Raw genomic sequence first — 72,089 nt, 5'->3', positions numbered from 1 at the left:
TAATGTTTTTTCTTTTTTTTCAATTTTGCCCCTTTAATAATTTTACTGCTATAACTAGGAGATTACAATTATACTGACATCTGCAGGAGGACCTTTGTCCAAGGGCAATCAGTAGGCTGCCACTTATCAGTAAACATATAAATTAGTAAGAGAGAAATTATGGCAAGGGAATTGTAGCAAGTCAAATGTACAGATAACATATACTAGTACTTTGTCTTAGCTCATTGCTGATAATAAAACACAAATTGAGTAAAATGTTATTTATTCAGAAATGTATTTAAAATGCAACTGACATCTTAACAATGAAAGTAACATGTAATGAATAAACTTTACCAGCTCAAGAAAAAAGTTTGAAAGATTTTTTTCTAAATCCGCTAAAAGACTGAGAGAGGCCGGTTCCAGCTTTGGCGGAAAGCAATCCCAGGCGGTGAACCAGCATGAGGGTTTCACAGAATCCTTAACGAATTACAAAAGTGTACCTTAACATTTCTGATAAAATTGAGAATGAACATAAAAATAGTTTTCGATTTTTAAGAATGTTGCTATTAATAGCAATATTGGTATCTCATTTAAGATATCTCCCCTTCAACCTCGAACCTACTACCAGCAGGTGCTATGAAATAGACCCGCTTGGGACCGTCACAATCCCTCGCCGATGTTCGGGCGTACACATAAAAATGACCTAGCGACGCTACTGACGGGGTGTAGGGTACATTTGAAAATGCCTGTACCAAGTCAGGAATATGACAGTTCTTGTCCATTCGATTTTGATGTGTTTTGTTTTTTGATTTTGCCATGTGATTATGGACTTTCCGAATTGATTTTCCTCTAGGTTCAGTATTTTTGTGATTTTACTTTGTGCTACCTTTGGTTGATTTCTATAGGTAGACAAATATATGACGTTTTTAATCTAAAGACAGAGAAGCGAATGGGTCGAATTTGGGGCTCAAAGTTGTGAGAGTTGCATCATATATGGTGTGACGTCAACGTGGCACATTTACACTCAAATGAGTGCAAATAATCGACATAATAAGATAAAATCGTTAGTGGATTAAGTATCTAATTATACAGACATCATGAAAAATCTACAGAATTCGATATTTCATAAGGAACAACCATGGGATTATAAAGGAATACGTGCATGAATTTCCCCGCTGTAACGGGTAGCAACGACCGGGGATATGGGTTAGCAACACTCAGGGGCTATGGGTTTTGTAACGACGTGCGTTAACCAATCAAAATCCTAGAAATATACTAAGCCGGGGATAAAAATAAATGTTACGGGACTTTCTGAATTTTATTGGAGTTAGGTTGTTTGTCTTTTTCTCTCACTAATTCTATTTTTTTGCTATTTTACTTTTTATAATTATATGTAATACACGTGTCGTCTCCATTACCAGATCCCACAATAAACACGTGACTCGTTACATTTCCTGTCCTTGACAATATTATAGTATTACGGGATGTATCTGTAAGAAAATATATCAAACTTCCTTCCGACAATATTATTGTTTGTTAAGATTAATAAAATTAATGTTTATGTACCCTTCTGTGGCCATTTTTGTACGAATATTCAAAAATCATTTGTATCAAAACCACAAATATAATGAACAATAGAGACAGGCAATTTTGAACATATACTAGGGGGAAACTTGATGCAAAGCGCTATTATTTACTGTTGCATTGCATTTGATAGAAAAAAGAGGAATTTCTGGCAAATAAACCAAGATTTTTATAGAAAATCCACAGCCTTTAATAAAGATATTTTTGTTTTAAAATTTAAAATGTAGATTACTCACTTGCTTTTCTATGATGTGCTAGTGTTGCTTTTTTTACAAAAAGTTCCATCCAACCTGCAAATTCCAAAATACCTCGCGCAGAGTAACTAAAGTCGAGCGCAACCTAAAAAGGTGTACTTGATTTTGTCCATATTTTTATTTGTTCTAACCAATAACTACATTAATAAACTTGTTTTAAGGAAATCAATGCTAGCACTGCATGCATTAATCCTATATATATCGATCATCAAATTGCCAAATATGATAGAACAAGGATAAAGGCTGTGGATTTTCTATAAAATGTCCATATGTTTAGCATTGAAGCAACACAAGGGTACATAATCCTTAACAGAGCAGTCATATTTAAAAAAAATTGAGACTTAAATGCCCCTATGTCGCTCACCTGATATTTCCATTCATAATTGATGCATGACAAAATGCAATCATTTAAATTTTGCTTTAGTTACATAGATATATTAGTCAAAACTGCATTCCCCTCCCCCTTTGTTCTATTTTTAGCCATGTAACTATGCCATGTGGTTGACAGGCAGGGTCGTCGGACACCTTTTTTTTTAAACTAGATACCCTAGCTAATGCTGATTGTGGCCAAATTTGGTTAAATTCTCAATTGTTTCAGAAGAAGACTAAACAAACATTTACGAAAACTTTTACTTCAGAGAGCAATAACTCCTTAGGGGGACATATTTGTAGGTCTTACTTTGACGAACATTATTTCTGTTTCCAGTTTGTCTCTTTATTATGTTGAATTGAAATTGAATATTTAATAACATTCAAGATAATAACCAAAAACTGCAAATTTCCTTATAATTACTAATCGAGGGGCAGCAACCCAACAAAAATGGTTTGTCTAATTCATCTGAAAATGTTAGGACAGACAGATCTTAACTTGTTAAACATATTTATTAAATAAAACGACAATAAAGACAACAAGTAAACTACACCCATTAAATATCCCATGGAAAGAGTTTATTCTGGTCGACATGTTTCGCCAACAAGTGTGAAGTCTTCAATATTACATAAAAATTACCGCACGATCATGACGATTACCACTTCAGTTGTTGGTTCACCTTGTTAAAACTCATTTTTAGTAAATGTCAAATTTGATCTAAATGCTTTAATTTGATAGATATAAGCCAAAATCTGCATTTATTTTGCTTTATTTTAGCCTTTTCGTCAATGTTGGTTGGCAGTTGGGGTCATCGGACACATCTTTTAAACTAAATACCCTGATAATGATTATGACCAAGTTTGGTTAAAGTTGTCTTAGTAATTTCAGAGAAGATTTTTGCAAGATTATAAGACCGTAAAGGACAATATAAAAAGAAGATGTGGTATGATTGCCAATGAGCCTATTCTCAACAGGAGACCAACATGACACAGAAAATAACAACTATAGGTCACCGTTCGACCTTCAACGATGCGCAAAGACCATACCGCATAGTCAGCTAGAAAAGGCCTAGATATGACAATGTCAAACAATTCAAAAGAGAAAACTAACGGTCTTATCTATACAAAAAAATATGAACGAACAACAAATATGTACTAGTAACACATAAACAAACGACAACGATTGAGTTACAGGCTCCTGACTTGGGACGCCAAGCAAATAGACATAATGTGGCGGGGTTAAACATGTTAGTGGGATCCAAATCATTCCCCTAACCTGGTACAGTGGTATAACAGTACAACATAAGAACGAACTAATTAAGGGGTCAATTTTAACAAGTGGACCATTTTGGTCATGTGACTTATTAGATCATATTTTGCTGAACATTATTGCTGTTTATAGTTTATCTATACACGGCTGGTAATCTACACACGCAGAACATTTGGTTCTGCAATGAAAACCGTGAGAGGATCTTCCGGTTGTGCTTGAGTGGAGTAATTCTCACCGCTTCAAACGGTATATACATTTCTAAATCGTAATTTTCTTATTCAACTGATCAAAATATTGAAAATCGGAGAATGCTATGCTGTGGTGAATACTTTAACAAAGAGATACATGTATAGTTTAATGTTGTACGTGGAGCTAAACTCCTACAAAATTAGTTGCCGCACGAGAAATTGCATTAAAAAGTGACATTTGTATTCTGAAATGGTTATATAAACAGACTTACAGGATCAAATTACTTTTTTTTTCGGACAATGAGTATGAATGACGTTTTTGCCGGCGCGTACGCTGTCCGGTGTTGATAGACGTCTTAATAAATCTTAAAAGTACATTTTTTCATTATTTTATGCGTGAGGGGATCGGTTTTGATTGAGGACATCGTAAATGCGTGAGGGGACGTGAAATTATATATTTATATCAAAGCTATGAGTTGTTAAAAGTTACATAAATTTGGTAAGATTGTTCATGAAAAAACACATTTGAGCGCATAAATAAAATATGAGATAGAATTTTGAAACAAATTTTGGGAAGATAATTGTCATTATATGTGTTACTAATGAATTGCAAATCTGTCTTCAAATGCAAATTTGGGAAAATAATCTGCCTAGTTATTTGCCCAAATCTGAAAATTTTGACAGATTTGCAATTTGATGGTTTGATTGCTAGTTCATATAAGAAAATTCGTGAATTATTGGGCGTATAACATTTGCGCCATTTTTTTAAATTTCATCTTTCAATTGCACCGAACTTTTCTTTATATAAATAAACAGTCTAACCAATAAATTGTAAATCTATCTCAATATTTGCAGATTTGGGCAAATAACTTAACCGATTATTTGCCCAAATCTGCCCCATAATTTAAAGAATTTGTGGTTTATTGTAAAAATCAAAATGTTTACACAGCTACTTTGCATAGGTACTATGTCTGTAATAAACATTTGTAGTACTGGAAATCTACTTTTAATATTCAGTACTATTTTTTTACTCTAAAATTATTGTAATATTTAGGTACATGTATTTTAAAGTACTTTATTTGTACATGCAATTTAGGTACTACAGATTTTTGGTTACTATCGTTACACTTCCAATATTTAGAAAGTGTTTCTATTTGAAATCTCTGAAAGTTATGATTTTCAAACATGTAATATTATAATATTCCTGTACCAATATATTTAGTACAAATCAAGTACGGTTAAATACAAGTACCTAAGGGACGACATCAAAAGTTCAATGAAGGATAAAAAACTTAATTCACATAGTTTTTTTCACTGAACGCCACCCCCCTCGTAATTTAATTTGGGAAACATTGATTTACTAATAGGGATATATGTAAAAATCGATTTTATATATACAAAACTTGTAGAATTTTAACCCTTCCTTCCACCCCTAAACTATTTGATTTAAGTTTGTTTTATCCTACATCGATCTTTCGATTTCGTCCCTAAATATAACAATAGTTTTAAAGTAAAGAAATAGTACTAAATATTAAAAGTGAATTTCCAGTACTACATTTTTTAGTACAGAAATAGTACCTATGCATAAGTAGCTGTGTTAACAAACATCAAGATTTGTATTTTCACAATCATTTTTTTGAAATAAACAATAATGGGGAGAAAACTATTTTTGTAAAAAGTATATATTGGGTTGATAGGGATTAATTTTTTCTTAAATAAAAAAAAACCAAAAAGGCTTATACATTTTCTTTTTTCTCTCCTCGTAAAAGATATTATAAAACCTATCTTCCCACAATTTATTTCTCTCATATTCCCACAATTTATTTCTCTCATATTTTATTTATGCACTCAAATGTGTTTTTTAACAACTCATAGCTTGGATATAAAGATATGATTTCACGTCCCCTCACGCATTCACGATGTCCTCAATCAAAACCGATCCCCTCACGCATAAAATAATGAAAACATGTACTTTTTAGATTTAATAAGACGTCTATCAACACCGGACAGCGTACACGCCACCCAAATCGACATTCATACGAATTGACCGAAAACAAACGAAATTTGAACTTGGAGGTCTGTTAAAATAACCATTTCAGAATACAAATGTCACTTTTTAATGCAATTTCTCGTGCGGCAACTAATTTTGTAGAAGTTTAGCTCCACGTACAACAATAAACTATACATGTATCTCTTCGTTAAAGTATTTACCACAGCATAGCATTCTCCGATTTTCAATATTTTGATCTGTTGAATAAGAAAATTACGATTTAGAAATGTATATACCGTTTGAAGCGGCGAGAATTACTCCACTCAAGCACAACCGGAAGATCCTCTCACGGTTTTCATTGCAGAACCAAATGTTCTGCGTGTGTAGATTACCAGCCGTGCTATATCTATAGTTCAAGATAATAACAAAAAAACTGCAATTTTTTTTTTAAATTACAAATTCAGGAGCAGCAACCCAATAACGGGTTTCCTGGTGCGTCTGAAGATTTCAGGGCAGATAAATCTGGACCTGATAAATAATTCTACCCCATGTCAGATTTGCTCTAAATGCTTTCGTTTCCGAGATTGAAGCCAAAATCTGCATTTCACCCTTTATTCTATTTTCAGACATGGCGGCCAACTTAATTGGCAGGAGGGGTCATCAGACACTTTTTTTAAAACTAAATAACCCAATGATGATTGTGGCCAAGTTTAGTTAAATTTGGCCCAGTACTCACACGGGAGAATATACATTCAAAAATGAGTCTACTCCTTGACGGTAAGATAGATGGTTACACGCCATTATTCCGACAGCCCATTAGTCCGACAACCCATTGGTCCGACAACCCATTGGTCCGACAACCCAATAGTCCGACAACCCATTGCTTCGACAGCCCAATACTCCGACAACCCATAAGTCCGACACTTAACAAGCCAAGTATTAGGGTATCAGGGTAAAACAAAGCTTATATATTTTAAGAAATAACTCCGTATATATAACATAAGACTGAGGTAGTTCAAATACTTTCTGTACACTCCATATGAAATCTCGGTATAAAGAATAGAACAGAAATTATTATTTCACTTTCCAAATTAAAGGGTAAATAAACAGCATATAAATCAAGAACAACCAGTGATGGTGCGTGTTACTGATGATGATCCCGCACACATACTTCGTTTTTGAGTTGTGAATCTGAAAAAGCCTCACACCGTATAGCTGACTTATATAAACCTTGAAAATCATTGTATTGTAGTTCCTGCGAAAAATGTGACGAAAATTTTTAACTAGGCTGTCATGTGAAAAGTGTTCGGTAAACAGGATTTTGTTGAGTAATGAATCTGAAAACGTATCACATGATATAGCCGACTTCAATAAACCTTTCAGAAATCCTTTTAATGTCGTTCATGAAAAAGATGCAACGAAAATATCCATGGGACGGTACGACAAAATGACGGACTGGCTGACTGACGAGTGGACGGTTGAATGGACGGACAGACAGAGGTATATTCTCACTTTTGCGAAGCGGCGGTATAATGATTGGGTCAACATTTAGACTTTACAATACTAATATCATACTAATAATAATATGATTTCATTATCTTTATAACACCGTAAGTCTCAGTCATAGTCGGAGCCAAAATAAAATTGAAAAAAACCAACTAGCACATTGATATCAGATAACAGTCAGTATCAAACCATGTACTACATAATTCAAAAGAACTAACAATATAATCATCATTTGTTTCCCCTGTAATAGTAAAGTTTTCTTGGGTTTACATCGAAAATTTATCATATTTATCAAACTTTTCAAAGTTCTGTCATGTGCTAGACTGAATATGCTGAAAGAGCTTCTCCCTCAAATTTTGATAATGTGAGCATTCGATTGAAAAATGGCTGTAAAATACGATATTTTGAATATCTGGCATTTTCAATTTTTAATGTAATGGATGAGCACCGATTCTTAATTAACATAATTATGAACTTCCTTTCTTAAAACCAATGATATCTAAATATTTTTCACCTTGAAAACAATCTTTTAATAAAAAATAAGTGTCAAGTTTGCCCCAAAACACATAATGTAGTAAGCTTTTACAATTAGACAATTTGAGAAAGACACAAGCAGGACAAGAATGTCACACGTTGTCTTAGATTTCTTAGATTTCTTACTAGTTGTTATTGGCTTTTATACTGCACTCGTTCTATTTGAACAGTCAAAATACGTTGACCGCATATTTCTATATGACCTTTGTCACAAAGAGTCACCGACCCGATATCACTTTTCCTAATGAATATTTTTAAAAGAAAAAGCAGTTGCCGAAATGTTCATGTCCGTCATATGTTTTTCGTTTTGTTGTACATCATCAGTCCTGCACTTCCTTCAACCATTATAAAAGAGGCATATTTTTCTAGATTTTGAAATAAGCTCGGGATATAAAATTGGTATCACTACAAATAAATTGAGTGTCATCTCTCGATCGCTATTGGAAGTGCTGTGTGCTGTCTCCGTATTTCCTGGATTCATATTCCCGAACATGAAACCGTATTCATAATTGGAATTGCTTATCTTTTCTGAGCACATATTTCGTCCTAGTTGCCATCTTATTTCAAGGATCTGGGTATGTATTTGTCTCTTTGATTTGACTGACGCTGCATTAGTCCCTTATTTCTGCGACAAAATAATTTAAACAAAACTCAGATGAGTGATACAAGGGGTAAAAAGTGTTGCGACCAAAGAGGGCGGGAAGTGTTATCCAACTCCGATATATTTCTTTATGTAGTTAATCATGTTAATATAGTGATGAAACCTCACTCCCCTAATACGCGAAAGGGGGTAGCCGACGATGTAGTGAAAGAAGGTAGATCAAAACACACACAAAAACAAAGCAAACTAGAACAGCACAGACTGAGAGTAGACACACAAACGATGAAATGTAAAGAAAAAGATAATACCCAGACACGTCAAACAAAAGAGAGTCCAGGGTATTAAAGGACTGAGCAGATGCAATAAGCATGTCTATCAACTCCAATGTACTGAGACTTATATCATACATGGAAAGAATAATTGGAATCAAAACGGACAACCACACATATTACAGAGAACGGAGTTAGTCTTCTTTAGAGAAAATTTACCCATACACATAAGAAAAATGCATTGTCGGAATAATGGGCTGTCGGAGTAATGGGTTGTCGGAATAGTGGGCTGTCGGAGTAATGGGCTGTCGGAATAGTGGGCTGTCGGAGTAATGGGATGTCGGAATAATGGTTGTCGGACTAATGGGATGTCACCAGATAGATAGATGAGAAGACGGATGACAGACGACGACAGATTATATATATATAGATATAATATGTTGTATGATATGTAAAACTAAATCCCATAAGGCATAAAGTTAGTTCTGGTATTTGGGAAGATTTGTGTCAATAAATGGGACATGCCATTGACATTGTCTGATCATTCAAACGCTGCCGCTTCAAAACTGAGCATAAAACTGCATTGACAAACCCCAGAAACAAATAATTGGACTCCAAATAAAATTTATAATCAAGTTAAATTAAGATATCACACCATTAATTGATCGCCACGCGATGAGTAGTCTCTAGGTCTGTTTGATATGCAAATATGACAAGTAAATGATAAGACCCTCAAAAATATAAATGAATGTTCTTACCTGAGCCAATTCAATATATGTTCCTGTGTCCGTAACTGCAGCAGACTAAACGTCTGTTGACAACTAATCTAGATGTGCTTTCCTAATCACTTCAAAGTTACCTGTATTAAAAAAAAATGTGCTTCTTGTCATGTGCATGATTTACCTGGCGCGTAAATTAATGAGTTGAGTATTAATCAGGATGCAGTTTATACATGTGTAACAGCGACCCTATGTTTTGGAACAGTATTATGTCCCTTTAAAATGGACTGTTGTAAAATTAACATTTAATTACTATTGTAAATATGAATTATTGATAAAAATTGTTGTTTAACATGTTTATATATTTAGTTACAATATTGTGCTATAATTCATTAAATTTATTCTCAGATTTTGTTGAATTTGCAACTTATTATTTAGTTATAGAGTTTTTATATTTGAATAGTATTTGTTCAATAACTGATGATTTAAAAAATTGTAATGGCGTACCGACCGTGCAAGGGTTGTATAGCCAGTTAAGGTCGTTTAAAACTTCCATTTGTTGTGTACTGGGCTTGTTTTTACAGGCCACAATGGTTGATTTAACGACCGCTTAGTATAGCTTATATTTAAGAGCTTACTGGTCTTGCAGACCTCACTGTCTAAATTGTCTACACGTAAGGTCTAGCACAGACTTTGCTGACTAACTGGTCTTGCACAGACCTATCTCAGTCTACACGAAAGGTATAATGCATTTCACTGCATCTATAGCTATAAACAATGTCGCTATTGTGTCTAGCATTATAATGCATCTTGAAAAAGGCTAAAATGATAGATTAAGCTATGTCACTTTTATGTAAATTTTAACTTGCTGTTCATATTCAGGTTTCATGTTTTTATCTTTACAAATTGTTGATATTTGTTGAATTATGTAATTTTCTAATTAATAAACTATGAAAACTTGCTAGTGTTAAGTTTTGCAAAGCCAAATATGAAGGATCAGAGACTCAGAATTCCTATACCTACTCTTTACACGGTATGGTGTAAAATATGTTAAAGTTGACACAGAAATACACAACGAAAAAAAAACCTGGTTACATTTTGGTGGCAGCGGTAGGATCCTGAGGTGAAACATCTGAGCTTCTCATTAGGCGGCAATGCTATAGATACATGCAGTCAGTTAAATGTGTTACGTAAACTTGTCAAATTTAAATGTTGTAAAATAAATGTCATTATGCTTATTTGATGATAAATTTTAATTTTATCATTTAAGATATTGCCATGTATATGTATGTAATAATGATGAGTAATCATTTCAGTTAACTTCACAGACTAATTTAGATTGGCACAGAGATAAAGTATGTATTGATATGCAATTAATTGCATATATGGACAATTTCAAATGGTTTAAAGAAAGCTAAACTTAGATTATTTAGATAGAATGGTATATTTTGATCATATTTGTTTTATTTAACACATTCAGTAATTATACATAGCTCAAGATGAATGTGTATGAATCGACAGGAGCAGCATTGTAAAGTACCTCATTGGTGTATCCTTTAGACCCTAGAAAAGGGCGGTGACTATGGATTTTTTTTCCGAACAAACTTTTTTTTCGCCTTAGGTGAAAAACAATCTATTTTTTGGCGACAAGTCGAAAACATTTTTTTTTCTTTCAATTTTAGCATTACATATACATGATATAAGTGGCAGCTGAGGGTTAAACAAACATTTTTTTCTCAGGGTCAAAAACAAATTAATTTGTACTTCCAAAAACTTGAAACAAACTTTTTTCCAAAAAAAACCCATAGCCCCCCCCCCCCCAAAAAAAAACAAAACAAAACAAACAACAACAAACAAAAAACAAAAAACAAATGGTTGCTGCCTAAGCAAATGATTAATTCAAAATTAAAATTCAGATAATGAAGTTGGTCACTTAGGTGAATATCAGGCCCCAGACCACAATTAATTTATTTAGACACACCTTTTTCTTTATTTTTATTCTCTGCTTTCCTGATTCATTTCTTAGTTTCTCTAAGATGGAAATAAAAGAAGAGAGTTGAATCATTTTTAAGATGTATTATGTTAACAACAGATTAAAAAATACTAAAAAAGAACTATAAGAAAATAGACTTAAGATGGAGGAACGCAAAGTGAAAGTCTCATTAATTTCTGTGATGTCAGAATAAAAAAAACAACTGATGAATGAACGGCAACAACATTTAGACATCAGGGACGCAAACGGTGAAAGATAAGTAAAAAGTCAGTGATACAGATCTTCCATAATGTTAAATCAAATCATGATGGCGCTTGTAAGTCTTTTGAGGAGATGACTTCAACTTTATATATATATAACTGTAAGTCTTTGGTTTGGTAGCTTTTTTGAACAAGCAGCATTCGTTTATCAAATAAAATGGGCGAGTACGACGTGTATTACTTATACATATGTACAGGCGCGTCTGGAATTTCGTTACATAAGAATGGAAATTTTACAAATGAAAAGCTTGAAATACCTCTGTTCTATGTTGCAATACATTGATTTCTACATTTGTCAAAAGCTGAACAATTTAAAATGTAATGGTATTCATATCACCAATGGCATCTAAATTACACAATACACACTTTCTTTTTTCTTTTTCTATGCTTTGCCATTTTCCAGTTTCTATTGCAAATGTTATGTTCAAAGTTCGAAATTAAAGAAATAGTGATATCTGCCTGTCATCCAAAATATTTACATATACATTGTATGTCAAACTCAAAATTATCTTTAAATAATTACATTAAAAGTATGTTTCATTATAATACGTTATTCTGATTGGCTATCTGCACAATTTACACCAATAAGACAATAATAATATCTGAGGGAGATATGAAGATTTGTTCACCCAAGAATATTCATATTTTACGAGGGCTTTGCCCGAGGGAAATGTGATTTTTCGAGGGTGAACAAATCTTCATATCTCTCGAAGCTTAGGGAAATGAATGTTTTATTCCACTGCCTATGCTTCGTTTACTTACTGAATATACTATATTAATTTGTATACGTTTGTTTTCTTATCTGCTTGTTTGAATAGCTAAACACAGCATAAACAGTACGGATCAAAAGTAAATTAATAGTCTTTTTATTTTAACGCTTGAATAAATTTAAACACAGTAATGACTTATCTAACGCTATTTTAATTAAACGACTTTCAGAACCCCGTGACGGTACGCACATTAACCGCGCGTATCGTCATATTACGAGGTCCCGATCTACAGAGGGGAATATGATGTTCAGAGGGGAATATGATACTCAGAGGGAAATATGAAGTTTTGTTCGACGTCACGTGTGATAGTTTCAACCAATCAAATGTTGATTTCACCATCAAAATCAACATGCAGTGGAATAATATTTTTAATTTAATATCAATGTCCAAAGGATATCTACCAAGTTCAGTGGCAGATCCAGGAATTTTCATAAGTGGGGCCCACTTACTGACCTAAGAGGGGGCCCGCTTCAGTCACGCTTCAGTAATTCCCTATATAAGCAACTATTTATCCCTAAAAGCCCCCGCCCCCTAAATCCGCCTCTGAAGTTCTCCATATACCATATAGTTAGGTGTGGAATTTTTCAGATTCAAAAGAAGTTTACAGAATTTCAGAACGATTCTTTCTATAATTTCAACATTACCATGCCCCCAAATTCCACATCCATTCAAAAGTATGGGTTTCACAGCTTTATCGAAAAGATCTAAGTAATATCGAATAGAAAGATTATGCATGCGGTCTGCTTTCAACACGTTAAACATAGCTTTTGTTGCTTTTTTCTGCTAAGTGCTGTGCTATTTTACAACCGATCATTTGTGCAAATCGTTTCACGATAAGGCATGAAAGCTGTTAAGAAGGTCTGTAAAGCACAGAAATGTATACGGTACCATTCCTGCAAACGGTCCTTTATGTAGACTTATACAAACGGTTCTTTATTTAGACTTTTACAAACGGTTCTTTATTTAGACTTGTATAAACGGTTCCTTATGTAGACTTGCACATATTGTTAGAGGAAACGGATAAAGCAAGCTACGAATCTACAGACAGTTAAAAATACTTTTGAAACTGAGTCATACCTTAAAGTGAACATGCCAACATCGCGTGTCACATGAGGAGCCGGATCCGGCTGACCATTTCGGAGCACCTGAGAGCACCCCTAGTTTTTGGTGGGGTTCATGTTGCTTATTCTTTAGTTTTCTATGTTGTGTCATGTGTACTATTGTTTGTCTGTGTCTTTTCTTTTTAACAATGGCGTTGTGAGTTTATATTGGATTAATCAGTTTGACTGTGTCCCTCTGGTATCTTTCATCCTTCTTTTACAATCATAACATACACCAAATATGCTTTAAATATAGTTGACCTATAGCACATCAAAAGTATCCAAGAAACACACTTTACCAGAAAAATCTAACATTGATCAATGAACCATGAAAATCAGTTCAAGGTCAGATGAAACCTGCCAAACAAACATGCACCAATTACAATCATCCCATGCTCAAAATACAGTTGACCTATTGCATGCAGTATCTAAAAATTAATTGCTTTGCTGAGCGCAGCCTGATACGATCGAACTTGTTAAACCCTGACCAGTTGGTGCAAATTTGGACACAATATTCAAGCTTGATACTGTCTGAATTGTGATAAAAAAAAAAATTACATAGTATAGGTTTCTGAGACAAAATAAATGTCAAGATCCTACAAATCTGTTGCATAATACTGCGCAATTAAAGATTCTTCTTGAACATTTTCAAAAAAAAATTTGGACCCTTTAAAACAAGAGTGCATACGCTGAAATGTCTTGCCTTCTTTACTAATCATTGATATTATGTTGATAGTCCTAAATATAAAGCTTTATTACAATTGTCACATAAACTTAACCAAGAAAACTAAATATTGATCAATGAACTATGAAAATGAGGTCAAGGTCAGATGAACCATGCTAACAATTCTTCCATACAACAAATACAGTTGACCTATTGCTTACAGTTTAAGAAAAACAGACCAAAACACAAAAACTTAACACCGAGAAATGAACCGTGAAAATGAGGTCAATATCAAATAAAACCTGCACGACTGACATAAAGATTATAAAATATTTCCATATAAAATACAGTTGACCTACTGCAATTAGTATTATGGAAAAAAAGAACAAATTAAAACTCAAAAACTTAACTTTGACCACTGAGTCCCATGACAATTTGGTCAAGGTCAGATGACACCTGCCAGCTAGACATGTACACTGTCAATCATTCCTTACACCAAATATAGTAGACCTATTGCATACAGTAGTCTGTTGTTATTTATGTATAATTGTCATTTAGTTTATTTTCTTTGGTTACATCATCTGACATCAGACTCGTACTTCTCTTGAATTGAATTTTAAATGTGCGTTTTCTTTTCTACATTGGCTAGAGGTATAAAGGGGGTTGAGATCTCATAAACATGCTTAACTCCGCCGCATTGTTGCGCCTGTCCCAAGTCAGGAGCCTCTGGCCTCTGTAAGTCTTGTATTATTTTAATTATAGTTTCTTGTGTACAATTTGGTAATTAATATGGCGTGCATTATCTCTGAACTAGTATGTATTTGTTTAGGGGCCAGATGAAAGACGTCTCCGGGTGCGGGAATTTCTCGTTACATGGAAGACATTTTGGTGACCTTCTGCTGTTGCGTTTTCTATAGTCGGGTTGTTGTCTCTTTGACACATTCCTCATTTCCATTCTTAATCTTATAGTATAAGAAAAACAGACCAAAACACAAAAACTTAACTATAACCACTGAACCATGAAAATAAGGTCAAGGTCAGATGACACCTGCCAGTTGGACATGTACACCATACAGGCCTTCCATACACCGAATATACTAGACCTGTTGCTTATAGTATCTGAGATATGGACTTAACCACCAAAACTTAACCTTGTTCACTGATCCATGAAATAAGGTTGAGGTCAAGTGAAAACTGTCTGACGGGCATGAGGACCTTGCAAGGTATGCACATACCAAATATAGTTATCCAATTACTTATAATAAGAGAGAATTTAACAAAACAAAAAATCTTAACTTTTTTTTCAAGTAGTCACTGAACCATGAAAATGAGGTCAAGGACATTAGACATGTGACTGACGGAAAGTTCGTAACATGAGGCATCTATATACAAAGTATGAAGCATCCAAGTCTTCTACCTTCTAAAATATAAAGCTTTTAAGAAGTGAGCTAATGCCGCCGGATCACTATCCCTATGTCAAGCTTTCTGCAACAAAAGTTGCAGGCTCGACAAAAACTGCATTTTACCCTGTGTTCTATTTTTAGCCATGACGGCCATGTTTTTTGACGAAATAGAAAATAAAACACAAACTTTATTTTATACACCCTACTGATGATTCAGTTGAAGTTTGGTTGAATTTGGTTGAGTAGTTTTAGAGAAGATTTTTTAAAGTTAGCAAATATGATGAACAAATTGTGAAAAATTGTCATTAAAGGACAATAACCCCTTAAGGGGTCAATTGATAATTTTGGTCATATTAACTTATTTGTAGATCTTACTTTGCTGATCATTTTTGCTGTTTACAGTTTATCTTTATCTATAATAATATTCAAGATAATGACCAAAAACTGCAAAATTTCCTTAAAATTACCAATTAAGTGGCAGCAACCCAACAATGGGTTGTTTGATTCATCTGAAAATTTCAGGGCTGATAGATCTTGACCTAATGAACATTTTTACCCCATGTCAGATTTGCTCTAAATGCTTTCGTTTTTGAGATATAAGCCAAAAACTGCATTTTACCCCCATGTTTTATTTTTAGCCATGGTGGCCATGTTTTTTCACAAAATGGAAAATAAAACACAATCTTTATTCTAGATACCCTAAGGATCATTCAGCTTAAGTTTGGTTGTAATTGGTTCAGTAGTTTCAGAGGAGAAGATCTTTGAAATAGTTTAGGAGGACGACGGACGACGACAGACGCCAAGTGATGGCAAAAGCTCACATTTCCTTATAGTCTTATATTAAAGTTATTGTCCCGAAACCAAATGTCTTTGGATGACACAGATGATGATGCAGCTGCTTGCTGCCAACATCTACAAGATAATATCAATATATGACCACATTTTCTTTTGGTCACTAAAATTTTATAGAGATCCATTCACTGGACGATAATAATAATATTTGAATGTTCAAAATGAATATGATACAGTTCATTGCTCAATATTAAGTGTGTTTTTTTTAATCTGTTTTTATACGAACGCAAACAATGTTTTAGGGTTTGTATAATGGTATGATGTTGTCATTGTCCAATGAATGGACCTCTATACAATTTTACAAGAAGGTTCAGTACCTCTAAAGGAAAGTTGGGATTGATTTTGGGGGTTTTAGAACCAACAGGAATTAGTGACAAATGTTGGTCTGTTTAGTAAATCACCTCCACTTTACAGACAGTCAAATCATTACTTGGATGAAGAGTTGTCTCATTGGCACTCATACCACATCTACTTGCATCTATTTTCATACAGACTTTTCTTTATTTGACATATGTTTAAATATTCATTTGCGTAAGGTCAATTTCTATCTGACTCAACTCATATGTTGTTAAAAAATTCAAAATGGTTTTGAATATAACAAAAATAAAGCAAATGTAACTGGTCCAAGACCACAATTGTCGTCCCTTGATTTTCATTGATCTTCATAGTTCAGGAATATAGTCCCTAGTGTTGACAGTTGGTTACTTGCCATTAATTTTTTTTACTCCTTCTAAATTCATTACTCCATGTTTAATGCCTCAAATTGCAAGAAGGGGTCCAGAATTTTAAAGGAAAGTAGTGATTTGGTCCAGCTGATAAAGGTTAAAAATTAGCACTTCCAAAGCTGTCAAAAGATTTCAAGACACCCTAAACATTAAAGCGTCCATATTTTGAGTTAGAGCCGATGAAGTTTTCTATAATTTTGATATAATTTGTCCCAAAAGTAGTACAACACACTGTAAAAATTTCATATAGAAAGCGCAGGTGGGATTTTTTAAATCTTCATTTATGTTCTAAAAGAAATGCACTACAAAATAATTGTGGTTTTGGACCAACTAAGGGGAGATAATAAATAATAAAACATTATAACAATGTAACATTTTATTTGTCATCTATTGCCAAGCAACATAATTTCTGGGGAATCTGAGCATTGTGTTGAGCATGTGTAGCAGGTAAACTAAACAACAATGGAAAATCTGAAGCAAAAAATACAACTGAGTTCTATTGAAAGCAAAGATTGAACTAAAATTTTGTGACAGTGTTTTTATCAGATATTTCTATTCTACATCTATTGCACTTAATTTACACATCAAGTATCCAAATTGTATAGATTTATTTTAACTTATAATAGATCAAATATATTTTTAAATTCAATATTTATTTAAAAAAATAAATATTTGTTAAATATAAAGTCCATTAAGATATTTTGAATATGTATACAAATTTTTAAAAGAATTAAATGCTGACTTTCAGTTTCATTACAATTCGAACATGTTGACATTGATTGGGTAAAAAATTCAACTGAAGGTAGACAACTCTAAAGTTCAAAGGTAAATATAGGAGATCATCAGTATCATTCTGTATTTTAACATCACATCATTTTAATGTTTACATAGTGACACAGGGGAAAATATGTTTTTTTGTGTAGAATGTTTTCAATCATTTATGGATGTACTTAGGTGAGGTAAGGTGAAAATTCAGAAATTAAGGAAGTTAAAATTTATATTATAAGCTGGTAGAGTTTCAATTGAGGATAAAAATAAGCTAAAAATATTGATAGGTCATGGACCTCATTTTCGCAATATTTGAGATTCAATATATGGAGGGAAAAGGCTGACACAGACTTTTCCCTTATATTTGCATTGGGTCTCAATTTAAAAAATAGACAACCATGAATCTTTTAAAATTTTGGTAAATGACCTTTCATGGGCTATTTAGTCTTGTATGAAAAAAAAAATGGGTGTTAGGGGGCAAAATATTTTACATAGTATTGTTACTTGTATGGAAAAACACCAAGGAGTCCGAACATTTGACACAAATTCCAAAACCTTACCTAAGTGCATTCTTATATAATTAAAATCATGACTCTTTTAGGATTTATATACCCTCATCTATATCAGAATGAGTAACATTTTGGTGTGACCATAAAATACATATGAGTAAACCAATACAGAAAAATAGCCTCTAAGCAAAATAAACAAATGCCGGGAAAGGACAAAGACAACATGTGACTAGAAACAATACAGAACATAAAAAAATTAGATAAATTACTGAAAAATAGATGAATTACTGAAAAAATAAGAAAAATAGATAAATTACTGAAAAATAGATAAATTACAAAAAAAAATAAGAAAAAAAGATAAATTACTGAAAAAAATAAAATTTAATCATCAAAGGTATCAAGCTTATATTGTTTTACTCCAGTCGAGCATTTCATTTACTAAAGAATCATCATTGACGCTACTGAAGTGAGTGTAATATTCCCAGTTTGTTTATTAAGAATCTATACTTTTTCTCAAACTTTGTACTCAGCATATCAGTAGAAAGAATAAATCAAAAGACAGAAACAATGTTAAATTAAATTCATAATTAGGATTTTTTCCTCATCTTTTCAAACATTCCCCCCCCCAAAAAAAAAAAATTCAGACACAAGGTTGAAAAGCTTTTTGTATCAAACTTCATGCATTATTCATAATGACAAATCTTATAAAAAAAAAATTAATCAAAAGCAACATCTTCCAAACTGCAAAAATAAAATCCTTAAGAACAATTTATTTAATTGGTACAGGAATGCAATTTTACATGCAAATTATAAAGTTTGTAAAATTGAAAAATAAAGCACACATATTCTCTAAAGGAAAATGATTGGAATTATTATATACAAATTATATACATGTTGTTTAACGATATATACAAATAACATCAACTATATAATACTACAGCTAAAGGCTTTCTAAATCAAACAGCTCATTTTCTATTCTAATATTGTCAATCTTTGGGAAAGGTTTTAGTTTCCCTAATGTTCTAATCAGGACAACATTGCTAAAATACCCCAGGCATTTTTATTTTACAGAAAATCTGTCAAGAACAAAATTAACCTTAAAAGAAATGTTCAAGAATTTTTTTTGCCCTTAAAGTAAAAGTTCTTGAAAAATGTTTGCCCTTTTTAAAAAATTGCTTAATTCAAACTTCATTAAATTTAAATTTTGGAAGACTTTTGCTCTTAGAAATGAAACAGAAGCTTAAAAGGTAGTTAAATAAATACAAATTTTAATTTAACATTTAAAAATTTCAAGACCTCTACTATTTTAAAGTCCAAAGTTTAAATACAAGTAGACGTGAGGTTTATGCCAATGAGACAGAAACCTAACAACACAAAAAACCAAGACACATATTGAATCTAGAACAGTACATTTTTCCATTTAACATATTTAACAAGTAGCATATTTCCTGTGGGTGACCTCAAACTAATCATCTACACAGATATAAGGCAATCTATAAATAAACAAATATTATAAATCTATTTTTAGGGATTATAACACCAGTTCTATAAATAAACAATACTATAAATCTATTTTTAGGAGTATGAAACCCATTCTATATATAAACAGGATTATTATAAATCTAATAAAGGATTGTAACACCCAAGTATATACATATAAATATAAATTTTGTATAAAAATCCCTCAACTGTGTAATATGGGTATTTAACACATTCAAACATGAACAAAGTTTTCTGGATATAAACAGGGAAAAACATTTACTTATATTCTATTGGTTAATAACCATGTCATGTGATGCTGTCAACAGCTTTCATTACACATGAAAGCAAGCTACTATTATAAATAAATCTTCTTGATTCTAAAAATAGAATTTTAAGACTTTTCATGCAGGTACAAATGAAAATGCCTGTCCTCTTAATTTAGTAATCTCTTCCTGTATGAACAACTACATTTCCTTTTTGTCATACAGACCGACATATTTGTATACATTGTAAATGTATATAAAGATCATTACTTTTACATGACTATAACATCCAAAAAAAGATGGAATAAAATATTTAATTAAATATCAATGCACTGCATTATTTTCAAAATGAAAATTTGAAAAGCTTCTTCTACTGTTCATTAAAAATATAAATTTACACATTAGTTATTTTTTTCTATACCATGATCAAGATGATAGAAGTGTAAATAGTGAGTTGTCTCCGCTAAACTTACTGTTTAAAGTCATTTTGTATAACAAATGTCTCTTATACATAGATGTCCTCGTTGTGACCATTATAGGCAGTGTTTCTAACTTTAAAAGTGAAGAAGAGATCTAAAAAAAATATTTAAAATTCAATTAAAAGCAATACATGATAATGTAAGAGTTATCTTTCTTAGGTCTGAAATCAGCTTCATTTGTTATCCAGAAAACAGTTAAAGCTTAGTGAATCACATGGTATAAAAAGAATAGATAGATTTATACAAAAGGATAGATAATACCAATATTAATGGTGAAAAAGATTGTAAATATGAAAACTACATTTTTAATCCAGCATTTATCATAAGACAGGAGTTATTATGTAAAATTATAATTCTTTTAAAAAGATTTTACAAAATAAGTTTCAGTGGCAAATTATTAATTGAAACTTTTCTGCAATTATGTGAATTTAACATTTTTCTACATATAAATTTAAATCATTTCCAAAATGTATATTGTAAACTTAACTTAAAAAGATCATTGAAAATACGAAGATTTCATTATAAAAAAATCAAATTCAAAATATTTGTTCAAGGATAAACAGATATGGCAAGTTCACTTTGGCTCCCCAAGTTAAATGGCAATTTGAAAATTCCATGTTAACAATGAAAGAATGGATTAAACACATTAATATGAAATTACATCTTCATCATTATTTGTCATTGCATATCCCACTGTACCTGTCAGAAGGTCAACCATTACGTTTGAACACATAGTATATTGATCTATTAATTTATATCTGTAGTTGATTAAGAAATATCTATACATTATACAATTAAATGTGTAAACAAAGAGGGGTGAGAAATATATTTAACAAAATTAAGTATCTACGACAAATTGCTGTAGTTATAACAGAATATGTGTTTTTTTACAAATTACAATAATAGACAAAGAATATATAAGGGGTTCAGCAATGGAATCCAATATTTTTGATCAACTTTTACCACCTTAATTGTTATTTATTCAAATTCTTTATTTATAGTGAGAATCTTTTGCTTTGTCTGGGCATTTGAGCATTAACATTACTATTTAATAACCCTTAAAATTTTTAGAAAATTAAGCTCCAAATTTCAAGCATAATGGGATCTTAATTTTTTTATTACAGTGAAACACTGAGCTAATTTAGCTTGTCCTGACAAAAATTTTTAGCATTTATATTTTAAATGTTTTTAGAAAGTAAGCTAAAATATTCCAGGCTGATCAGTGTTTATAGCCCATGCTATTTTCTTTCCATTTAGTCATCACTCTTAACAACATACAGGAGAATGTTAAGGTTACATTTCAATAATTTAATGTTGGATGTAAAACGTTCTGATTGGCTGGGGTTATTTTGTTATGAGCCCATAAATTAAATTTAGTCATGTGACTGTGACGTCATCAACATTTTTTCATGGTTTTCTACGATTTTAAAATGGAATTAAAAATTAAATTATAAGAAATGACTATGCGCGTTATTCAGTGTGCACCAAATGTTTTATGTTATTTCTTCATAACCAGAAAAAATATTACATTCATTTCTTAAATAACTTAATTTACCCTCTCACTGAATTACCTATTGTCCATGCTGTCAATATTTTATTTTAATACATTTTGTGTAGAAACATTATAATGATCATGATGGCAGAAATGAAATCTTTTATAGAAAAAGCAAAAAATAAATTATATTGACACACATATATATAATATTTCATTATGATACATTACAGTAACAAAACTATATATAAAACATGACAATGAAAGAACTGTATAACCATGGAAACAACAAACATCCTTTTATGTCTTTCATCCAATCAGAAGCATCGATACATTTAGAGCTTCATAACCATGGTAACTAAAGCACTATCTGTGAAATATATACATATTTGTTGATCAGACAGGAGTCCTGTGATATCTACGCTATTCTCGTTAATTCTAAAAAATAAAACAAACAAAAATGTCATTGTTATATAATAGTATACAAATTTCATAAAATATCTATATTTCTTCATGATTCCTGTAAACTATTGATCATTAGTTCATTTGTAGTTCATAGTGTATTCATTTATAAAAGACTTTAATCTGATGTGCAGTAGTTGTCGTTTGTTGATGTGGTTCATAAGTGTTTCTCAATTCTCGTTTATTATATAAACTCTATCGTTATTTTCTAGTTCAAATGGTTTTACACTAGTTGAATTTAATTGTTTTTCTTGTACAAATTGTGACTTAGATGGAGACTTGTCTCATTGGCACTTATACCACATCTTTTAATATCTCTTCACGCAATTTCATAACATTGGGTGGAGGCAAACTAAAGTAAGATACTCTGATAGGAGAACCCAATTTTAAGGCATACAGACAGGTAAAACTTAATGCACCTTCTGCTCCAGAGGGGCATAAAAATTGTCTCATGAAACTTTCACTGTCATTAATGATTTGCTTCGCCCAAGGCAACTTGATCCAACTGCAGAGGTCCAACCCTGAACAGTTGGGGCAATATATATGGACACAATATTCAAGCTTGATGCAGATCTGTTTTTGGATAAATATTTGACACATTATAGCTTTCTGACACATAATAAATGTAGTCAAACATGTCAAATCTTTTTTAAAAGGAAAAAATATCTTAGGATGATGATGCTGAAAACAACGTAATAGCAAAACACAACCCAATTATTTTTAACCGTCAGTCAGGGGTACTACTTGTACAAGTCTATTTTATTTACTCGAAGAAGTGAAAAAAAATATACTCATATAAGTAAATAAATAATGTTTGAATAATCTCCCCTTAATTTTCTGAAAAATTTACTTGTACAAGTAAATTTTTCTTACAATCCCACAAAAATCCTCAAGTTTTGAGATGTAAAATCATGCCTTTAAAGATTTTTCCCAGGTTTGCTTAAATTTTTTCATTAAAGTTCAATGTTTCATCTCATTAATTCATCAAAGAAACTAATTGAGCAAAGATCTTATATATTTGCGCAAGGCATTCAAAAATTGCTCCTTTGGGGCTTGTAAATAAGCAATGTTAAGAAGATAACAGACAAATGGGACTTTCATTGTCCATGAAATTACACTTGAATGATTATCAAAGACATCTGCAAAGGGTACACAATTTAAAATTCTATTAGAGCAAAGAAATCTTAAGAATTCAAGAAAAGAAGAAAGGATGATTTTTTTTACTTATACAAGTAAAAAAATCTGAATGCCAAAGGGACATAATTTAGCCATTTTTTTTTTTTACCTATACAAGTAAATAAAATTCACTTGTATAAGTATCCTACAAATTTACTTATATGTGTATATTTTTTTTTACTTCTTCAAGTAAATAAAATACACTTGTACAAGTAGTACCCCTGACTGACCGTAGAACACTCTAAAAAGTAATTTAGTAGCAAAAAAAATACCTACTCATCTTTGTGACTGAGGCAGATCTATGACATTTAATTTTACATCGTGTGGACACGTGTGGTCGTACCCTCCTTTACTGGACATCTGATTCTGGACAGTAGTTAACTGGAATAAAAAATAACAGGAATAAATATCAATACAAAGCCTTACTTATGAACAATAACCTCAACTCTCCAGTGTCCATATTGCATTGATGCAATACTCCATTATTCTATAAGCTGATCTAAAGCTCATTGTTAAATTAAGAAACAAGGGTAAAACTTAATGCCCCCCTCCACTACGGTGGGGCTTAAAAGTTAGAAGTTAAGGTTTAATTTTTGCCTCCAATCTCTTTTGACCAGAATTCGAAGTCTAGGATGAATTATGATTTTGATAATACATGTATTGTCAGATATTGATTTTTTTAAGAGTATTTGCCAATAAGTTTATTTGTATATGTTGAAAGTCTCTCTAAATAAATGAATAATGGAAATCTCTACTGTCTTTTCAAAATACATCTTTTCTTTTCTATGGCTACTTTCTACACTATGCATGTATCAGTGTAAAGTGTTCAAGTTCACCTTTGCAAAAGATAATTCATTTATCATATGAATATGCATTATTAGTAGCATTTTAAATTTGCTATAGAGACAACTCAGACATGTCAGACAAGTGTTAATGGAGACTGGTTGATATCCTACATCAATTCGTCAATTCGCATTTTCAGAAACTAGTGGACTATGGGTAATCATTGTTAGTACGCCAAAATGATAATAACTTTACATCATTGGTTGAATTTCTCTTGTTTATCATGTTTTAAACCAATCACAACACTTAAGGTATATGCTTTTGGAAATATTACCCAGAATGCTTCAGATTCTGAAACGGCGAATTAAATTTTTCTGAAATATAAGCTTAGTTGACAAATGGTTGACAATGGAGTTTAGATTTTAAGCAATTCAATGATAGGTCATTTTTAAGATTTTAAGACTGAGCCATTTGAGCCAAATTCAGCCAAAAAAGCAAAGTCCATTTAAGCAGTAATAAAATTTCTATGTCCAGCATCATCCAGGAGAGATACAAACAAACAAGGACGTTCCAAAAACTATATTTCTATAAATTATAATTGCAAAAGTGTATTATAATTAAGTAAAACTTCTTTATTGTTATTAAAATACAAATCAAAATTATACGATCCCCAAAAATGGGGGTCGTAAAATAAATAGAAAAATAAACTGAACTCTCAATTCTGAGATATGAAAAATACAGTCATGACATTTATAAGATGCAATAACTAAACATTTCATGTTTGGATATACACATTCGTTTAAGCTATATAAAAATATTTTTTTGTGGAATGATGAAAAGTCTGAAATAATTGTTTGGGAGGGATGTTCATATGAATATATATATGCTATAACAAATACTAATACAGGATCAGGAATTAAATAATGAGTGTCTATTTATAGAAATAGAGTGACCATTGTCATGATAGATAGTCAGAGTTAAGATGATCCGTTTCTATTTATAGTTATCAAGGCTCTATATTTTTATTAAAAAAATAAGGAAACAAATGCTATAATAAACATGGTATAAGAAAAGATCATGATAAATATCTGGTTTACCTAAAATAACATATGAAACTGTAGCTACCATAAATGTTATGAACATGAAATTCAAATGAGAAAATAGTATGAGTACTTATACATTTTTCTTATAATCTAATATTGATTCTTAAATAGAGTAAAATTACAGGATCAATTCTCTTATAATCATTTTTGGTATGGGAAACCCCCAAAATATAATATGATTAAATTTAAATTAACTGCAAGTGTATTATTCCCATCTAAAATGAATCAGTGCAAATTTCTTGGAATTCTCTCAATTCATTTTCAAGGTGTTGACACTGTAAGCGAATAAAGGAGGATTAGTTGACAGAGTCAGTTCAGCTTTTTTAGCGAAAAAAAGGATGGTAGTGTAACAAATCAGGCAATTAAAATGCTTTTTATTGAGAAAGCAAAAAAAAAATAAGCATAATTTTGGAACAAATTATTTACAGATTTTTTTTTTTTTAATACACATGTAGATACATTCTATCTGTATACTTGACAGGCATTTAGGAAATACTGAATACAGGACACAAGCTATACTTACTGAAATAGCCTCTGTATTCTTTGTTCCATCTGCCTATCATACAATTGTATAAAATCAACAAATTCATTACATTTTGGTTAAATTTTAAAAAGTTGAGGTTACAAACTTTTTGTTCTTATAGCCTGATTGAGGTTTGTTTTTTGATCTATCAAATTTGAGATCCAACATGTACATGTCTTGAATACATGATAGCCACTGACCAAGCCATATAAACTAGTGTGATTGTTTCAATAACAGTTTTGGTTCAGGATTAAAAATAAGATAACTGCTTACAGTTTTGAACAATCATGATTCATTTCATTAAATTGCTTCAAAACAAAACCTGTCATTTTGTAGTCTGAAAAACTTAGATTGAATGGTTTATGAGTAAATGCAACAACGTGAATGGAAACGCCATTTTACGATCTTTCAAGAACCATAACTCCTGAACGGTAAAAGTCAAAATCGTCATTATTGAACTTGACCTCCATTTTGTCATCGGTAACAACATATTAAAATTTGGGAAGCTTTGGTAGAACAGTTCATGCGTAAATGCACGGACACGACTGGAAACTCCATTTTTCAATCTTTTAAGAACCATAACCACTCCTGAACGGTAAAAGTCAAAATTGCTATTATTGAACTTGACCTTCATTTACTCAGTTGTCAGTAACAACTTATTAAAATTTTAAAAGCTTTGGTTGAACGGTTCATAAGTTAATGCACGGACAACATTTGATTGCTGCCCGCCGACCGCCCAGCCGCCCGCCTGCCGTACATCCCCAAATCAATAACCGACATTTTTGTCACAAAAATCCGGTTAAAAATGATTATGTGTAAACATGAAAATGGTTCTGTGGAAAGATAAAAATGATTGTTGGAAAAATGTTAATACCATTTATGTATGAAACATGAAAAATGTGAAAGAAATAGAAAACAAATCTAGTTCATGGCCAAGTCCAACTGATGACTAAAATAACTATGACAACACCTACATTTAATGAGTTTCTAGCTTCCCCTGATCCTATGTGAGCAGTGTGTCGGAATTCAGTAGGTTCTCCTATCATACTTGGGTCAAGTCGTCGCCGCCTCTTCTGGGGCAAAAAAGAATATATTAATAATTAGTAATGGCTTCATTGTATAGGAAATAAGGAGAGTATATGGACTTCTTAAACATTATTTGTGATCAGATGATATCGTTTATTTCTGTCAGATCTGTATTCTTATATACATGATATACATGTACATACATGTAATATTAAACTGTGAATACATCTATTTTCAGAGATACTAATATTTGTGATTTGAGTTCACTTTTTTTTATATTTAATTTCTTTGTAATTTGTACGAATGACAATGTTATATCCCTTTTCTGTAAATTGTCTGAATGTCAAGGTTAAATTATACTCTTTTTTTTGTATTGTTTAAAGGTCAAGGTTATACTATATTTGTTAATTTGTCTGAGTGTCAAGGTTATACTTACAGGTTGAGGCTGTTCAGCTATGCAGCATGTAAAACAAAATAAACCATCTCCCATCATTACAGATAATATTTTGTCACACTTCTCAATATCACAGTCAGTCAACAGAACTCACAAAACACCACAGGAAGATACACAAAAATAATAAGAATATTCAACTTTGCACTCAATGTCGCCGCGTACTCAAAGTTGTAAGTTATACATGAAATCACAGAACAGAGTTGAGATTCCTGGATACGCTGAGATCACAAGAAGTACATGAGTAGACAATAGATACGACTATATCTTAGTTATGAGATCAAACGTAATTCTCACATATATATCCTTCTTCTCTCACTCAAACAAATCTGAGGTATATCAATGAAGTAGTCGTTGTATTCTCAAATATTCTTTTTATCATTTATTCAAAACTTTATATTTTTGGAATAAATATTCAAACACAAAGGGGGAGAACTACTCTGGAATATCCTGTTTGGAATGTTTTAACTTAGGAATTATCTCCCCCTAATTCTGCACTGTGTCCCTGTTTTGTCTCTCTCTACTTCTGAAAAACACAAAAATTACATTGTAATAGAGCATGTTTACACAAATAACAGTGTAATAGAGCATGTGTACAAAAATTACATTGTAATAGAGCATGTGTACAAAAAAACTACATTGTAATAGAGCATGTGTACAAAAATTACATTGTAATAGAGCATGTGTACAAAAATTACATTGTAATAGAGCATGTGTACAAAAATTGTTTCTGAATAAAAAACACTGTATGAATAACCCATTGCCAAGAGGGTGATAATGCGGATTGTTTATATCTACTTGAACATTGAACTATATGTCAAAATAAGGAACTTTTTTAAATCTGAAAAAAAAAATGAATTCTGGAAAAGTGTTAAGAAACGTAGTGGTAAGATGACTAAACAAACATTCCATGCTGTTAAATATTTACAAAGTTATTCTAAATTTTATTCAACCTAATTTCCTTGTTTCAAGTATTTCTTGAATGTTACTACATATAAAGTAGAGGATTTCAGAAGTGTTACATGTGTTACTATGTAGAGTTGAAAATCTGACAGTGACCTATACCTCTTATCATACTTTTTGTTGAATGTAAAAACTTGTTATTGGGTTCATTTCCCTTTACCCAAACATCAAAATCTCAAATTTAAGTACACCAAACATCAAAATCTCAAATTTAAGTACATCAAATTAAAACAACGACAAAAATTATAAATAGTACTTACTTGAAATCCTGAATTGAAAATGAATTCTACTTTGTCTTAGGTCACAAAAATAGGTATAAAATGTTTAAGATATCACATTCTTTTTATATTTATAAGAACATGAGAAAAGTCCTGGGATATTTTTACAAATTATCATTATCTTTATTTTAAACGATTTACAATGTATATAATACTCATTGACCTTTAGTATCAAACAATATCATCGATTATACGGATGTTATACAACTTAATTTGTCTATTCTTAAAAATAGAAAATAAGGCCATTGGTTGAGAATAAAAAATGTGGGAGGGTTTGGATGTCAAAAATGTAAATACATGTAAATTATAAATAATATAATAAATTCTTTTGTTTATTTTTGTTGTTTGATTGCTGTATCATCTTTAATATTTACCCCACATATATCCTTTAAATGCTATCCAAGGGGTTTACATGCCAGGAGTTGTCACATTGAGCCTTATCAACAGCTTAACTTTTCTTTCATTTTTTTTTCATCAGTTATGATGAAATGTTTAAACAGGTTTTTTTCAATTTTGCAATGCCAAACATGACGAAATTCTTAATCTTTATTACAGAATACTCTTCTCAACAATTTAATGACAGATTTCAATTGTTTGGTTTTCAATATTAATAATATTCACAGTTCAGTGGTGGATCAAGGGGAGGGTGCTGGGGGTTGGAACTCCCCTTTTTTTTTTAAATATCAATGCATTTGAATGGGGACATATAGTTAGAACCCCCTTTTGTCCTGGGTTGAACCCCCTTTTTTAAAATGGCTGGATCCGCCCCTGCAGTTTTACTAAATTATACATGATGATATAAATATTCTAAATAACAAACTTGTATAATTTCCTGGATAATGTGTACAATGTTATTAATCTAGGACAAAGTAATCTACATGTACACATATATATATATACATTTTTTGTACAATGTGTCAATACAAGTGTAACAGGTCCTTGTATACAAACTCCTACATTCTTTGCCACACGATTTATGACCACAAAATGTTATCACATCTGACTCTGAATCAGAACATCATTATATATACACTAATTATCTATTATTAATTATTAGTAAGTTTTTTTTTGTTTCTAATATCTATGAAATAAATATATGGGGATATATATTTGTTTATTTTTTAAATGATCTTTTTGAGGTTATTTTCTGTTTATAATGCAAGTTATCAAATTTTAAGCAGTGTTCCAATGGTTTTCAACCATAAAGTTTTTGCAAAGGGCAGGACCCAAAATTATAATTTTGGTCTTAGTTTCAAATTAAAGTTTAACTTATCTTGAAGTTCAGAGATTCAAATTAAAGTTTAACTATTTTAAAGTTGAGATTTAGTTTGAAGATTTACTACATTGTATAATTAAAATTCCTCAGCTGAATGGGGAAATCCTGGCTGTATACCTATATACATCAAGCATCCTTTTTCATTAATACCACATGAATATATGTAAATTATTTTTTACGCCTATATATGCATTGGCAATATGCTGTAATGATTGTTTTTACATGTTATAAAACCCCATGTATTATTTATCAGAGCAACCAATTATCTTTACATTGACTTCTAACAGATATATAGCATGTATATTCCAATCCTACAAATTCATTTCTGATAATAATCAATTTCTTAATCAGATAACTGGTGTTATACTGTTAATATATTGATATATAAAACTTTTGATCAGGGCGAAATAACCAGCATCTCTCCACAGTGGTAGAAGTAGATAAAACATGAAGACTCAAGAGTAAAATCCCCCTCATATTTAATCAGATAGATGAATGCTGGTATACTGTAAACATTGATATATATAAAATTGTGATCACAACAGGGGAAATAAAACCATGATCTCTCCAGAGAAGAAGAATTATTAAACATAGATTAAAATCCCCCTACTATCAATTCATACAAAAATATTTCTCCATTCAATTAAAGTGTAAGTTTGATAAAAAAAAAAAAAAAAAAATATATTAAATAGATTATTCAGCATAAATTGATAAATTATAAAAGTTCTTTTTTTTTTTAAATAATAAAAAAAAATAGATATTCATGTATATATTGTGCGAAAAACACTTTTCATTCCATTGCTAATCAGATTTTTTTCCTGAATTTTGGTAATTTTTGTTGTTATCACTGTCTGATTGAGAGAATTATCTTTGTCTTATTGTGTAAGACTAAGAGGTGCAACAAATATAGAAATCTTTCATGTGTATAAAGTATATTTCACCATGGACTTATCCTCTTCAAAATATTTCACTAGAGAAATATCTGGACATTGTTGTTTTTTTTATTATACTTTATCTTATTATTATATATTAGGAAATAATCAATAATCACAAAAATTTCACAATCAAACATTTAACTTTTTGAGGAAATGCATACTTTCAAGTTAAGTCAACTTTTTGAGGAAATGCATACTTTGGTGTTAAGTCAACTTTTTGAGGAAATGCATACTTTCAAGGTATTAAGTAAATTGATGCAAGATTAAGAGTTCAAAATATTCAGTCAAGATCTAGTTTATTAATAAAATATTTGTGTCTGATAACAAAGACATTTATAATGTTTTATAAAACATCTGTTATTTTCACTTGGGTGATGATCTGTATTATTCCAGCACACAGCTGGTTCATATTCTGTGGCATATAATAAAACACAGAGTCAACTTTGTGGACTGGACTTTAATTGTATATTTTGGAAGATGTGGTATAAATGACAATGAGACAACTCTCTATCCAAGTAACAATTTATAAAATTAAACCATTATATTTCAAGATATAGTCTTCAACACAGAGCCTAGGCTCACCCAGAACAGCAAGCTGTAAAGGGTCCCCAAAATTACTAGGGTAAAACAATTCAAAAGAGAAAAACAACAGTTTAATCTATTATATAGAAAAAATATAAAAAAAAAATGTTTTTTAAAATGAATTTTTAAGAGGCAATATGAAATGGATAAAACAGTAAAGTATTCTAATATGATATAAAAGTTATATTTTATTTATGTTTTAAATTGAGAACCCAGTTCATAAGTTCATCCCACATTTTCATTGACGCCCTATTTTTAAAATGAATCCTTCAATATGTAGGATCAAAGGTTGATATTATCTACAGTTGTAACTCTGTTGAATGAATTATTCAAAGGAAATTACTAAAATATTTGGCCATTGTATATGATATTATGTATGTCAGTACAGATCAACTATTACATTCTGTGTCATATGATTTAATAAGTAAAACAGTTATTCATTTCTCCATATATGGCCTACTGCAGTACTTTATTTAACTTTCCCAATTTTTACTGATCGCATGCTCCCTAGTTATAGCCATGTTTGGACTGATGCATTTATCACATATTAAGTGAGGGACAGCTCATTGCTCATCCGGATCCCAAACCCCTTCCCCCTTAAATCAGCCTCAGCTACATTAATTGTAATAACAGTGGCAGTGACTGTGGCACCCAAATTTACATAAGAACAATGAACTGATCCAAGAGCTTTTCATAAGTCATAATGTTGTACTGTAACATCTTATCCTTTAGCTTTCTCCACTGAAAACATAGCTTACCGTATACATGTACATATGTGATCAATCATAAATACAAATCTGAATCCAAATCACCAATAGGCAAATGATAGGAGAACTTAAATCAGACACACAGTCTATATAAATACATCTAAAAATATAGTTTGAGTTATATTATTTTCATTGTTGAATGAAGGTTACTTAAAAAAATATATGATTATTTAAATCTGGAATAAATTTGAATTCTGGAAAATTTATAAGAAATTTATGGTGAACTTTCCTATTTAATAAAGAGGGTTATGAGCCATGAACACAAGCTATATACATGTATTTATATGGTTAAAATTAACTGTCATTGATATTTCAGTATTTAAAGTATACATGAATATAACTGACATCCCTTAACCATCTAAGTTTTCATCATATATTTTTTATCAAGTTGTAAATTCAAGATTTAATTTATTCCTTGTTTAAAGTTACATCCTAAGACCTTGACTTTTGGTTTCTGGTGGGAACACATTGACAATATCATACCCATCTCAATATCTTATAATTATCCATACAAGTATATCATATGTATTGTAAAAAGAGACAATTTCTCAGGGGTGGATTCAGCCATTTTTAAAAAGGGGGTTCCAACTATATGTCCCATTCAAATGCATTGACTGTCAAAATAAAAGTGGGTTCTAACATTACCCCCCCCCCCCCCCTATATTTCAGTTAAAAAAAAACAAAAAACTCACCCATGAGGGATTACATACATTCTAAATATATAAATAAAGCCCCAAGTGAAAGTCCATTCCAGATCATAATAATGATAACAAAACAATGCCAGTAGCTTTATACAGATCTGTTCATTCATATATCTGTGGGAAATCTATCACTCACTGACAAACCTTTTGATGCTTTGTTGTGTATTGGATTATTAACACCTGTTTACCTGTTATTTACCTGTAAATTGTTTACTTCTAGATGTGTTATTATAGATTTGTTTATAAATCAACTGTTGTTTTCCTTCAAGATAACAAAGACTAACTAATTCAAGATAATAATGTTTGTTGGCTGAAAGTATTATAAAAAAGTTTTAAACAAAAGGTTTCATAAGTTTTTAAATAATTACTGAAAAATATAATTACTATAAACAATGGTTTTAAATAATTTTCCCTTTGCAGCAATCAAAAATAAATTAGTTTTGTCAATCTTTAGGCTGAGGACAATCAGAAAGTGTATTCAATACTACATACATATCAGTGGTGGATCCAGAACTTTTCCTAAGGGGGGCGCTGACTGACCTAAGGGGGGGGGGGGGGGGGCTGCTCCAGTCATGCATCAATGATTCCCTATATAATCAACTAGCCCCCTGGATTCCCCTATGCATATTCATTTAAAAACACTTCAAGATGGATTCGACCTATTTGGTTTGATGGATGGATTTTGAGTTTAATGTCCAGTGGCAAATATTAGATACATATGAGCTGTGTCAGATAGAATTTGACCTTATGCAACATCCCACACTCAAGGCAATAGATATAGAAAGATGTGGTATGAGTGCCAATGAGACAGCTCTCCATCCAAATAACAATTTATAAAAAAAACTAAAACTATTATAGGTCAATATATGGCCTTCAACATGTTCAACACGGAGCCTAAGCTCACACTGAACAACAAGCTATAAAGGGCCCCAAAATTACTAGTGTAAAACCATTCAAATGGGTTTGGAAAATGCATAAATGAAGGTATTAGAAATAACAATAAGACATCAATTCAAAATCACAAGAAAAAGTATAACATCCTCTTTACGCATTTGTTAAGCAATCTTCTTCTTTTGGGTCACAACTTCACAAGGCTTCAAAACTGAAGAATACATGTGATTGGCAAAAATTTATACAAATTCATAAAATTACCATGCATGAGTCATCATTAAGACATACTATTACATGTAGATTCTATGCCAAAACTGAAGAAGTTAATTATGTCAACAAGAGAAAAAGATTGACTACTCTGGCACCTTTATATTAAACTGTATGTGTACTTAATTTCACTCAAGATGCATCTATTTCTATTGTATTCTTAAGTAAAGCTGGGGGATAAAATATAATATAATTTCATGATGAACAAAAAAATTGGAATAGTTTACATTGTAATAAATTGAAATCAGCATTTCATGCATTTTGTCAACCAGCTGATTACAGCATGTACAGCTTGGGATTGCTTTTATTTCTAAAGAACTTTTTATCTACTTTTTCTGGTTGGTTAGGGAGCCTTAAGTCAGTGCAATCTCAGGCTACCATTTAAAACAACTTAATTGTAGCACAAATTTGATATGTCTTAAAATATTTGCAATATTAATTTGAATTAATTTGATTACGAGCATGATACAACATGTAAGTAAATGTACATGTATAAACATTATTATGAAAATGAAATATAAATCAACATACAATATTATATTTTTTTTAGATAAATTCAAATTTTAGGTATTAAACCTTCAATTGTATATTGTCAAACAGGAAACTACTTCCTTAATTTTTTCCTTATTTGTAAAACATTATATCTTAGTACGTGTTTAAAGGTACAATGTACATGTACGTCTAGCATTGTCTAGTAGCCAGTTTACATGTACATGTACGTCTAGTAGCCAGTTTCCTTTTCAGATAAAATCTATCATCATAACAGCACAACAACCAGTATAATGAAGGAAATGAGAAAACCTAATTAAATTGTTGGTGCTAAAAATAGTTTAGATGTCAACCACATCACATTATTTAATCTAAAATATAAATTGTACAAATATTGAAAGATGATGATTGAAAATCTCAAATATCTGAACCAGATTTTAGGAGTGAATTCTGTGTAATATTTTTGAAAGTGTTTATAACCCCGAAGAGACAGATACTGAATCTTTTAAAAGGGGGCCCACTGACAGTCATCAGAGGTCACAGTCATGCTTCTGTGATTCTCTATATAATCAACCAAATTTTCCTGGGGTAGGGGGGTTGGCCTGCCAGAACTTCTTTGATATGCATATATTACCCATCACACATGTGATAATCTCCTCAATGATGTGTCTTAAATTATTTTCTCCAAAAAAAAATATGTCTGAAAATTAACTATTATCGTTTTGTCATTTTCTCCACACAAAAAAATCCCCTCTCCCAAAAAATATGTCTGAAAATTAACTATTATCGTTTATGTCGTTTCGTCATTTTTCTCCACAAAAATAAATCCCCTCTCCAAAAAAAATATGTCTGAAAATAAACTATGATCGTTTCGTCATTTCCTCCACAAAAAAAATGTCTGAAAATGAATTATTATCTTTTTCTCCAAAAAAAATAAAATAAAAAATAACCTATTTTGCTGTTTATAAGATTCTTTCAGATTTTCATTTTCACCTCTTAACCATACACATGATACAAGTCCTACAACTTTCATGACTTTCTTGATTTCTTACACTTTGCAATAGACCAAATTTATTTTTTGCATCACACATGTATGATTACAAGTATCATGATTATAAGACAGTTAAGTAATCTCATATCCCTTGCAGTTGTGTATTTATATATTATAGTGATTGCTTGTTTATTTGTGTGACCTATCTGTACTTAAACTATTATCGTTTATGTCGTTCTGTCATTTTTCTCCACAAAAATAAATCCCCTCTCCAAAAAAAATATGTCTGAAAATAAACTATTATCGTTTCGTCATTTTCTCCACAAAAAAAATCCCCTCTTCAAAAAAAAAATGTCTGAAAATGAATTATTATCGTTTTCTCCAAAAAAAATAAAATAAAAAATAACCTATTTTGCTGTTTATAAGATTCTTTCAGATTTTCATTTTCACCTCTTAACCATACACATGATACAAGTCCTACAACTTTCATGACTTTCTTGATTTCTTACACTTTGCAATAGACCAAATTTATTTTTTGCATCACACATGTATGATTACAAGTATCATGATTATAAGACAGTTCAGTAATCTCATATCCCTTGCAGTTGTGTATTTATATATTATAGTGATTGCTTGTTTATTTGTGTGACCTATCTGTACTTATATTCTTATTGATAATTATCTGATGAAGAACTTATTGATTATTAGTTTTGATGATACATGTATAATCTGTCTTCTTGTATACAATAACATGGAACAGTCTTAGTTCTAAAGCAGGTGCTTGTTAAAAGAGACAGAACATGCAGAAGGATAAAACTTCGAGTTATCAATTCAGATGACACTCAGCATAATATTATGAATTAAGATAGAATTTTTTCTCTTACATTTTCCATTTTATAAATAATCAATCTCCATCTGATATGAGTATTTCCTCTTATTCTTTTTTACCATCTTTGGACCATCACTCAGTGATATCTCTAAAGATATGTCTGACATGTATTCATATGCTCGGCACTTATTGCTTTCAGAGAGCTTGTGACTTCTACAAATATCATTCCAACTTATACATGTTATATAGATGCAGGAATCTGAGGCCATAATAATTAATAGGTTTGTTTGCCCAAACGCTACCTACCCAGAAATAAGCTGCCTACTCAAATTCTTTTATTGTCCTGATTAGAAGAAGTTGTTTTTTTTAATCAAAAAGACATGAAGACTAATAAAAATCTGATACTTCAATTTCTTTTTTTGAAAAAAGAAAAGAAAATGCCTACCTACCTACCCACTGTCTCAACCTTTGGGTAGGTCTGGGCAAACCAAAATATTTTTAAGTGTGGCCTGATGTTTGGGAGTTGTCGTTTTGTGGTAATAAGCATTGTAAGTTTCATACCATTTGGTAAACAACATGGTAGAGGCATACTACAGTAAGAGAATAGAATAAAATTGAAAATGGAAATGGGAAATGTGTCAAAGAGACAACAACCCATCAATATACAGACATGTATATAGCAGACAACAGCCCAAAGCCACCATTGGTTATTCAATGCAGTGAGAAACTCTTGCAAAGGGAGACGTGCTGAAACCTATTTCAGAACCTATGTAAATATAAATGCCCCTCTGCCATGGGTGGGGGCATAATTAACAGTGCCATGCATTTTTCTTTGAGGTTGAGGGAAAATGGACGTTCTCTTATTCCTGTAAAAAAACACAGTGTATGTTATCTCATCTTAATTTAAGTTATATGTGTCTAAACCCAAGCAATTTCAAATGAAATGGTTTTGCATGTACAACAGTGTACAATGAGCCAAATAATTTTGTTGGTTTTATATAAATTGTAATATTGCTTACAACATGTACAACAATCAGGACAATAAATGATTCAACTTTCCTGACTCAACACAAAAACAGACCTCACCAGCAGATATCATATAGCTACACATTTAAACATGTTAAATGCTGTAATTACAAAATAACACTGGACATCGGATGATCCCAAAATTATTTTGAGGATGATATTAAATCTGAATCAGTCTGCTTGTCCTCTTTATACATTTATGTCATACATGTCATAATGATATATTAATCTTTAGCTGTTTTTATATGAATATGTTACACCATGTACATGTACACTGGCATGACTTGTTGAACCAGGTCGATCAGCGTAAATGAAGCCATTGATTCTCAGTTTAACTAAATAATGTTAATCTCATAAGAAATTTAAGGGAAAGTGTGGAAAGTCTTCTGTTCTATATGAGGCTCAAAATGGGGGCAGGTTAATGACAAATAACTGTAAATATTCTTGCCAAATGACATTAACGTAACTTTTGGTGCATGGAAGAACAAAATTAGGTTAACATGGTTAACAATTATTATTTCAGACCTCTGACAAATCATGATATTACAGATAAGGATTTTTCGATTAATCACAGTAAACTTTTAACCAATCTGACACAAACAAAACACCTTATCGCTATTTGACCGCCATTACTGGATATTACACAGGTTCCCGTAATATTTAAACGTCATAAAACCAAATACCTGACGCCACAATGAAAAAGTGAATGTTTCATGTGTTTTAATAAGTTTTATCAAAAGTTCAAGCGGCCAGGTCAGCCGCTATCAGCAATTATGTGTATAGCTGAAAATGTCCATTTGATGGCTGACATTAAATGGCATTATTTCCTATCCTCCTGTATCAAGGCTATAAATATAATTTACAATTTAGTGAATCTTTAAACGTTTATCACAATAGACTGAAAAGTACAAGGACCACCTAGCATACACATATAATTTTTATAGCTTATCATATAATTGTACTAAAATTAAAAAAAAAAAAAAAAAAAGTAAAATTTTTATTATATTTTTGTTTTCACACACCCTGTCACCAAATACAGGACTCAGAAAATGTTGGCTAACTTCACTCTTTTCGGAGTTTTATATCGAAAAACTGTGTTAAAATAGATACAGAAACAGGAGAATGTGGAGTAACAAGTGATTTACAAACCTAGGAATTCTAAATACTTCTGAAGTTTCTTTACACAACACAAGTACCCGGAAACGACACTCATGCAGGGATAAAATTACTTCCCTTTCACGTGTTGACGAAAACGACGACTTCCCATTTGCCGCTTAGAACACAGAAAAAAAGGCCGGTGTCGCTTACATCCATAAAACAGACAATGTGTGACACGTTCAGAAGTCTTTTGCTGTTATTTTTTGTTTTCTCACTTTGTCATGTCATAAATTCCTCTGATGTGAAACAAGTGACTACACAAGAATTCCGTGAAACCATAGAAAAGGAAAAATATGTCCTAGTTTTGTTCTGTAAGACATAAAAACATTCCATACTGGAGTGTTCCATATGATTTCTCTACAAAATATTTTTTGATGAATCTTTTTTTAAATTTTTAAACCATTGATTGAAGAAAACATAGAAGACATAAAACAGTTATCCTTCTACTAAAAAAATGTTCGGCTGTCAAATTATCAATAAATTGAATAATTATGAATTATCCCCTGAGCCAAGGCATGTTAGAGACATATAGAGGGTATGATGGGGGTCTCATTGGGGGGTTCTGATCCCAGATTTCCGCTTACTGTTTGTTAGATGCCTGTAGCCTTCTTACACTATGTACATAAGCAATTCTCAGTACTAAGTAATTGCCCCAGTCCAGCTAGACATCATTTCCCTTTTTCACAGCACAATAATTTGACTTTCATGTGTCACGCTTATCAAATATCGGCAATCCCACTTCACGCTAAGACCCCAATGAGACCCAATTTTATAGCTGCAGAACTGTAGCTCTTAGGTCCTCATGTTAATTTTTAACAAGTATAAAGTAGTCTCATGATGAAAACCTAAAAAACAGAAGTATGAAAATCCTTATAAACTAAATCTGTTGGCTCTTTGAAATCATATAACACTTTAAAAGACTTTAAAGTTTCAAAACTAGTGTTTGTCCAGCAGCTGTAAATCCACAATGATTTTTTATCTTTTTGGTCAAAGTATCGAAGTTAATATTTTGATAAAATTTTTATGAAAATTACACATGAATTAAAGAGCCAATTTTTTTTTAATAGTCAAGCCTAGTTATCTATCTATTGCTATTCCTACGTAGGAAGACATCCAGAAAAAAATTAAAATAGCCTTGCCAGATGTGTCATGATTATTTTGACTAAGCAAAAGGTAGATAACTAGGCTTGACTATAAATTAATTTGGCTCTTTAATTTTCATGAAATATTAACAAATTACTAACTTTGATCCTTTGACAAAAACATAAAAAAAAAACATGCAGAAAAAAATGAAAATAGCCTTGCCAGACGTCATAATTATTTGGACCACCTATCATGCCTATATTGCTCTGTTTTATGAATCCAATCTTTCTTTCAGATTATGATACAGCTACTTGTACACGATGTGCTGATGCTGAGAAAGAAATTGAAAAAGTACAAACACCAGAAATGTTTGATCAGGGTAAGTGATATGATACATACATATTTTATGTCTTATTGAAAAATTATTACACCAGGGGTTTCGATATCACATTATTTTCTATTTCATATTTTAGTTTCTTGTGTATAATTTGGAGTTTAGTATGTCTACTATGACTTCCATTATCACTGAACTAGTATACATTTATTTGTTAAGGGGCCCGCAGAAGGATGCCTCCGATTGCTGAAATTCTCTCTTGAAGACCGATTGGTGGACTTCAGCTGTAGTCTGCTCTATGGTTGAGTTGTTGTCACTTAAACACATTCCCCATTTCCATTCTCAATTTTATAATATGAAATCTGAGGTATGGTATGATTTTCAATGAGATGACTGTTGGTCCCTCAATTTATTCATCCCAGATCAGGTTTAGGTTTGGGTATTGAAGACTTTTTCAATAGTTCATTGTTTAATGAACAGTATTTAAATTAAGATAGATCTAGAGAAGCTTATTGTCCTATGGACCCAAATTTTTAGCTCATCTGGCATAGCCATGTGAGCTTATGCCATCACTTGGCGTCCGTCGTCGTCCGTCGTTGTCTGTCGTCGTAAACTATTTCAAGAATCTTCTCCTCTGAAACTACTAGACCAAATACTTCCAAACTTTAACTGAATGTTCCTTAGGGTATTTAGTTTATAAATTGTATCCGAAGTTTTGATCTATCAGGTTAAAATGCAGTTTTTGGCTTATATCTCAAAAACTCCAGCATTTAGAGCAAATAAGACAAAGAAGTTAAAGTATTTATTAGGTCAAGGTCTACCTGTCCTGAAATTTTCAGCCGAATCGGGTAACTGGTTTTGCAAGTATAATGCCCCTGAATTGATGATTTTAAAGAAATTTTGCAGTTTTTGGTTATTATCTTGAATATTATTATAGATACAGATAAACTGTTAATAGCAAAAATGTTAAGCAAAGTAAGATCTACAAATAAGTCAATTTGACCAAAATTGTCAATTGATCCCTTAAGGAGTTATTGCCCTTTAAAGACTTTTTTCACAATTTGTTCATCATGTTGACTTACTTTAAAAAATCTTCTCCTTTGAAACTGCTGTATCAATTTCAGCCAAACTTAGGCTAAATGAGTTTCATAGTATCTAGTATAAATTTTATATTTTATTTCCTTGTATGTCAAGAAACATAGCTCCTATGGCTAAAATAGGACATAGGAGAAATTTTATTTTTTTTGCTTTCGAAGAAAATAGGACGATTCAAAGAACATTTAAATAAATTGAAAAGCCAAAATAATCATTGAGGAGACATTTAACCAAAAAAATTAAGGTGAGCGATTCAGGCTCTTGAGAGCCTCTTGTTTATCAATGTCTTAATAAATCTTGAGATGGTGTTGTTATTCTAGTCAATCATATTTATGTATTTTTTTTTTTTTTTTTTTTTTTTTTTTTTTTTTTTTTTTTTGTAATGTGTTTATTGGCAAAGAACTTCATATATGCAATATAATTATAGTAAATAAGTTCATAGTACATCAGCAAAATCGAGACAAGTACATAAAGTTGATATTTTGAATCCTTCTATAAATGTATATTGATATTATTAATAATTTTAAAAAGGAATAGAAAATCTAAATCTAAGGTAGCATGGATTGGGTAGATATTTTTATTACATGAGAGTTTGCTTATAAAATCATTCTATTAGTTGGAGCCAGGGGTTCCAGCAGGCGTACGCTCTTTGCAATGGTTTATTTTTATAAAATATTATTTTTTCAATGAACAAATTTTCTTTAAGGTAATTTTTTAAGGCTACACTATTTACTTGTCCACATTGCATTTTTGTTTTGTATAAATAATATTTGGTTAATAGTATTATGAGATTTCTTATGTAGTTTTTTTCTGTTTTTTCTAATATCCCAAATAAGACAATATCTAAATTAAGTGGTAGTTCAATTTGGACTTTTGCAAATATCCATTTATTAAGTTCTTCCCAAACATCAAAAACTTTTGGACATGTCCATAATATGTGTTCAATAGTTTCTATTGAGTCTGAACAGAAAGTGCATTTATTGTTTTGTGAGATTTTAATTTTGTAGAGAAATTTATTTGTTCCCAAAATTCTGTGATTAATTCTGTATTGGAGCCACTGTAATTTTGAGTTTTTAGTAATGTAAAATGGAAGTCTGTATATTTTATTCCAAATAATATTATGTCTATTTAGGATTAAAGACCACTTTTCCTGTGATGTGATATTGGTTATTTTTTTATTTAAAACATTATACATGTCTTTTGATCCTTTTGTAGATTTCATAAATATAGAAATAGTAGTTGGTATAATTGGCCCATAAGGCTTCATAAGCTGATTATTTTTAATATTAAGACTTTTCATATAGGAATAAACAGGTGACATTACTCCTTGAAATATAAGAAAGTTGGTATCAACATCATATGTTTTTTTAAATTCCTGCCAATTCATCAAATGTCCATCATTATCAATTAAATCATTTATTAACCAGACGCCCTTTTCAGTCCATTTTTTATACAGAGGGGTTTGATTACCAATTTTAATTTCTTTATTATTCCAAAGATTAGATGCGATAAAATCATATTCGTTCTTAATAGCTACTTTGGTTTGTAGTTCAGTCCAAGCATTAAAAACCTCCAGCCAAAAAGGATTTTTAACTTGTGTTCTTGGACCTACCAAGATTAATTCATTTAATTCAATTTTTTCAGTACAAGTTAGTAATTTACAATAGTTATTAGTTTGTTTGATTATTCTTCTTATCCAAGTTAGTTTTAATCCTTTGATGTATTGTTTTAGATTTAACATGTTAAGTCCACCCAGTTCATATATTTGAGCAATTGTTTCCCTTTTAATTTTGTCTGGTTTACCATCCCAAATAAAATCAAATAGTTTTTTTATGAATTGATTTAGTAATCCATTATTAAGATTTGGTAAAGTTAAAAATAGGTGATTGAGCTTTGAAATTATAAGACTTTTAATTATTGTAATTTTTCCAATTGGGGATAAGTATTTGTTAGACCAGCTTTTCATTGTTCTTTCTATCTCTTTAAATTTGGGTTCAAAATTTAGTGTTTCCATTTCTTGTAAGTCTACTGAATATTTAATACCCAAGAGCGTAAATCTGTTGGAACCCCACTCCAATCCCCACTTTACACACATTGTATCTTGGCTATATTTCTTTTTCCCAATCCAGACTACCTTTGTTTTCTCTAAATTCATCTTGAGACCAGACCATTCAGCATATAGTTCTAAAACACAAAGAGATGCATCTAAGGATTCTGGTGAGCCATCTAAAATAAATGTGGTGTCATCAGCATATTGTGATATCAAAAATTCAGAGTCTTCAATAGTAATACCTTTTATGTTTTCTTTTTTTCTAAGTAATATTCCTAAAATTTCTGCACATAACAAGAAAATGTAAGGAGATAAAGGATCCCCTTGTCTGCAACCTCTTTCAATTGTAAAAAAATCTGATAGAAAATTATTCTGCGTTATTGCTGATTTAGTATTTGTAAAAAAAAGTTTTAACCCAATGTTTTATGGAATTTCCAAAGTTGAAAAAGTCAAGAACTTGTTCTATGAAAATCCAGGATATTGTATCAAAAGCCATATTTATGTATTAGTCAATGAGCCAGAAACCAACAAATTAACCAAAGAAAAGAAATGAAAAGTCAACATCATGCTTACCAAATAGTCACTTCACCAATTTGACCTTTAGTCCAAATTGCACAAATGTGATCATGAAAACATCTCGAACATGTTGAAAACATGATTTTGTTAAAATCTTAAAGAAAAATGTGTTGTTTCCTAATTTAAAAAAAATTCCAAGGGAGATAATTGAGATAAGGGTTGATAAGACAATGAATAAACATTCCTGTATTTATGCAGGTGTGATGATAGCGTTCACTAGCTGCAAACTTTTAAGATGATAACGTCCTTAAATGTATTACAGAAATAGTAAAGGTGAAATGTGACGACCCTGGCACTGCCGTTAAGTATGGTGTACACACAGTACCACAGCTTATATTCTTCAGAAAAGCCAGTCCAGCATTGTATGAAAGTAAGTATGGTGTACACACAGTACCACAGCTTATATTCTTCAGAAAAGCCAGTCCAGTATTGTATGAAAGTAAGTATGGTGTACACACAGTACCACAGCTTATATTCTTCAGAAACGCCAGTCCAGTATTGTATGAAAGTAAGTATGGTGTACACACAGTACCACAGCTTATATTCTTCAGAAAAGCCAGTCCAGTATTGTATGAAAGTAAGTATGGTGTACACACAGTACCACAGCTTATATTCTTCAGAAAAGCCAGTCCAGCATTGTATGAAAGTAAGTATGGTGTACACACAGTACCACAGCTTATATTCTTCAGAAAAGCCAGTCCAGTATTGTATGAAAGTAAGTATGGTGTACACACAGTACCACAGCTTATATTCTTCAGAAACGCCAGTCCAGTATTGTATGAAAGTAAGTATGGTGTACACACAGTACCACAGCTTATATTCTTCAGAAACGCCAGTCCAGTATTGTATGAAAGTAAGTATGGTGTACACACAGTACCACAGCTTATATTCTTCAGAAAAGCCAGTCCAGTATTGTATGAAAGTAAGTATGGTGTACACACAGTACCACAGCTTATATTCTTCAGAAAAGCCAGTCCAGTATTGTATGAAAGTAAGTATGGTGTACACACAGTACCACAGCTTATATTCTTCAGAAAAGCCAGTCCAGTATTGTATGAAAGTAAGTATGGTGTACACACAGTACCACAGCTTATATTCTTTAGAAAGGCCAGTCCAGTATTGTATGAAAGTAAGTATGGTGTACACACAGTACCACAGCTTATATTCTTTAGAAAAGCCAGTCCAGTATTGTATGAAAGTAAGTATGGTGTACACACAGTACCACAGCTTATATTCTTCAGAAAAGCTAGTCCAGTATTGTATGAAAGTAGATATGGTGTACACACAGTACCACAGCTTATATTCTTCAGAAAAGCCAGTCCAGTATTGTATGAAAGTAAGTATGGTGTACACACAGTACCACAGCTTATATTCTTCAGAAAAGCCAGTCCAGTATTGTATGAAAGTAAGTATGGTGTACACACAGTACCACAGCTTATATTCTTCAGAAAGGCCAGTCCAGTATTGTATGAAAGTAAGTATGGTGTACACACAGTACCACAGCTTATATTCTTTAGAAAAGCCAGTCCAGTATTGTATGAAAGTAAGTATGGTGTACACACAGTACCACAGCTTATATTCTTCAGAAAAGCCAGTCCAGTATTGTATGAAAGTAAGTATGGTGTACACACAGTACCACAGCTTATATTCTTTAGAAAAGCCAGTCCAGTATTGTATGAAAGTAAGTATGGTGTACACACAGTACCACAGCTTATATTCTTCAGAAAAGCCAGTCCAGTATTGTATGAAAGTAAGTATGGTGTACACACAGTACCACAGCTTATATTCTTCAGAAAAGCCAGTCCAGTATTGTATGAAAGTAAGTATGGTGTACACACAGTACCACAGCTTATATTCTTCAGAAAAGCCAGTCCAGTATTGAAGAATATAAGCTGTGGTACTGTGTGTACACCATACTTACTTTCATACAATACTGGACTGGCTTTTCTGAAGAATATAAGCTGTGGTAAGTATGGTGTACACACAGTACCACAGCTTATATTCTTCAGAAAGGCCAGTCCAGTATTGTATGAAAGTAAGTATGGTGTACACACAGTACCACAGCTTATATTCTTCAGAAAAGCCAGTCCAGTATTGTATGAAAGTAAGTATGGTGTACACACAGTACCACAGCTTATATTCTTCAGAAAAGCCAGTCCAGTATTGTATGAAAGTAAGTATGGTGTACACACAGTACCACAGCTTATATTCTTCAGAAAAGCCAGTCCAGTATTGTATGAAAGTAAGTATGGTGTATACACAGTACCACAGCTTATATTCTTCAGAAAGGCCAATCCAGTATTGTATGAAAGTAAGTATGGTGTACACACAGTACCACAGCTTATATTCTTCAGAAAAGCCAGTCCAGTATTGTATGAAAGTAAGTATGGTGTACACACAGTACCACAGCTTATATTCTTCAGAAAAGCCAGTCCAGTATTGTATGAAAGTAAGTATGGTGTACACACAGTACCACAGCTTATATTCTTCAGAAAAGCCAGTCCAGTATTGTATGAAAGTAAGTATGGTGTACACACAGTACCACAGCTTATATTCTTCAGAAAAGCCAGTCCAGTATTGTATGAAAGTAAGTATGGTGTACACACAGTACCACAGCTTATATTCTTCAGAAAAGCCAGTCCAGTATTGTATGAAAGTAAGTATGGTGTACACACAGTACCACAGCTTATATTCTTCAGAAAAGCCAGTCCAGTATTGTATGAAAGTAAGTATGGTGTACACACAGTACCACAGCTTATATTCTTCAGAAAAGCCAGTCCAGTATTGTATGAAAGTAAGTATGGTGTACACACAGTACCACAGCTTATATTCTTCAGAAAAGCCAGTCCAGTATTGTATGAAAGTAAGTATGGTGTACACACAGTACCACAGCTTATATTCTTCAGAAAAGCCAGTCCAGTATTGTATGAAAGTAAGTATGGTGTACACACAGTACCACAGCTTATATTCTTCAGAAAAGCCAGTCCAGTATTGTATGAAAGTAAGTATGGTGTACACACAGTACCACAGCTTATATTCTTCAGAAAAGCCAGTCCAGTATTGTATGAAAGTAAGTATGGTGTACACACAGTACCACAGCTTATATTCTTCAGAAAAGCCAGTCCAGTATTGTATGAAAGTAAGTATGGTGTACACACAGTACCACAGCTTATATTCTTCAGAAAAGCCAGTCCAGTATTGTATGAAAGTAAGTATGGTGTACACACAGTACCACAGCTTATATTCTTCAGAAAAGCCAGTCCAGTATTGTATGAAAGTAAGTATGGTGTACACACAGTACCACAGCTTATATTCTTCAGAAAAGCCAGTCCAGTATTGTATGAAAGTAAGTATGGTGTACACACAGTACCACAGCTTATATTCTTCAGAAAAGCCAGTCCAGTATTGTATGAAAGTAAGTATGGTGTACACACAGTACCACAGCTTATATTCTTCAGAAAAGCCAGTCCAGTATTGTACGAAAGTAAGTATGGTGTACACACAGTACCACAGCTTATATTCTTCAGAAAAGCCAGTCCAGTATTGTATGAAAGTAAGTATGGTGTACACACAGTACCACAGCTTATATTCTTCAGAAAGGCCAATCCAGTATTGTATGAAAGTAAGTATGGTGTACACACAGTACCACAGCTTATATTCTTCAGAAAAGCCAGTCCAGTATTGTATGAAAGTAAGTATGGTGTACACACAGTACCACAGCTTATATTCTTCAGAAAAGCCAGTCCAGTATTGTATGAAAGTAAGTATGGTGTACACACAGTACCACAGCTTATATTCTTCAGAAAAGCCAGTCCAGTATTGTATGAAAGTAAGTATGGTGTACACACAGTACCACAGCTTATATTCTTCAGAAAAGCCAGTCCAGTATTGTATGAAAGAAAGTATGGTGTACACACAGTACCACAGCTTATATTCTTCAGAAAAGCCAGTCCAGTATTGTATGAAAGTAAGTATGGTGTACACACAGTACCACAGCTTATATTCTTCAGAAAAGCCAGTCCAGTATTGTATGAAAGTAAGTATGGTGTACACACAGTACCACAGCTTATATTCTTCAGAAAAGCCAGTCCAGTATTGTATGAAAGTAAGTATGGTGTACACACAGTACCACAGCTTATATTCTTCAGAAAAGCCAGTCCAGTATTGTATGAAAGTAAGTATGGTGTACACACAGTACCACAGCTTATATTCTTCAGAAAAGCCAGTCCAGTATTGTATGAAAGTAAGTATGGTGTACACACAGTACCACAGCTTATATTCTTCAGAAAAGCCAGTCCAGTATTGTACGAAAGTAAGTATGGTGTACACACAGTACCACAGCTTATATTCTTCAGAAAGGCCAGTCCAGTATTGTACGAAAGTAAGTATGGTGTACACATAGTACCACAGCTTATATTCTTCAGAAAAGCCAGTCCAGTATTGTACGAAAGTAAGTATGGTGTACACACAGTACCACAGCTTATATTCTTCAGAAAAGCCAGTCCAGTATTGTATGAAAGTAAGTATGGTGTACACACAGTACCACAGCTTATATTCTTCAGAAAAGCCAGTCCAGTATTGTACGAAAGTAAGTATGGTGTACACACAGTACCACAGCTTATATTCTTCAGAAAGGCCAGTCCAGTATTGTACGAAAGTAAGTATGGTGTACACACAGTACCACAGCTTATATTCTTCAGAAAAGCCAGTCCAGTATTGTACGAAAGTAAGTATGGTGTACACACAGTACCACAGCTTATATTCTTCAGAAAAGCCAGTCCAGTATTGTATGAAAGTAAGTATGGTGTACACACAGTACCACAGCTTATATTCTTCAGAAAAGCCAGTCCAGTATTGTATGAAAGTAAGTATGGTGTACACACAGTACCACAGCTTATATTCTTCAGAAAGGCCAATCCAGTATTGTATGAAAGTAAGTATGGTGTACACACAGTACCACAGCTTATATTCTTCAGAAAAGCCAGTCCAGTATTGTATGAAAGTAAGTATGGTGTACACACAGTACCACAGCTTATATTCTTCAGAAAAGCCAGTCCAGTATTGTATGAAAGTAAGTATGGTGTACACACAGTACCACAGCTTATATTCTTCAGAAAAGCCAGTCCAGTAATGTATGAAAGTAAGTATGGTGTACACACAGTACCACAGCTTATATTCTTCAGAAAAGCCAGTCCAGTATTGTATGAAAGTAAGTATGGTGTACACACAGTACCACAGCTTATATTCTTCAGAAAAGCCAGTCCAGTATTGTATGAAAGTAAGTATGGTGTACACACAGTACCACAGCTTATATTCTTCAGAAAAGCCAGTCCAGTATTGTATGAAAGTAAGTATGGTGTACACACAGTACCACAGCTTATATTCTTCAGAAAAGCCAGTCCAGTATTGTATGAAAGTAAGTATGGTGTACACACAGTACCACAGCTTATATTCTTCAGAAAAGCCAGTCCAGTATTGTATGAAAGTAAGTATGGTGTACACACAGTACCACAGCTTATATTCTTCAGAAAAGCCAGTCCAGTATTGTATGAAAGTAAGTATGGTGTACACACAGTACCACAGCTTATATTCTTCAGAAAAGCCAGTCCAGTATTGTATGAAAGTAAGTATGGTGTACACACAGTACCACAGCTTATATTCTTCAGAAAAGCCAGTCCAGTATTGTATGAAAGTAAGTATGGTGTACACACAGTACCACAGCTTATATTCTTCAGAAAAGCCAGTCCAGTATTGTATGAAAGTAAGTATGGTGTACACACAGTACCACAGCTTATATTCTTCAGAAAAGCCAGTCCAGTATTGTATGAAAGTAAGTATGGTGTACACACAGTACCACAGCTTATATTCTTCAGAAAAGCCAGTCCAGTATTGTATGAAAGTAAGTATGGTGTACACACAGTACCACAGCTTATATTCTTCAGAAAAGCCAGTCCAGTATTGTATGAAAGTAAGTATGGTGTACACACAGTACCACAGCTTATATTCTTCAGAAAAGCCAGTCCAGTATTGTATGAAAGTAAGTATGGTGTACACACAGTACCACAGCTTATATTCTTCAGAAAAGCCAGTCCAGTATTGTATGAAAGTAAGTATGGTGTACACACAGTACCACAGCTTATATTCTTCAGAAAAGCCAGTCCAGTATTGTATGAAAGTAAGTATGGTGTACACACAGTACCACAGCTTATATTCTTCAGAAAAGCCAGTCCAGTATTGTATGAAAGTAAGTATGGTGTACACACAGTACCACAGCTTATATTCTTCAGAAAGGCCAGTCCAGTATTGTATGAAAGTAAGTATGGTGTACACACAGTACCACAGCTTATATTCTTCAGAAAGGCCAGTCCAGTATTGTATGAAAGTAAGTATGGTGTACACACAGTACCACAGCTTATATTCTTCAGAAAGGCCAGTCCAGTATTGTATGAAAGTAGGTTTGAGAGTTATCCTCATTACATATTAAGGAATAATTACATTAGATGTATGTTTCATTATAATACGTTATTCTGATTGGCTAATTGCACATCACATGTTATTCCGTAACCAATTGCATGAGACAATAACATTTCATTCATGATGACACGAGGTCCCACAATAAAGTGCACAGGTGAATTTAAAAATTAAACTTCATGAAAATCGTGTTTTTATAATCCTAGCTAAATATGTAATTATAAGTATTGAATGCTTCTTTTTGTAACTTTATAGGGTTGTAAAAGCGTTGACCGTGCGTACATTTTTAGAATGAAGCGCTTCTGCGCTTCATACAAAATGTACTTCGGTCAACGCTTTTACACCCCAATAAATTTACAAAAAGAAGCATTCAATTCTTAAATAAAAGACAAAAAAGTAGTTAAGAGATGTTCATTTGTGAATATACTCCAAATGAAAACAAACCAGAGAATCATAGTCAAAACATAACTGCATGGTTAACTAAATTGTACCCATTTTTCAATACCATTCAATGAAGCAAAGACACTGCCATAAAAAAGAAAATATTGTTGTACCAAAAATGTTTACGATTGTTTATTTTTATATGGAAAAATTTATGCAGGTGAATTTTTTAAAGGACAAATAATCATAAAAGATTAACACAATTTTAAGATGATGAGAAGCTAGCATCATTAATGTATTGTTGTAGTTCATAAATACACATGTGTTATCCTTCCAAAACATTTAAAAGTCTAGTATATACCGTATAGCGGGTTATTTTCGCGGGGTGTAAATTTTCACTTATTTTCGCGGATAGAAGAAAATCGCCAAAATAAATTCCGCCAAATTAAAGGTGTACATGCAAAGGTATTAATAAAAGTTTTCATCCGCCAAAATAATAACCGCTAAAATATTTCGTATACCTTGTTTAATGAAAATTGCGAAATTTTACACCCGCGAAAATAACCCGCTATACGATATACTGGGTATGTTGTATTTTTTAGTTCCTGAGGACACAAGAATTATACTATGGGAAGATGTAACACTCTGGTTAGATAATGCTAAAAAGATTGCCACCCAGACTCTGTACGAGGACTCATTTGAGCACCTGACACAAGCATCTACTGGGGCCACAACAGGGGACTGGCTTGTTATATTGTAAGTATTTTATAGTGGTCTATTAAATGGGGCTAGCTAGTAATATTGTAAGTGATTTATATCATTGTAATGGGGCTACAGTAGGAAACTGGCTTGTTATATGGTATAATTTCTATAAGCTTGAGTTTGTTAAACAAAGAAATCAAACATACACCAAAACTGACCAAAAAGTGCATTTTTTTTCTTAATCCATAAAAATTGGTACCCAGGAAAATAAATAAATCTACATAACAGTAGTACTGTAATTAAACGACTTATGTTTTATGGATTTTCATGATTTTAACTAAAAAACCTATTATAGAATCTGAATGAACTCTGGCAGTAAAAGGTGATAGGTTTTGTCTTGCTATCACCATATCTCTCTATTAACATGATTAAAGAGACAAATCTTTGCCAGATATTAAATGACATCGAAGGTTAGCAAAAATAGGTCACTGTTCAGCCCACGTCCCATCTTTGTTTATTCCTCCTCAATTTTTTTTTGTAACAACCAATTTGGACCAGAATAGAAAGGATTATTTGAATGCTTTTTAGGTTGGAAATTCAGTCCACATTTTTTTTTAATATTACCCAGAGTGCTTTGGAAGGTTGTTGTTTTTTGTTAATGTCACAAAGTATGTTGTTTGACTCTAAACCAACCAATTGAGATAAATAAAAAAATTTTCATATTGTATTACTATTGATTTTGGATGTACCGTATAGCGGGTTATTTTCGCCGGGTGCAAATTTTCGCCTATTTTCGCGGACAGAACTAAATCGCCAAAATAAATTCCGCCAAATTAAAGGTGTACATACAAAGGTATTAATAAAAGTTTTTAATCCGCCAAAATAATAACCGCCAAAATATTTCGTATACCTTGTTCAATGAAAATCGTGAAATTTTACACCCGCGAAAATAACCCGCTATACGGTATGTATGTCATATGACTGTACATCAACAAAGAAAGATTGCTACTATTACTAAAAAGAACATGTTATATTCAATTATCAAAATGTAAATGTATTTATTAATTTTTCAGTTACAATTCAGCTTGCCAGAGCTACCTGTCTGCAATAGAAGGCGCTGCCATAGAGTGAGTCAATTATTTAACATTAGGGAGTAGAGTTCTATTGGTATAAAATAAGGAGATATTGTATGATTACCAACGAGACAACTATATACCAAAGTTCCAACTAAGTGGATGTAAGCAAAAATAGGAAATAGTGTGGTCTTCAACTTTGAGAAAATGTCTGAAATACCCTTTTTAGTCAGCTACAAAAATCCCTGACATGAAAATATGAAATCATCCAGAAGAGAAAAGTATTGCCTTACTTATAAACAAAAAAAACAAACAATTTACAAAAAACAAATATTACAGACATGAATCAGCAACAACCACTGAAGTACAGCTTGCTCCTTTCAGGACAGTGGAAAGAATGTGGGAGGTTTAAAGTTTTAAGGCACCTGCCCTCCCTCCTTTTCTGGGACAGTGGTGGAACAGTACAACATAATAACAAGCTATAAAACTTTATTAAACAACACAAAAAAACATCAAACAAAAACACAGACCAGCCCTGGTAGAGTAGATTGCCTGCTGGTGACAGTACCTGTACTACAGGTGCAATTAGTTTTCAGGATTATATTTTTTTATACCCCCTGCTTTAAAAAAGGGGGGGTATACTGTTTTACCTCTGTCCTTCCGTCCGTCCGTCAGTCCATCCGTCAGTCCGTCCGTCCGTCCATCAGTCCGTCAGTCAGTCCATCCCAGGAAACTTTCGTCACATTTTTCTCAGGAACTACACATCCACCCTTTCTGTAATTTGGTATCAACATTTATATATGTCAGCCATACAGTGTGATGCGTTTTCAGATTCATCATTCATCGACTTCCTGTTTACCCAACACTTGTATGATTTTACACATGATAACCAAGTTGAAAATTTTCGTCACATTTTTCTCAGGAACTACATACAATACAAGGATTTCTGAAATTTGGTTTCAGGGTTAATCTAAGTCAGCTATACCGTGTGATGCATTTTCAGATTGATCACTTGACAACTTCCTGTTTACCGAACACTTGTATGATTTTACACTTGATAGCCAAGTTGAAAATTTTCGTCACATTTTTCTCAGAAACTACAATACAAGGATTTCTGAAATTTGATTTCAGGATTTATATAAGTCAGCTATACCGTTTGATGCGTTTTCAGATTCATCACTGGACAACTTCCTGTTTACCGAACACTTGCATATTTTTACACTATTGATATTATCTACTTGCGGCGGGGGTATCATCAGTGAGCAGTAGCTCACAGTTTCACTTGTTTTTTTTAATTTAACTGAAATAAAGTGATAATCATCATTTCTTAAGCTATATACTTTTATATGAAATCTTGCAGATTAAAACAAAGAATGAATGTGGCCAAAGTTGATACAGATATAAACCCAGTACTGGCCACAAGATTTGGTGTCAAGGAGTGTCCTACCACTTATTTGTGAGTAATTGGGATATAACTCATTTATTATCAAAAAGATGAATTCTTTGTAAAAGGGAAATAATTTGGTTCAATATTAAAAAAGTTAAATCCTTGTGAAAGGGCACCTGCTCTTTACTCTCTAATGGGTGCAATTAAATGTCAAATCATATATTAATGTGTGCATTTATTATTATGAATCACTGTTTACAGGCAAAAATTTGAGGTTAAAATTAATACCATGCGAAAATTTGTAAAAAGGAAAGCACTACTAGATTTCTGAATGCATGTTTGATTAATGTAAGGCTTCTAGGCCACACTTAAAAAAATTTTGGTTTGCCCAAACCCTACCCAAAGGTTGAGACAGTGAGTAAGCAGGTAGACATTTTTTTTTTTTTTTTTTTTTTTAAAGAAATTTAAGTATCAGATGTTTATTAGTCTTCATATCTATTTGATTAAAAAAAAACTTCTTCAAATCAGGACAATAAAAGAATTAGAGTAGGCAGCTTTTTTCTGGGTAGTTAATATAGTGCATTGATTCTTAAATTCTGTACATCCTATACCTGAAGATTTCCACAAATTTAACAATGTAATATATACGCTCAGATGTTCAAATCACAAAATTATGTAACACATGACCAGAAAATTACATAACTTTTGCAAGGTACATGAATCTGTTGTCTGTCCTTATAGTATGAATGATGTCATTGTTAAAGTCATCTTTAAAAAATTGCAATTATCTCCCTTTTTCCAGAATTTTAATTAAATCAGCTACAACCTATGCTGTATACATTGCAATATTTAATGTTACTTTCCACTGCTGAATTAAAACAATCTTTACCCTTCTTTACCCTAAAAGGCCATGTGAGCTTTTATCATCACTTGGCGTCCGTCGTCGTCGTCGTCGTCTGTCGTCGTTAACAATTTTCCAAACATCTTCTCCTCTGAAACTACTGAATGGATTTGAATGAAACTTAGCATGATTGTTCCTTAGAGTACCCTGCACAAAGTGTGTTCTTCGATTTTTGATCAGTCAAAAAACATGGCCGCCGTTACTTTAAATAGAACATAGGGGTCAAATGCAGTTTTTGGCTTCTATCTCAAGAACGAAAGCATTTAGAGCAAATCGAACATGGGGTAAAAATGTTCATTAGGTCAAGATCTATCAGCCCTGAAATTTTCAGATGAATCAAACAAACCATTGTTGGGTTGCTGCCACTTAATTGGTAATTTTAAGGAAATTTTGCAGTTTTTGGTCATTATCTTGAATATTATTATAGATAAAGATAAACTGTAAACATCAAACATGATCAGCAAAGTAAGATCCACAAATAAGTTAATATGACCAAAATTGTCAATTGACCCCTTAAGGGGTTATTGCCCTTTAATGACAATTTTTCACAATTTGTTCATCATATTTGCTAACTTTAAAAAATCTTCTCCTCTGAAACTACTGAATGGATTTGGATGAAACTTAGCATGATTGTTCCTTAGATTACTGTAAATTCAGAAATTATTGCGAGGTTTTTATTTTCGCGAATAATGCGACTGAGTTGTAAACGCAATAATTAAAACTTGCATTTTGTAATATTTTAACTGAATTAAGCATGACTTTTCTCAAAATCGTAAAAATTAAAATCGCATTCAAGAGTAAAATGACGAAATCGCAATAATAAATGCACGCAATAATTTCTGAATTTACAGTATCCTGCACAAAGTGTGTACTTCGATTTTTGATCCGTCAAAAAACATGGCTGCCTTTACTTAAAATAGAACATAGGGGTCAAATGCAGTTTTTGGCTTATATCTCGAAACGAAAGCATTTAGAGCAAATCTGACAAGGGGTAAAAATGTTCATTAGGTCAAGATCTATCAGCCCTGAAATTTTCAGATGAATCAAACAAACCATTGTTGGGTTGCTGCCACTTAATTGGTAATTTTAAAGAAATTTTGCAGTTTTTGGTCATTATCTTGAATATTATTATAGATACAGATAAATTGTTTATAGCAAAAATGTTGAGCAAAGTAAGATCTACAAATAAGTCAATTTGACCAAAATTGTCAATTGACCTCTTAAGGAGTTATTGCCCTTTAAAGACTTTTTTCACAATTTGTTCATCATGTTGACTTACTTTAAAAAATCTTCTCCTTTGAAACTGCTGTATCAATTTCAGCCAAACTTGGGCTAAATAAGTTTCAGAGTTTCAGAGTATCTAGTATAAATTTTATATTTCATTTCCTTGTATGTCAAGAAACATAGCTCCTATGGCTAAAATAGAACATAGGAGAAAATATTTTTTTTTTTGCTCTTGAAGAAAATAGGATGATTCAAAGAACATTTAAATAAATTGAAAAGCCAAAATAATCATTGATGAAAGATTAAACCAAAAAAATTCAGGTGAGCGATTCAGGCTCTTGAGAGCCTCTTGTTTTCTGTCTGAGAAGCTGTATCATGAAGGAATTTATTTCCAAAAGCTAGCATCACTATTTTTTTTTTGTTATTTACAGTTTCCATAAAATTGTTAGAATTGGTTTTATTATTCAATTGTTGCTTTGTTGTATAGTTTCAGACAAGGTAAAATGTACCTGTATTTCTCTGATGACAAGAACCACTATGATATCAAATCTCTAAGATTGTTTGCCACCAGCTGGTATAAAAATGTGAAGGCAGTCAAAGTTCCTAGTATACCTACATACTTGTAAGTATGACCTCTTGTCTCCATGGTTACCAAATCTCTTAGATTGTTTGCCACAAGCTGGTATAAAAATGTGAAGGCTGTCAAAGTTCCTAGTATACCTACTTACTTGTAAGTATGACCTCTTGTCACCATGGTTACCAAATCTCTTAGATTGTTTGCCACCAGCTGGTATAAAAATGTGAAGGCAGTCAAAGTTCCTAGTATACCTACTTACTTGTAAGTATGACCTCTTGTCACCATGGTTACCAAATCTCTTAGATTGTTTGCCACCAGCTGGTATAAAAATGTGAAGGCAGTCAAAGTTCCTAGTATACCTACCTATTTGTAAGTATGACCTCTTGTCACCATGGTTACCAAATCTCTAAGATTGTTTGCCACCAGCTGGTATAAAAATGTGAAGGCTGTCAAAGTTCCTAGTATACCTACCTACTTGTAAGTATGACCTCTTGTCACTATGGTTACCAAATCTCTAAGATTGTTTGCCACCAGCTGGTATAAAAATGTGAAGGCTGTCAAAGTTCCTAGTATACCTACATACTTGTAAGTATGACCTCTTGTCACCATGGTTACCAAATCTCTAAGATTGTTTGCCACCAGCTGGTATAAAAATGTGAAGGCTGTCAAAGTTCCTAGTATACCTACATACTTGTAAGTATAACCTCTTGTCACCGCTAAATGACAGAAAATTATATATTTTTCAATCAAAATACAGTTTACACTCTCTTCATTTCCTTAAATCTGCCACTGTGTTTTTACCATGTTTGCTTGTTTTATTTGACAGTGAGAAGCTGACAGAATCAATAGCCATGAGTTTAAAGGTAAATATAAATTTGTAGGAATAGGGATAACTTTTGGATCAGAATTTTATATTTTCATTCGTTAAACAATCATCTTGTCTCATATAGTCTTTTCATATAAGCTGTCATTGATTTTCTTGGATTGAGTAAAAAATGTTTTATGTGGATACATTTTAATGGCTTTATAAATCATTTCAAATGCTACTTTAAAACTAGCTTTTAGTAATTTTATGTTTTATTAAACATTTTTATTTCTGGTTTGTCAATACCAAAAATATCCACAAATAATGACAAATGTAGTATGATACAAACTGGATGGAATTATTTTTCAATGTACCAATTTTCATGTTTTGAAAATTGTCTTTTTATTGACATTTCATTTTTTGTTTTTTCTAAAGTCTGCATTCAAGTAAATAGAAAAATTGAACTTTTCCTAACATTTAAATCATGTTTTACATTCACCCTCATCCCACAAGTTCAATAAAAATATATATACCCCAAATAATAATTGATCCACAGTAGTTTACACATCTTCAAACTGTTTTTTTTTGTAGGAGAAAATGAATAGTCCAAAGAGGAACCAGTTCCTGATAATAGTAGGAATAGTCATGGCAGTTATAGCATTTATTGTCTCCCTTGTTGTTGTTCTCTGTTCAAAACGGAAAGATGTGAAAACTGAATAATACAAGTGAAGAGATCCTGGTATGAATGAGGAGTTATTGTTATGTTTAATTGAAGAGAGGAGTCATGGAAGATAATGTTGACACAAATAAAAGATTTGAAGAATGAATTTAGTTCAAGATAATAAGAAGCTGACACATGTTTTAGAAATGGTTATGTGTTTCTTAGTCATTGAAGATAAATGCTTCATTACTAAGAAAATAATGAGGCAGGTCATAGTTGAATTCCAGTTGTGAATCCCTTCATTATTCAATACAAGCTCTTACTAGTATTTGCATTGTATAAACTATAGTTCTTGTTTAAATTTTTTGGTTGAGCAGTGGCCATTGATGTTACCAATCCAAATTTGAATCATGTCTTAAATAATATAGAAAAAAACACACAATAGTAGAAATTCTCTTTACAGAAAAACAAATCATTTGCTATTGTTCAATTTTTTTGTGGCTTTTTTTGTCGTCTGTATCAAAGAAAAATGTCGCCAAACTACAAAAATATTAAACTGAAACAATATTAATTACAAAAAATATTGTAAATTCAGAAATGTTAAGATATCCCAATAAATAGATTTTTCTGCTTTATTTTAGCAATTTCAATATTAAATGCAAACACAATGTTCTTTTTTTTACAGTTAATAGACTTCTTTTGTGTCCAATGATCTTCAATCAGCATAAAATGTGTAAATGGGTTTCTGTCTAGTTTATTTATTGGTGTTTAATTAATAATATCTTATGTAGACATAGATAATTTGAATAGTCTAATTATCAGTTTATAAAGTTATAAAATGCTTAGGTAGATTCTTTGAGGGATTAAACATTTGGTGGTGGAGTAATTAAGATAAAAAATTGAATTATGAGGTGCTAAAAAGTTTTAATAATTATTTTGCTTGTAATCAAGTTTATTAAATGTTTATTTGAGAGGGAGTCAACTATACTTTTAAGACTGTTGTATAATATTTATATTATACATGTTCTTTCATTTGTTATTAGACATTTTTGTTATATATTAGCTGTTCATTATTTGATGAGAAATTGAATATAAAAAAAGAAGATATGGTATGATTGTTCTCATTTATGATATTATAATTTTTTATGTTTTGAATGTGTCTGTTGTGCAATTATCAGTTAGAGTGTGATTTCCATGAGTAAATGATGTAAGTTAAAAGTTTTTCTCTAACTCTACGGAAATTTATCCCTTTCCGAACCCATTGTATAAAAAAATGTAATCAACGTGTGGTTGGTGGTGATCTCAAAAGATCATTGGATAATTTTTAGGGTCATGACCTTTCAAGCTAACTGGATGAATCAAAATATGCTAACAGGTGTTAATGAAATTGACAACTTCGTGCAATGTGAAAGGCACTCGAAGGGGATTTTCGGTTAAGAAAAAAAGAAAATGTATTTTTAATCATTAGAGAAACAGATTCTTACATAGTTACTCGTGGATTATCGGATTTATCCAATCTCGATAGTTAAATTATAAATTTTAAAGTCCTCGCCGAGGCGGCTCGGACTTTAAAATTGATAATTTAACTATCTCGATTAGATAAATCCAATAATCCACTGGTATCAATGTAAGAATCTTTATATATTGGTCTGAAAAATCTTTATATATTTGTCGGTCAGAACAATGGCCATCTTCACTTGGTACAGGACATTTTTAGAAAATAAATGGTGGGTTGAACCTGGTTTTGTAGCATGCCAAACATCCCCCTTTTATGGCAATGTTGAATATAACATTACAAGTTCAACATTACATGACAGGACTACAATACAAATAAATGGGAGAACATATAGGATAAAGTATACCCCACTCTGGAAGGTTATCTGAATTCACCTTGTCCATCCTTGCTTCAGTTTGCCTCCTTATCTGACAAATACTTCTGTCACACTTTTCTCTGGTGCTACTATAAGTTATATGGTTCGCTACTGACCCCCTACGGATCCATAGAGGGTGAGTAAAATCCATAGGGGGTGAGGACGGAGGCCGAGTCCCCTATGAATTTTATTCACCCTCTATGGATCCGTAGGGGGTCAGTAGTTAACCGTATAACGAATTTATCGGACGCTGGACTTTTCTGCGTCGTTTTGTTGAAAAATAAACAATAAAACGCAACAAAATTAATAGATGACGTCGCCATTAACGCGTCATGAACCCCCTATGAAACCTACTAACCCCCTACGGTCTCATAGGGGGTCACCATGTGACGGCGTTTAACCAATCACAACGTGATAATTCATCTATGGTCCGATAAAGAACAGAATGACAACATTTGGTCAGCAGCTTGACAATGATAACTTATATTATCGCTATTTTGTGCATTTTTCCTTTGATATTTTTTTGTGATAATTTTCATGTTCATATTATGCTTCTCGCTTGAGATGGAGAAACTATCGCTAGAAACTAAGGAGGCCATGAGGCATTGCTAACGATACTGACATTGAAATTGACAACGTTGTCATAGGTAAAATAGCGATAAACAGATTATCATTGGTCATCTCAACTCGATTGCTTTTCTCACTTTCGCTGTACCAGCTTAAGCAAGAAAATCAATCTCGTTGAGATAATCAACGATAATCTATAAATATATGTATTTTGCACAACTTTTGGGAAATTTATGATCTCAACATCTCAATGCTCTTCAACTTTCACTGATAAGTCTTATGTAGACAAAACGCTTGTCTGGCGTGTCAAATTTTACGCCTGATGTCTACGCCTGATGACAACTAATAATGGATCTGTCTCACACCTTGAAGTTTGTTCTTTTTGCCAATACACTAAATTTAACAATATGTTGAATAAATTTGTATTAAATATTCTGTCACCCTTTTGGCATGTATGTCTGTGCAGAATGTGTGGTCAGTAGATTAAAAGTGATGAAAGTTTTAAAGTGTGATCACCTACTTCCTGTTTTCTGATACTTTTTTACAACAACACATGAAATCTGATTGAAATAACTGAAGGATATGCCATTTTGATACATTCAACTATGTCATGTATTATTCATGTAACAATATGATGTGTTAATCTATTTTTAAATTAATATGTATCCACTATTTTAAATACTTGGTGCTAACTTACTCCTTTCTGTGTGATCCTAATCTTTGTGTCCTTTTATTTATCCTTTTTCAATGACTATATGGTAAAAAAAGTAATCACTATATGCAAACAAAATATGTTTTTCAATCACATTCACAAAGTCTTCAACAAGGAATAAAAAAAATATACAGATGTTCACTTATGCAATCAAATAAAACTATTCAGAAATGGAATTGTAGTATTGTAGAGAAAGTTATGAGTTTGTTTAATTTTCTGGAAGGGGTAAAGGAATGAACTGTAACATCAACATTATTTACAAGGTCAGAGGTTTAATTTCTGTTTTATCTTTCAAAAATGAAACATTATATTTTGTTCCTTATAGAACTAAACCAGAAAATAGATCTAGTCAGCAAGGCCAGTAATCATACCCATTATCATATTAATGTATTATGGAGTAGTACTCATTTAGATCTGACTAATTTGTATGTTCATGTAATTTAATTATTTTGCCTAGTGTAATTTCAAGAAAAAGTGTAAGGTTAAAACATGTACAATTCTCCCACGTATTATTTAAATCATTTTTTATATGTTGTAGACTTATTTATTATTTTTTCCAATGTGGTGTTCCTTTCAAAAGATCTTGTTCATTGTATGGGAAGCTTGTTAATATGTCATTGTGCAATTGTAGTGATTAAAGATGTTTATCAAAATACTTCTGTTTTTCTTCTTATCCTCCAGTAATGCCACAAAACTTCAGGATACTGAAGAATAATTGTCATTGCGCATGCATAGTAAAATAAAATTTGTTTGTAAATGTCAAAAATAAGATATATTCAAATTTAACAATTTGTGTATGTATATTAAAAAAAAAAAGTGATTAAAATAACATTAACGGTACCAATTTTCCTGCACCAGATGCTCATTTCGACAATTCATGTCTCTTCAGTGATGCTCGTGGCCAAAATATTTGAAAATCCAAAGGCTTATATAAAAGATGAAGAGCTAAAATCCAAAAGGTCCAAAAAGTGAAGCCAAATTCGTAAAAGAAACCAGAGCTTTGCATGAGGGAGATACATTCCTTAATTTATAATAATTTCTAACATTTTGTAACAGCAAATTTTAAGAACACAAAATAAATCCGTATTTTCATACCAGTACTGAAGTACTGGCTACTGGGCTGGTGATACCCTCGGGGACTAACAGTCCACCAGCAGAGGCATCGACCCAGTGGTAGTAATAACATTAACGGTACCAATTTTCCTGCACCAGATGCGCATTTCGACAATACATGTTTCTTCAGTGATGCTCTTGGCCAAAATATTTGAAAATCCAAAGGCTGATATAAAAGATGAAGAGCTAAAATCCAAAAGGTCCAAAAAGTAAAGCCAAATTCGTAAAAGGAACCAGAGCTTTGCATTAGGCAGATACATTCCTTAATTTATAATAATTTCTAACATTTTGTAACAGCAAATTTTAAGAACACAAAATAAATCCGTATTTTCATGCCAGTACTGAAGTACTGGCTACTGGGCTGGTGATACACTCGGGGAGTAACAGTCCACCAGCAGAGGCATCGACCCAGTGGTAGTAATAGCATTAACGGTACCAATTTTCCTGCACCAGATGCGCATTTCGAAATTGTATAAAAAATGTATTGTGTTGATTAAGACAGTTGACATATAACACATTAAGTCAAGTTTGTGCTCTCAAACAGTCAACTGTGTTTCACTGCCACGAATTCTCATTGATATGGCTATATTTATAAATTAACTGTTTACAAAAATTTCGAATTTTTATACGACCGCAAAATTTAAAAAAAATTTCGTCGTATATTGCTATCACGTTGGCGTCGTTGTCGTCGTCATCGTCGTCTGAATACTTTTAGTTTTGCACTCTAACTTTAGTCAAAGTGAATAGAAATCTATGAAATTTTAACACAAGGTTTATGACCACAAAAGGAAGGTTGGGATTGATTTTGGGAGTTTTGATCTCTACATTTTAGGAATTAGGGGCCAAAAAGGGCCCAAATAAGCATTTTCTTGTTTTTCGCACTGTAACTTTAGTCTAAGTAAATAGAAATCTATGAAATTTTTACACAAGGTTAATGACCTCAAAAGGAAGGTTGGGATTGATTTTGGGAGTTTTGGTCCTAACAGTTTAGGAATTAAGGGCCAAAAAGGGGTTCAAATAAGCATTTTTCTTGGTTTTCGCACCATAACTGAGCGTCACTGATGAGTCTTATGTAGACGAAACGCGCGTCTGGCGTATACAATTGTAATCCTGGTACTTTTGATAACTATTTACACCACTGGGTCGATGCCACTGCTAGTGGACGTTTCGTCCCCGAGGGTATCACCAGCCCAGTAGTCAGCACTTCGGTGTTGGCATGAATATCAATTATATGGTCATTTTATAAATTTTCTGTTTACAAAACTTAGAATTTTTCGAAAAACTAAGGATTTTCTTACCCCAGGAGTAGATTACCTTAGCCGTATTTGGCACAACTTTTTGGAATTTTGGGTCCTCAATGCTCTTCAATTTTGTATTTATTTGGCTTTTTAACTATTTTGATATGAGCGTCACTGATGAGTCTTATGTAGACGAAACTCGCGTCTGGCGTATAAAATTGTAATCCTGGTACTTTTGATAACTATTTACACCACTGGGTCGATGCCACTGCTGGTGGACGTTTCGTCCCCGAGGGTATCACCAGCCCAGTAGTCAGCACTTCGGTGTTGGCATGAATATCAATTATATGGTCATTTTTATAAATTTTCTGTTTACAAAACTTAGAATTTTTCGAAAAACTAAGGATTTTCTTACCCCAGGAGTAGATTACCTTAGCCGTATTTGGCACAACTTTTTGGAATTTTGGGTCCTCAATGCTCTTCAATTTTGTATTTATTTGGCTTTTTAACTATTTTGATATGAGCGTCACTGATGAGTCTTATGTAGACGAAACGCGCGTCTGGCGTATAAAATTGTAATCCTGGTACTTTTGATAACTATTTACACCACTGGGTCGATGCCACTGCTGGTGGACGTTTCGTCCCCGAGGGTATCACCAGCCCAGTAGTCAGCACTTCGGTGTTGGCATGAATATCAATTATATGGTCATTTTTATAAATTTTCTGTTTACAAAACTTAGAATTTTTCGAAAAACTAAGGATTTTCTTACCCCAGGAGTAGATTACCTTAGCCGTGTTTGGCACAACTTTTTGGAATTTTGGGTCCTCAATGCTCTTCAATTTTGTATTTATTTGACTTTTTAACTATTTTGATATGAGCGTCACTGATGAGTCTTATGTAGACGAAACTTGCGTCTGGCGTATAAAATTGTAATCCTGGTACTTTTGATAACTATTTACACCACTGGGTCGATGCCACTGCTGGTGGACGTTTCGTACCCGAGGGTATCACCAGCCCAGTAGTCAGCAAATCGGTGTTGGCATGAATATCAATTATATGGTCATTTTTATAAATTTTCTGTTTGCAAAACTTAGAATTTTTCGAAAAACTAAGGATTTTCTTACCCCAGGAGTAGATTACCTTAGCCGTATTTGGCACAACTTTTTGGAATTTTGGGTCCTCAATGCTCTTCAATTTTGTATTTATTTGGCTTTTTAACTATTTTGATATGAGCGTCACTGATGAGTCTCATGCAGACGAAACGCGCGTCTGGCGTATAAAATTGTAATCCTGGTACTTTTGATAACTATTTACACCACTGGGTCGATGCCACTGCTGGTGGACGTTTCGTCCCCGAGGGTATCACCAGCCCAGTAGTCAGCACTTCGGTGTTGGCATGAATATCAATTATATGGTCATTTTTATAAATTTTCTGTTTACAAAACTTAGAATTTTTCGAAAAACTAAGGATTTTCTTACCCCAGGAGTAGATTACCTTAGCCGTGTTTGGCACAACTTTTTGGAATTTTGGGTCCTCAATGCTCTTCAATTTTGTATTTATTTGGCTTTTTAACTATTTTGATATGAGCGTCACTGATGAGTCTTATGTAGACGAAACGCGCGTCTGGCGTATAAAATTGTAATCCTGGTACTTTTGATAACTATTTACACCACTGGGTCGATGCCACTGCTGGTGGACGTTTCGTCCCCGAGGGTATCACCAGCCCAGTAGTCAGCACTTCGGTGTTGGCATGAATATCAATTATATGGTCATTTTTATAAATTTTCTGTTTACAAAACTTAGAATTTTTCGAAAAACTAAGGATTTTCTTACCCCAGGAGTAGATTACCTTAGCCGTGTTTGGCACAACTTTTTGGAATTTTGGGTCCTCAATGCTCTTCAATTTTGTATTTATTTGGCTTTTTAACTATTTTGATATGAGCGTCACTGATGAGTCTTATGTAGACGAAACGCGCGTCTGGCGTATAAAATTGTAATCCTGGTACTTTTGATAACTATTTACACCACTGGGTCGATGCCACTGCTAGTGGACGTTTCGTCCCCGAGGGTATCACCAGCCCAGTAGTCAGCACTTCGGTGTTGGCATGAATATCAATTACATGGTCATTTTTATAAATTTTCTGTTTACAAAACTTAGAATTTTTCGAAAAACTAAGGATTTTCTTACCCCAGGAGTAGATTACCTTAGCCGTGTTTGGCACAACTTTTTGGAATTTTGGGTCCTCAATGCTCTTCAATTTTGTATTTATTTGGCTTTTTAACTATTTTGATATGAGCGTCACTGATGAGTCTTATGTAGACGAAACGCGCGTCTGGCGTATAAAATTGTAATCCTGGTACTTTTGATAACTATTTACACCACTGGGTCGATGCCACTGCTAGTGGACGTTTCGTCCCCGAGGGTATCACCAGCCCAGTAGTCAGCACTTCGGTGTTGGCATGAATATCAATTACATGGTCATTTTTATAAATTTTCTGTTTACAAAACTTAGAATTTTTCGAAAAACTAAGGATTTTCTTACCCCAGGAGTAGATTACCTTAGCCGTATTTGGCACAACGTTTTGGAATTTTGGGTCCTCAATGCTCTTCAATTTTGTATTTATTTGGCTTTTTAACTATTTTGATATGAGCGTCACTGATGAGTCTTATGTAGACGAAACTCGCGTCTGGCGTATAAAATTGTAATCCTGGTACTTTTGATAACTATTTACACCACTGGGTCGATGTCACTGCTGGTGGACGTTTCGTCCCCGAGGGTATCACCAGCCTAGTAGTCAGCACTTCGGTGTTGGCATGAATATCAATTATATGGTCATTTTTATAAATTTTCTGTTTACAAAACTTAGAATTTTTCGAAAAACTAAGGATTTTCTTACCCCAGGAGTAGATTACCTTAGCCGTATTTGGCACAACTGTTTGGAATTTTGGGTCCTCAATGCTCTTCAATTTTGTATTTATTTGGCTTTTTAACTATTTTGATATGAGCGTCACTGATGAGTCTTATGTAGACGAAACGCGCGTCTGGCGTATAAAATTGTAATCCTGGTACTTTTGATAACTATTTACACCACTGAAAGATTGGATCTTGTTCCAATTCTTTCCTTTGGAACTGGCATCGAACAGAAAGTCGACAGAAAAGCTACTAAATCTATACACACTAACATATAGTTCCCAATTGTTTTCTCGTCTGTGTTCATATGCATATTTGAACTGATGAAATGTGGTTATATCTTCATTAAGAGTATTATTTTCAAAAATAGAAGTCATTACTTTTTTCAAATACTGTTTTACTTTAGTGTATTGTTACATTAACAGTGTGATTGACAACTGTCATGATCTACGTACAATTAAACACAAATGGTAGGACAATAATTGAAATTATATATAGACTTACTCTTTAACCCCAAACATTATAGACCAAATGACATAAATTGAGTTTATATTTAACATGGCAGACCACTCAATACACACACGTCGATCTCGAACGCATTTAATAATCCTTAAATTAACATGTTCTATCCCAAACATGTTTAGAGCCTTATCCGCCTGTATTTTTTTTATCAATCAACTTATGTTTTGTATATAATATATGAGACATGTATTCATGGAGTTTTAATACCACGAGGGTATCACCAGCCCAGTCGTCAGCACTTCTGTGTTGACTTGATTTATCATTGATACAAACTGGATGGAATTATTTTTCAATGTACCAATTTTCATGTTTTGAAAATTGTCTTTTTATTGACATTTCATTTTGTGTTTTTTCTAAAGTCTGCATTCAAGTAAAAAGAAAAAAATGAACTTTTTCTAACAATTTGCAATCATGTTTTACATTCACCCTGGTCCCACAAGTTCAATAAAAATATATATACCCCAAAATAATAAAAGATCCACAGTAGTTTACACATCTTCAAACTGTTTTTTTTTGTAGGAGAAAATGAATAGTCCAAAGAGAAACCAGTTCCTGATAATAGTAGGAATAGTCATGGCAGTTTTAGCATTTATTGTCTCCCTTGTTGTCGTTCTCTGTGCAAAACGAAAAGATGTAAAAACTGAATAATACAAGTGAAGAGATCCTGGTATGAATAAGGAGTTATTGTTATGTTTAATTGAAGAGAGGAGTCATGGAAGATAATGTTGACACAAATAAGAGATTTGAAGAATGAATTTAGTTCAAGATAATAAGAAGCTGACACATGTTTTAGAAATGGTTATGTGTTTCTTAGTCATTGAAGATAAATGCTTCGTTACTAAGAAAATAATGAGGCAGGTCATAGTTGAATTCCAGTTCTGAATCCCTTCATTATAGAATACAAGCTCTTACTAGTATTTGCATTGTATAAACTATAGTTCTTGTTGAAATTTTTTGGTTGAGCAGTGGCCATTGATGTTACCAATCCAAATTTGAATCATGTCTTAAATAATATAGAAAAAAACACACAATAGTAGAAATTATCTTTACAGAAAAACAAATCATTTGCTATTGTTCAATTTTTTTGTGGCTTTTTTTGTCTTCTGTATCAAAGAAAAATGTCGCCAAACTACAAAAATAATAAACTAAAACAATATTAATTACAAAAAATATTGTAAATTCAGAAATGTTAAGATATCCCAATAAATAGATTTTTCTGCTTTATTTTAGCAATTTCAATATTAAATGCAAACACAATGTTCTTTTTTTACAGTTAATAAACTTCTTTTGTGCCAATGATCTTCAATCAGCATAAAATGTGTAAATGGGTTTCTGTCTAGTTTATTTATTGGTGTTTAATTAATAATATCTTATGTAGACATAGATAATTTGAATAGTCTTATTATCAGTTTATAAAGTTATAAAATGCTTAGGTAGATTCTTTGAGGGATTAAACATTTGGTGGTGGAGTAATTAAGATAAAAAATTGAATTATGAGGTGCTAAAAAGTTTTTATAATTATTTTGCTTGTAATCAAGTTTATTAAATGTTTATTTGAGAGGGAGTCAACTATACTTTTAAGACTGTTGTATAATATTTATATTATACATGTTCTTTCATTTGTTATTAGACATTTTTGTTATATATTAGCTGTTCATTATTTGATGAGAAATTGAATATAAAAAAAGAAGATATGGTATGATTGTTCTCATTTATGATATTATAATTTCTTATGTTTTTGTATGATGTTTGATCTTCCCATGTGTGTCTGCTGTGCAATTACCAGTTAGAGTGTGATTTCCATGAGTAAATGATGTAAGTTAAAAGTTTATATTGGTTTGAAAAATCTTCATATATTTGTCGGTCAGAACAATGGCCATCTTCACTTGGTACAGGACATTTTTAGAAAATAAATGGTGGGTTGAACCTGGTTTTGTAACATGCCAAACATCCCCCTTTTATGGCAATGTTAAATATAACATTACAAGTTCAACATTACATGACAGGACTATAATACAAATAAATGGGAGAACATATAGGATAAAGTATACCCCACTTTGGAAGGTTATCTAAATTCACCTTGTCCATCCTTGCTTCAGTTTGCCTCCTTATCTGACAAATACTTCTGTCACACTTTTCTCTGGTGCTACAGAACAGAATGACAACATTTGGTCAGCAGCTTGACAATGATAACTTATATTATCGCTATTTTGTGCATTTTTCCTTTGATATTTTTTTGTGATAGTTTTCATCATGTTCATATTATGCTTCTCGCTTGAGATGGAGAAATTATCGCTAGAAACTAAGGAGGCCACGAGGCATTGCTAACGATACTGACATTGAAATTGACAACGTTGTCATAGGTAAAATAGCGATAAACAGATTATCATTGGTCATCTCAACTCGATTGCTTTTTTCTCACTTTCGCTGTACCAGCTCAAGCGAGAAAATCAATCTCGTTTAGATAATCAACAATAATCTATAAATATATGTATTTTGCACAACTTTTGGGAAATTTATGACCTCAACATCTCAAAGCTCGTCTACTTTCACTGATAAGTGTTATGTGGACAAAATGCTTGTCTGGCGTGTCAAATTTTTATTTTGATGCATTTGATAAATAATAATGGATCTGTCTCACACCTTGAAGTTTGTTCTTTTTATCAATACACTAAATTCAGCAACATGTTGAATAAATTTGTATTAAATATTCTGTCACCCTTTTCACATGTATGTTTGTGCAGAATGTGTGGTCAGTAGATTAAAAGTGATGAAAGTTTTAAAGTGTGATCAACTACTTCCTGTTTTCTGATACTTTTTTACAACAACACATGAAATCTTATTGAAATAACTGAAGTATATGTCATTTTGATACATTTAACTATGTCGTGTATTAATCATGTAACAATGATGTGTTAATCTTATTTTTAAATTAATATGTATCCACTATTTTAAATACTTGGTGCTAACTTACTCCTTTCTGTGTGATCCTGATCTTTGTGTGTCCTTTTATTTATCCTTTTTCAATGACTATATGGTTACTCAAAAAGTAATCACTATATGCAAACAAAATATGTTTTTCAATCACATTCACAATGTCTTCAACAAGGAATAAAAAAAATATACAGATGTTCACTTATGCAATCAAATAAAACTATTCAGAAATGGAATTGTAGTATTGTAGAGAAAGTTATGAGTTTGTTTAATTTTCTGGAAGGGGTAAAGGAATGAAACAACATTTATAATGAAGCTCAAACACCAACATTATTTACAAGGTCAGAGGTTTAATTTCTGTTTTATCTTTCAAAAATGAAACATTATATTTTGTTCCTTATAGAACTAAAACAGAAAATAGATCTAGTCAGCAAGGCCAGTAATCATACCCATTATCATATTAATGTATTATGGAGAAGTACTCATTTAGATTTCTTGTGCTTTTTCTGACTAATTTGTATGTTCATGTAATTCGATTATTTTGCCTGATGTAATTTCAAGAAAAAGTGTAAGGTTAAAACATGTACAATTCTCCCACGCATTATTTAAATCATTTTTTATATGTTGTAGACTTATTTATTATTTTTTCCAATGTGGTGTTCCTTTCAAAAGATCTTGTTCATTGTATGGGAAGCTTGTTAATATGTCATTGTGCAATTGTAGTGATTAAAGATGTTTATCAAAATACTTCTGTTCCTCTTCTTCTTTTCCTCCAGTAATGCGACAAAACTTCAGGATACTGAAGAATAATTGTCATTGCGCATGCATAGTAAAATAAAATTTGTTTGTAAATGTCAAAAATAAGATATATTCAAATTTAACAATTTGTGTATGTATATTAAAAAAAAAAGTGATTAAAATAACATTAACGGTACCAATTTTCCTGCACCAGATGCGCATTTCGACAATACATGTCTCTTCAGTGATGCTCGTGGCCAAAATATTTGAAAATCCAAAGGCTTATATAAAAGATGAAGAGCTAAAATCCAAAAGGTCCAAAAAGTAAAGCCAAATTCGTAAAAGGAACCAGAGCTTTGCATGAGGGAGATACATTCCTTAATTTATAATAATTTCTAACATTTTGTAACAGCAAATTTTAAGAACACAAAATAAATCCGTGTTTTCATGCCAGTACTGAAGTACTGGCTACTGGGCTGGTGATACCCTCGGGGACTAACAGTCCACCAGCAGAGGCATCGACCCAGTGGTAGTAATAACATTAACGGTACCAATTTTCCTGCACCAGATGCGCATTTCGAAATTGTATACAAAATTTATTGTGTTGATTAAGACAGTTGACATATAACACATTAAGTAAAGTTTGTGCATTCAAACAGTCAACTGTGTTTCACTGCCACGACTGTAATTTTAGTTTAAGTACATAGAAATCTATGAAATTTTTACACAAGGTTAATGTCCTCAAAAGGAAGGTTGGGATTGATTTTGGGAGTTTTGGTCTTAACAGTTTAGGAATTAGGGGCCAAAAAGGGGTTCAAATAAGCATTTTTCTTGGTTTTCGCACCATAACTTTAGTAAAAGTAAATAGAAATCTATGAAATTTAAACACAAGGTTTATGGCCTCAAAAGGAAGGTTGGTATTGATTCTGGGAGGTTTGGTCCCAACAACAGTTTTGGAATAAGGGGCCCAAAGGGTCCAAAAGCAAACTTTGTTTGATTTCATCAAAAATTGAATTATTTAGGGGTTCTTTGATATGCCGAGTCTAACTGTGTACTTAGATTCTTAATTTTTGGTCCCATTTTCAAATTGGTCTACATTAAGGTCCAAAGGGTCCAAAATTAAACCTAGTTTGATTTTGACGAAAATTGAAACTTTGGAGTTCTTTGATATGCTGAATCTAAAAAAAGTACTTAGATTTTTTATTATTGGCCTAGTTTTCAAGTTGGTCCAAATCGGGGTCCAAAAGTAAACTTTGTTTGATTTCATCAAAAATTGAATAAAAGGGGTTCTTTGATATGCCAAATCTAACTGTATGTAGATTCTTAATTTTTGGTCCTGTTTTCAAATTGGTCTACATTAAAGTCCAAAGGGTCCAAAATTAAACTTTGTTTGATTTTAACAAAAAATGAATTCTTGGGGTTCTTTGATATGTTGAATTCAAACATGTACTTAGATTTTT

The 72,089-nt window shown here is 32.3% G+C and overlaps 3 protein-coding genes across 7 annotated transcripts in view; 1 reads left to right on the top strand and 2 right to left on the bottom strand.

Annotated features, from left to right (window-relative positions):
• LOC134718475 (cholinesterase-like) overlaps nucleotides 1-9,427 on the bottom strand; it is a 16,634-nt gene extending 7,207 nt beyond the window's left edge. The window contains exon 1 of the mRNA XM_063581027.1: nucleotides 9,303-9,427. The gene's annotated coding sequence lies outside the window, so the exon portion shown is untranslated. The remainder of the gene's footprint in view (nucleotides 1-9,302) is intronic.
• Nucleotides 9,428-21,699: 12,272 nt separating this feature from the next.
• On the bottom strand, nucleotides 21,700-38,812 carry LOC134718474 (CDC42 small effector protein 2-like). Of its 4 annotated transcripts, none has more exons than XM_063581022.1 (6): nucleotides 38,692-38,812; nucleotides 27,533-28,073; nucleotides 27,045-27,143; nucleotides 26,071-26,103; nucleotides 23,938-24,042; nucleotides 21,700-22,461 (listed from the first exon to the last, which is right to left on the bottom strand). In XM_063581022.1, the coding sequence occupies exons 2-5, from the start codon at nucleotides 27,587-27,589 to the stop codon at nucleotides 23,938-23,940; spliced, it is 294 nt and encodes a 97-aa protein (XP_063437092.1). In that variant the 5' UTR covers nucleotides 27,590-28,073; nucleotides 38,692-38,812; the 3' UTR covers nucleotides 21,700-22,461. The 4 variants fall into 4 exon arrangements, with proteins under 4 accessions (XP_063437092.1, XP_063437095.1, XP_063437094.1 ...); XM_063581025.1 differs by having other exon boundaries at nucleotides 27,045-27,140; XM_063581024.1 differs by lacking the exon at nucleotides 38,692-38,812 and adding an exon at nucleotides 33,041-33,256.
• Nucleotides 38,795-68,202, top strand: LOC134718473 (uncharacterized). 2 transcript variants are annotated; one of them, XM_063581021.1, is made up of 9 exons: nucleotides 38,795-39,011; nucleotides 40,079-40,162; nucleotides 44,101-44,208; nucleotides 51,293-51,446; nucleotides 52,466-52,519; nucleotides 53,826-53,921; nucleotides 56,465-56,599; nucleotides 57,381-57,417; nucleotides 67,477-68,202. In XM_063581021.1, the coding sequence occupies exons 1-9, from the start codon at nucleotides 38,867-38,869 to the stop codon at nucleotides 67,603-67,605; spliced, it is 942 nt and encodes a 313-aa protein (XP_063437091.1). In that variant the 5' UTR covers nucleotides 38,795-38,866; the 3' UTR covers nucleotides 67,606-68,202. The 2 variants fall into 2 exon arrangements, with proteins under 2 accessions (XP_063437091.1, XP_063437090.1); XM_063581020.1 differs by lacking the exon at nucleotides 67,477-68,202 and adding an exon at nucleotides 57,951-59,150 and having other exon boundaries at nucleotides 38,796-39,011.
• The last annotated feature ends 3,887 nt before the right edge of the window (nucleotides 68,203-72,089 follow it).

The sequence above is a fragment of the Mytilus trossulus genome, chromosome 5 (genome assembly GCF_036588685.1).
Source record: "Mytilus trossulus isolate FHL-02 chromosome 5, PNRI_Mtr1.1.1.hap1, whole genome shotgun sequence".
Lineage (NCBI taxonomy): Eukaryota > Metazoa > Mollusca > Bivalvia > Mytilida > Mytilidae > Mytilus > Mytilus trossulus.
This window is presented reverse-complemented; position numbering and strand designations above follow the sequence as displayed.

Bases quoted from the DNA above. Each gene is read 5' to 3' on its own strand.
- LOC134718474 (XM_063581022.1), bottom strand. From the start codon at position 27,589: ATGATGGGAGATGGTTTATTTTGTTTTACATGCTGCATAGCTGAACAG. The intron at 26,104-27,044 runs GTAGGTGTTGTC...ATTGTATGATAG, and splicing joins AAGCTAGAAACTCATTAAAT to GCAGATGGAACAAAGAATAC. The intron at 24,043-26,070 runs GTAAGTATAGCT...TTTTTATTCCAG, and splicing joins AGAATACAGAGGCTATTTCA to TTAACTACTGTCCAGAATCA.
- LOC134718473 (XM_063581021.1), top strand. From the start codon at position 38,867: ATGTGTGACACGTTCAGAAGTCTTTTGCTGTTATTTTTTGTTTTCTCA. The intron at 40,163-44,100 runs GTAAGTGATATG...AATGTATTACAG, and splicing joins ACCAGAAATGTTTGATCAGG to AAATAGTAAAGGTGAAATGT. The intron at 53,922-56,464 runs GTGAGTAATTGG...TTTGTTGTATAG, and splicing joins GAGTGTCCTACCACTTATTT to TTTCAGACAAGGTAAAATGT.